The following is a 72,089-nucleotide window of genomic DNA, read 5'->3' as shown; positions in this document are numbered from 1 at the left end:
ACTCTGATGTTTAATATAAAATGTGTACTGATTAATAGTACATAACCATCTATCATGCATTCTATTGACCTTTGCTAAAGTTTTCAAAAACTTAAGATCCTGATTATCAATATTGACAACAAACTCACTGTGAAAAAGATAAGGATGCTAGTTATTAAGAGCTTGAACAAGCAATTAATTCTAACTCATAAGTAGACCACTTCTTCCTTGTATCTGAATTCTTTTCACTATAATATGCAACTGTTTGTCCTTCTTGAGATAACACAACACCTATACCAACAACAGAAGCATCAAAGTGGTTCTCAAAAGGTTTATCAAAATTTGGCATGGCAAGAACAGGAGCGCTACACAACGTTTCTTTGAGTAGACTAAAGCGTTTATCTGCTTCTTCAGTCCATTCAAAAGTATCATACTTCAAACAATCTGTCAAACCAGCTGCAATAGTGCTAAAATTCCTCACAAATCTTCTATAGAAAGATGCTAAACCATGAAAACTGCGCACTTCACGTATAGATATTGGAGTAGGCCAATCAACGATTTCTTTGATCTTAGAATCATCCACAGAAATACCAGTATCTGACACAACATAGCCTAAGAAAGTGACTTTATTTGTAAAGAAATTGGACTTCTTTAAATTCACATACAAAACATTATCTTGTGGTGCCTTAAAAACTTGAGATAAATGTGTAAGATGTTCTTATTCATTGTTGCTAAAGATTAGGATGTCATCAAAATAGCTATGACAAATTTTCCAAGAAAAGGTTGCAAAACTTGGTTCATGAGACGCATAAAAATGCTAGGAGCATTAGATAAACCAGAAGGCATTACTAACCATTCATATAAGCCTTGTTTTGTCTTGAATGTTGTCTTCTAGTCATCACCTTCACGAATACGTATTTGATGATATCTACTACGCAAATCAATCTTTGTAAATACTTTAGCACTAGAAAGCATATCAACCATATCATCAATTACTGGTATAGGAAACCTTTATGGTATCGTAACTCTATTTAAAGCTTTGCAATCTATACACATACGATGTCCACCATCTTTCTTGTCTACTAAAAATGCCGGACTAGCACAAAGACTTTTGCTAATTCGAATTAAACCCTTTTGTAATAAGTCATCAACCCGACCTTGTAATATTTCACGCTCCTTAGGACTTAACCTATAATGAGGTTGATTAGCAATAGATGCTCCAGGGATAAAATCTATTTGATAATGTAAATCTCGCAGTGGAGGTAAAGTAGTGGATAACTCAGCATGAAATAAGTCATCAAAAGAAGATAATAAAGGTTGTACCTTGTCTGGAATCTCCATCATAGGTTTAGCAATTTCATGAGAACTCAGATAATGAGTTTGTTTTAAAGAATGAACAATGGTAGCAATTAACGCAATGGTCTTCTTGTCTTATGGTTCTTTGAGTGATGTAGACGATCGTAAAGGCCACAAAACTTTAGTAAATCCTTCATGAACAAAGGTATAAGTATTCTCATAGAAGTTATGAACAACATGAATGTCATATTTCCATGGTCTTCCGAACAATAAGCTTGCTGCATTCATGTTAATAACATCACATAAAGCATAATCTGAATATCCAGGGAAAGAAAAATTCACTAAACATTGATGAGTGATTTGCTGAGTGGAATAGATGTTTATCCAACCAACTAAATACGGCTTTAGATGAAGAATAACAGATAAACCAAGTTTCTCAACTAATTTTGCAGAAACATAGTTTTCTGTACTTCCACTGTCAATGATCATGTTGCAAAGCTTCTCTTTAATGAGACAATGAGACTTGAAAATATGACGTCTTTGTATAAGACATGGTTCGATGATTAATACTGGTCGAATTACTCCAAGAAAATCTTCATCATAAGTCTCATGTTCTTGTAGATAAGTAAATTCATCCTCCCCAGTGCATCTTGTACCTGTGTTTCTTCTTGAATTTCATTAATGTAAGCATGAAACTTGCGACAATCATTAGAAGTATGGCCAATTTGGTTGCACTTGTTACATCTATCTCCACGAAACTTTGAATAAGGATTATAAGGTTTATTTAAAGGAGGAAATTGTTGTTGATACTTATTACCTCTAGTAGTTGTAGCAACATCTCGTTGTTGAGTAGCCTGAGGTGGCTTAGCAGATGGAATATGCATTACCGGAGCATTGTTTGAAGGAAGAGATGAAGTTTGTTGCTGCTGAGAAGCTTGACTAGAATTTCTGTCTTGTGGATCAACAACGATTGTTGATCCCCTGCCACCTTGGTTATCATAATAAGAATTATATGGTTTTGCATGTTTATAATAATGCTGATAACGAACCTGTCGTGGCAATGATTGACTGGAAGTATTAAGCACACGCCTCTCTATTTTGATTTCCTATTGAATAGATTCAACCATAGTATACACGGATTGAGTCATTCCTTGTTGAATAAGTCTGTTTAAACCCTCTATAAAACGTTCAACTAATTGTTCTTCAGTTTCATTCAGTTGGTTATGTGCAACTAAACTGTAAAATTCAGCTACATACTCTTTAACTAATCTAGCTCCTTGTCTACAATTTTGAAGTTTAACGAAAAGTTGCTGCATATAATCCCTAGGTAAAAACTTATCTCTTAACAAGTCTCTCATTCTTTTCCAAGTACGTATGGGAGGTTTGTGGAATTACGCCGATCATCACAGAGTTTATCCCACCAAGCTGCAGCTCCACCTTTTAGTTTATATGCAACCAATTTAACCTTAGAAGAATCAGGTACATCCATGAAATTGAAAAACGACTCTATTTCATAAAACCAGTCCAACAATTCTTCTATTTGTAAACCACCGTGAAAGTTGGGAATATCAACTTTCAATTTATACTCTGGTAAAGATCCATAAGGATTCATATTATATTTTGATCTTTTCTCATATATCCATCTTTGTGCTTGAGTGCCTTCAATCTTGTCCTCTTCTTCATCACTGTTGAGATTCACAGTTGCAGGCTTTTTATAAGGACTGTTAAGAAAACTCTCAAATTGTTTTGTGAACTTAAGAAATCGTGAAATCTCCTCAGGAATAGAAGAATTCTGAACAAAAGAACTTTTAACTTTTGTTGTTTCATCACCTACTTGATCTTTTGTTTTTTTTTCTTCTTCTTTTGTATCATCAATTAAATCTGTAACGCCTTCCTCATCTAATCCTGTGTGTTTCAACAATTTGAGAAGGTAGTGTTCATGTGAGTCAAATTTTTTTAATAACTTCTCTGTCACAAATTTTGTTATCTTCTCTGTCAAAGAGGTTTCTAATCTTGTGACGATATTTGTTTCTAGGTCAGCAAGGTATGCCTTGGTAATAGATTGATCTGTCATTGAAGTTGATGAAAAAAAGGGTTTTGATTAGTTGCGGAATCGATGTTAGGATCTGTTTTTAGATAAGAATCTAAAAAAGATGTATTTGATACCAACTAATGTAGCACAGATAAGGGTGAAAGCAAACTAGTTGTCGGGGATGAGGATAGTTTAAGTTTCGTCAGAAACTTAATAAAATCTGATTCAAGGATCAAGATTCTAGAGTTGTAATTTGATAATAATAATAATAATAATAGGAATGATAGCCCTGATTCCCTAGGAATAAAACCCTAGGAAAGAGAAGCTCCGGCGACTGTGTGGGGGATTTTCAGGCGACTGAAAACCAGAAATCTCCCCTGCCTTTGTCCATGAATTCAACACATACATCTCCTTGTTTCCTCTGTGTTTATTGTTTGATCGCATATAGGGATGCAAGGCATAGTTCTTCTAGGGTTTTTCTGCTTCTCAGCTTTCCCCTAGTCTTTCTATGCCCAAAACACGTTCTTCAGCTTCATCAGGAATCCATAGGAATGACAGCCCTGATTCCCAATCCTCCATGGCCTCATCTTTGCAGAGTGATAAGCTTCCTTGTCCTTTCGCAACTTTTGATAGCTGTCAAGGAGGTCCTGGTGGTTTGGGTTACTCCAGGAGTGGTTTAACAAGACATCTGAAAGACCACCACTTTCCAACAGAGGATGCCAGATTGGTTTGCATAGAAAGGATTCGGACTAACGAGAGCTGCTTCACAGCATGGGAAAGCAATCTGTTGGAGTTGGAATCCTGGTTATGCACCAAATGCATGACTACTCATACATGGAAAAAGGCCTGCAAAAACAAGTTGCATTCTGCAGGTGTCGTTCCAGGGCCGTTCAATGGAATTGGTGCAGATTTCCTGATTCATGGTGTTGCGAAACCACGTAATGCTTCGCCTGGTGCAGTGGATAACGCTGGTGCAGGTGTTTCAGTGAGTGAATAGCTTGCAGGTGATGAAGAGTTTGCAGGCCTTAATGTGGAGATACTAAACCTGATGCTGCAACGACAAATACCTACGACTGTTAGTATTCCTCCACACTGCAGGTTACATTTTTCGCGTTCTCTCAAGTATGCTTTAGATTTTGTTCTAGCTAACCCCATGAACATTGCGGCCTGGATACGATTGTTACTGCTGCCAATTTGTACACTAAACCTGTATGAGCCTTAGAGTTCCAGTGAGGAACGCTCCAGTACGAGAAAGAAGTTGCAGACTGCTTCTATAATCAAAGCTTTGTTGGTTTGGAGGGAACCTGCCGGCTGCATCAGTTTGGTAGAACAATTGCTTGGCCTGACCAAAAGAGCTTCTACACAGCGTGCTCCTTTCAAAAAGAAGACGAAGCGACATCTAGAAGCCTGTCAAAAAAAGCTGAGTTATGGCCACTACACAGCAGAAATTCGCATTCTTTCTTCTAGTGGCGTTGCTCAACCTGCCGCAGACACCTTGTTCGAACTCCAGCAGAAACATCCATATGCTCCACCTCCTATTATACCCACTGAAGCTGTTTCAACACCCTCCCTGACTGTTGATTCCAAGTCTGTACTTGCAGCCCTAAAGAGCTTCCCCAAGGGGACATCTTGTGGCAGAGACAGTCTCCGTGCTCAGCACTTGTTGGACGCCATGAGTGGAGCTGGTGCTGCGATTTCTGATGAGTTGCTGCTGTCGATTACTGGCGTCGTGAACCTGTGGATTGCAGGTAAATGTCCTCCTTCCCTTGGTATATTTTTGGCCAGTGCTCCCTTAACCCCACTACTTAAACCTGGTGGTGGTTTGAGACCAATTGCGGTAGGAACCATCTGGCGAAGGCTGTGTTCTAAGTTAGCAGCTACTTCAGTTTGCAAAACCTTGAACAACTATCTTGGCAATCACCAATATGGAGTTGGCATCCCTTGCGGCGGAGAGAGTATTCTACACGCGGCGAATAGATTGCTTGAAATGCATGGAGCTGATAACACCAAATCTATGTTATTAATAGATTTTTCGAATGCTTTCAACATGGTTGATCGATCCACTATTATCCGTGAGGTAAGAACACACTGCCCTAGCATCTCTTGTTGGGTTGAATTCTGCTATATGCAACCCGCCAGACTATATTATCAAGAGCACTTACTCTCCTCGACACAAGGGGTTCAGCAGGGTGACCATCTTGGTCCCCTTCTTTTTGCTTTAGCTTTGCACCCTCTTATCGAGAAGATTGCATCCACTTGTATGTTGGATTTCCATGCCTGGTATTTAGACGATGGCACCATCGCAGGTGACACTTTGGAAGTGTCTAAGGCATTGAAGATTCTCCAAGAGGACGGACCTGTCTACGGGTTACATCTGAATATTTCGAAGACTGAATTATTTTGGCCCTCTTATGACTCGAAAAGGGATTCCGATACTGCCTTTCCTGCGAATATTGGTAAGCCAAAAGATAGTGTTAAATTGCTTGGTGGACCAGTCAGCCTAGATATGAACTTCTGTAGTAATGTGGTGTTGAACAGGGTTGACAAAACCTCTCAGCTCATTGACAAGATTCAAGAGCTGCATGATCCTCAGTGTGAACTTTTGCTTTTGCGCAACTGTACTGGAGTTTCGAGGTTATATTTTTCCCTACGCACTACTTGCCCCCAGGCGATTCATAATGTTGCCACGCGCTTTGATGATTATCTTATGCAGTATCTTCGTCGTCTTATAGTCGGAGATGGGGCTGGTTTTGGCTTAGTCCAACAGCGACTAGCCACTCTCCCCATCAAAGATGGTGGTTTGGATATTCTTACTATGACAGATACTATGCAGTACTGTTACCTTGCATCTCAGGCACAGACCCAGCATTTGCAGAATTCATTTTTAGGTTGCCTGCAACAACCGACTTATGCCTTGGTTTCCATACTACTTTACAGAGTTTCACACAAGCTTGTGAGATCCCCCTCCCTGATTTCAACATTAATGATGCCGCCCCCCATTACATGAAGTCATTGGCAGCTATCTACTTTGGAGCTATCAGGGAAAAGGTACTTACTCGCTTTTCTTTTTCTACACGTGAAGCTACTGTTTGGCAATGTAATAGATCTGATCATGCTATGGATTTCCTTAAGGCAATACCTATTCCTGGGCTCAACCAGGCAGTTGGTTCCAGGCAGTTTAGCTCGGTCTTACAATATCGTTTAGCTATACCCCTTTTTGAGGAAGGTAATAAATGTACCTGTTGTGGCAAACTCATGGATATCTTTGGAGACCACGCTATCCATTGTGCTAGTGAGGTCGGGCTTAAATTCAGACATGATTTAGTAAAAGATATTATGGCAGACATGTGTTACAGAGCTGGGGTTGTGGCTAGAAAAGAGGTTTCTTTGGGCGTCATCAATAATAAGGATTTTCGGCCAGCGGACATCATGGTTTATAATTGGGTAGATGGGAAGGATGTTTGTCTCGACGTCATCGGGGTCTCTCCGTTTACCAGTGCTAAGACACGCCACTTCATACCAGGTCATGCCATTTCTGCAGCAATTACTCGCAAGAACACTAAATACTTAGATGTTTGCACTTCTCTCGGATATGGGTTCAGTGTTTTGGCTTTATCCACTTTTGGCGAGCTTAGTACGGATTTATTAACTTTCCTGAAGAGATTAAGGAATTGCATGGTAGGACATGATGCCAACTTTAAGATAGGCAATTCTCTTTTTCATAGGCTAGGAATCGTTATTCAAAAAGGTGTTGGTGCCCAACTTGTTGCTAGGCTACCCACCATCTCTTGTAATATTGATTTTGATTAATAATAATAATAATAATAAGAAGAAGAAGGTAATGAATCAAAAAATAATAATAATAATAATAATAATAATGTTGATTGATATTGATAATAAGATGTGTCTCAAAAACAAGAAAGCAAAGCCTTTAAATAGGTTCACAAGAACCGACTAAACAGAAAAGAAAAAGAAAATCTAAACAAACTAGGTAAGAAAAGAACTTGCAAAACAAGTAAAGTAAATAGACGGATGTGTACGCAAAGGTCAACAATCATAGTTGATACAGTAGCAAGGGATCAACAATCATTGTTGATACAAAGAAAGATGTACTACATCATTTTATATACTTCTTTTCATTTTTTGCTAATACATGACACTACGGGAAAAATCATCATTGACGACACAAGATAAGAGTTGCAGTACCCCTACGACAACTCCATTTCATGCATTGTGGAACGGGGGTATTGTAGAAAGTCCAAGTTTTTCTACAATGGTTGACAAGTGTTGTAAAGGGTGATGTGATTCATGGTTCGACAATAGTTTTTCAATGTTGTGATTCTCTTTCGATTTTTTTTGATAACCTAACACAACTCTTATTAGTATTGTGAATATTACAGTTAGTACACTTGTTAGCATTGTAGAAGTACCTTGATACAACTATACTATGTGTAGTAGGACTATCTTGGACAACACATAGTTATGATTGTAAATAAACTATTTTACAATACTTGTGAATAAGATCAAACCCATATTTCAGAATATATATTTCACTTTTGTCACTACTATTTGTGAAATATAAAGAAACAACTAGATTAAACTGAAATGTAAATAAACAATTGGATTAAACTGAAAGATTCATTCAAATTAAACCAACCCCAGAGTTAAAGCATTCACATACCAATGTGATATACACAAAACATACAAAAAGTGGCAGTGATATGTTTGTTACCAAAAGTTAAGTCTCCAAAAAGATCACAGAAGATTAAGAAGTCTATTGGTAGATTATTCTATCTTTGGGCCATGTGATAAAATTTGAAACACATCATGAACAGTTCTGAATTCTGAAGTAGCTTGGTAGACAAGAGCATCATCCACACAAGAAACCTTCACACATACAGTGTAGGCTCCAAGACCGATTGGTTTTCCATGTATCTGCTTACTTGGATCTGTTTCAGCAATTTCAGCCTCTGCAACCACCTCGTCCTCCTTGTACCAGCTTAACAACTTACAAACTTGGAATCTCTTTGGCACTTGAACCTCATTTTGTTTTTGACATGACTTGGAGTGGTATCAGTTGAGTCTCTTTCATTACAGATAACATTTCTGCTAGTGCTAGCCTCATGATTGTTGCTGGGACTTAACATGTGAGAGGGTAAGACTCCATTGCAGACACATTTTGATTTCGTTCCCTATATTAAGACCAATCAGCAGTATGAGGGGCATTATCGAGTTTGAGTTTATCAAGAAAAGGAGACCTAATAAAAGACAAGTTAAATTCTCACCTCTAGCTGCACCACTCGATCACTCAATGCTTTATAGGATTCTTGACACTCTTTAATCATCATCTTATAGTGGGACTTCTTTAACTTCTTTCTTAACAAGCTCCCAGCAAAGACGAGTAGTAAGGTCCTCCATTTCTGCAAAGAAAGAAAATTCGTAAGGTTGAGAAAAATATTCTCAAAAACGTTCATGTTAAGAAAAATAACTAGCCATTCGAGGTAGAACATCCATAATACATACTGTGATGATACCTTTCCATTGTTCCTGCAAGGGCAATTCATGCTTATAGACCGTCTATGCTGCCCAAGCAAAATATCCTCCACCAAAGAGAAAAAAATTATTCAGTATAAAAATCTGAAGTCATGACAAATTTGAAAGACCAATTTCAGTCTGACATCTTTGTCATTTTTCTAGCTAGATGAGTAGGAAACCAATATGATATCTTAGTGGAGATTTTTTAGAGATCACCAACTCTTGAGTTCAAGGAAACAAAGGAAAACAATTTGTAACCATCACTGTCATACTATATAAGTGCAACAATCACATTTCTCTGTTTTAATTTATAGTAGTTCATCGTGCAATGACTTACCATCACGAGTCCAATTGATTCTGCACCTTGAAAAATGTATCAACTCGAAAGCCTGGCTTGGATACATCAAACGTCGTGTTGTGAAAACTTCCACCATTGCGGCACGTCACGCTCGAGAGCAAATTGAATCTGATTCTCATGAACTCTTTTGGTGTTATAGATAGAGCAGTCACATTTCTTGAAAGCAAAAAAGCTCCAAATGTGACTGCTCTATTTATAGCTCCGCATCCAACGTCCAATACAACTCGAGTATGATTACCAAATGCAAATTCAGGAACCATCTGACAAGATAACATAAAATCTGAGTTAAGTAAAATCATAATAACATTTTTGTCAAATGTTAAGCTACTAGATTAAAACAGTTAAACTAACACTTCATCCATTTGATAAGTTGTACCTTGTCTCAGCTTTTTAGCTATGGAATCGATGTTTTATAACCTTCCGTGGCGGAACTAAACAATTCAACCTCAGTTGATCTAAGCTTATCGATCATCTATTCGAGGACAATGCCATTCAAATTTCTCCTATTTCTCAGTTGAACTAAGTTTATTGATCTCTTCAACATTATCCAAACAAGGAATATAATCTCTGAAACCCTCAGAACAGAAAGAAAACTTGCTAATTTTAACTTTAGGAATATGGTATTGCAATTGTTCTCTATAAATTGTTGTTGATTGGTGTAGAAAACAATTTGTTGGTATCCATCAGACCAATGTTGTCCCAGATAAAAGAATACGAAAGCAATTACAACAACTTCTCACATTCGAATACTAAATCTAAGCATCCTCTCTCCCATAAATCTAAGCATCCAGCTGCAACTGCACCATGAGCTCAATCATCTCTTTTGCGGTTCTTTTGATTTCTAGCTCAGCAGAACCACAAACCACATTTGCAAATTCATATAAAACCCATCTCAATTCCACCGTCACCCAATTGGTATCACCCACCAACAAATCAACCACTGGATGCAACTTCAAATTCATTACTGCAAAAACCCATTAATATCATAAATTCCTTCTCAGACTCTCAAATAGCCATCCATTTCATCACAAACCAACAGCAAACACAAACCCTAGATTTTCTATTCTTGATGGAAACCAACAATCTTCAAATCGTCACTGTCAAATCGAATCACACCAACCCTAGCTTCTATTCAGAGTAATCCTTCTCTTCTCCTCGATCTGTAGCAGTAGCAATGACAAAATCTCCACCCTATTCAATCCTCTCTATTCATCACTCGTTTCTCATCTTCTTAACAGCAGCTGCAGCAACGATTTACATCGGCTTGATTTCAATCTCAAAACCCCCATACTCATCTTGAATCATTCCCATGAAAATCAGCAACAATCACCTTCTTCGAATCATTTCTCCACCATAATCAACATCACTCAGACCCTTGAAAGTCATCACATCAGACAGAGAACGGAGTAGAAAAGAGGAGGAAATGGAGGAAATGATTTTCTTCATCTGTTTATGTCTTTCTTATTTAGATCCAATTTCTTAGAATCTGATAGATTTGTTGAAATTTTGAAATCCGATAGATTTAATGGAGTTTTTTTCATCCGACAGTTAGGGTTTTCTTCTGTTTTAGAGAGACGGAAGGTAAGAGAGGAAACGAAAGTGAGTGAAGAGAAGTGAGAGAAAAAAACTTTTTTATGTATAAGAATTTGGACGGTGAAAGATATGATTTAAGAGTGTCATACGGATTATCAAGATTTTTGGACGCAAAGATTTGATTTAAGAGTGTCATACGGATCAAGGAAAGTGTTTTTCTTTGTGCTTTCTCTTTGTGTTAGTACGAACTCATGATTTTGGTTTAATTATCAACCTTCCACATGGAAAAAAATCCAAAAAAAATATTAATAAATTTATGACATTGTTATCGACATTCTGATATAAAAATATCCAAAAAATGTATAAGAATGAATCGGGAAAATGAAAAAATGAATTTGATAATTGGTGTGTTTCTTTGTGCTTTCTCTTTGTGTTTTTGTGCTTTCTCTTTGTGCTTCCGGTTTGAATTTCGACTAGTCGCATAGGTCATGAAGTAATTTTGACAAGTCATCCAGGTCATGAAGTAGCTTTAGTTTACACTGGTAAACTAAGGTTATAAGATTACTAGAGATGGACCACGAAATTCTGGATGGTCCTAACTTCAAACTTAGCTGGATACATCACCGAAATCGATAAATATGAAGCGCAGTGTCCATTCAAACTTCAAATGTGGTATAACATCATACAAACTATGAGACAAGAAGCTCCGGGAGGGTTCTGACTTCAAACTTACCATTATACATCATCGAAATAGATAAATATGAAGCTTAGTCTTGATTCGAAATTAAAATGTGGTATAACAACATACAAACTTTGAGCCAACAAGCTCCGGGAGGGTTCATACTTCAAACTAGTCGGAAAATTAGTAAGAACGACGAATTTAACCAATATTCGGTAGGATTCCATGGAGTATTCTCTGAAACCTTAACACAAACCCTTTTCTGGTGACTTCGAGAAAGAAAGTGGCTCCGAGCTCGAAACTTGGACTACTACAAGTCGAAAACTTCGTAAGAACGATGAAACCTTAAGCAAACCCTTTTATGGCGACTTAGAGAAAGAAAGTGGCTCCGAGATCAAAACCTGGCTGTGAGTAGACTACTATAAGTCGTAAACTTGATAAGAACAATGAATCCATATGTTCATATGTAAGATTCCTTCGGGATATCCTCCGAAACCTTAAAAAAAACCCTATTCTGGCACATTGTATGCATACTCTGTCTTTGAGATCGAAACCCATTCGTGAGTGGACTACTATAAGTCGGAAACTTCGTAAGAACGATGAATCCGTCCATTTACATGTAAGATTCCTTCGGAATATTCCCTGAAACCTTAAACAAACCATATTCTGGCATATTGTATGCATACCCTGGCTCCGAGATCAAAACCTGGTCGTGGGTGGAGTACTATAAGTCGAAAACTTGGTAAAAACGATGAATCCATCATCTACAAGTAAGATTCCTTTTGAATATTCTCCGAAACCTTAAACAAACCCTAGCTATTCTAGCATATTGTATGCATACCCTGGCCCCGAGATCGAAACCTGGACGTGAGTGAACTATTATAAGTCGGAAACTTCGTAATTAAGAACGATGAATCCATCCATTTACAGGCAAGATTCATTTGGAGTATATTCCCCGAAACATTAAACAAACCCTATTCTGGCATATTGTATGTATACCCCGGCTTTGAGATCGAAACATAGCCGTGAGTGGACTACTATAAGTCGGAAACTTCGTAAGAACGATGAATCCGTCAATTTACAGGTAAGATTCCTTCGAAATATTCCCCGAAACCTTAAACAAACCATATTCTAGCATATTGTATGCATACGCTGGCTCCGAGATCAAGACCTGCCCGTGAGTGGAGTACTATAAGTCGAAAACTTGGTAAAAACGATGAATCCATCATCTACAAGTAAGATTCCTTAGGAATATTCTCCGAAACCTTAAACAAACCCTAGATATTCTGGCATATTGTATGCATACCCTGGCTCTGAGATCGTAACCTGGCCGTGAGTGGACTAATATAAGTCGGAAACTTCGTAAGAACGATGAATCCATCCATTTACAGGTAACATTCCTCTGGAATATTTCCCGAAACCTTAAACAAACCCTATTTTGGCATATTTTATGCATACCATGGCTCCGAGATCGAAACCTGGCCAGGAGGGGACTACTATATAAGTCTGACAGTTCGCAAAAATGATTAATCCAACCATTCATGGGTAAGATTCCATAGGAATATTCTCAGAAACCTTAAACACACAAAAATTCGTCAACATCGAGAAAGAAAATGCCTCCGAGATTGAAACCTGGTCAGGAGCGGACTACTATATAAGTCTGAAAGTTCGCAAAAACGATGAATCCAACCATTTACTGGTAAGATTCCATGAGAATATTCTCAATAACTTCGAACTTCCAGGTTCACGATTTTGGTCCTGAAAAAGTTTTCGGATATTTCTACCAATCTTAATAACCTTAAGTTAGTGATTTAACCCAACTTTTTTTTTTTTTTTTGCAGAAGTGAGAAATTTTTTGCAGAACCGGATAACAAAATATTTTTTTGCTGAAGTGAGAAATTTTTGGCAGAAGTAAGAAAAATTCTGCAGAAGTGAGAAAAATTTGTCGTATCCTTACGACGACTTTTCTTAAGAGTTGTGGAAAGGGATGTAGAAAAACTTTCATCACAACCATCCATTTCCATATAAAGGGTCTATTACCCAGATCGATCAGTAATCTACTGAGGATATGTGTTGACTTTGGAACTTAGTGTTTTGAAATTTGAGTTATATGGTTTTAGAAGGGAAGTTACATATTGAACTTAACCCTCTTTGGTGAAGTTGTTGTGATTGCAGAATGTGCCAGATTTTGCCAAGGAATAGGAGAGCAGTTTGAGAAGTATTTGTCTTATGCGATGCCAATGCTTACAGAGAAGAATGTATGTGATTGTTTACAGAGAAAAATGTATGTGATTGTTTACAGAGAAGGTATGTATGTGATTGTTTACAGAGAAGGCATGTATGTGATTGTTTACAGAGAAGGCTTCGCGCTGTTTGCGGCTCAGTCACCTGAGCATTATTTTTGAGCATTACATTTTGTTTTACAACTTTTATGAAGGGTTGTAATAAAGTTAGTGTATTAAAGAACCACAAACTTAACAGAACATGTGATAGTGTAGGTATGGTTAGTGGTGTATACTTCTATGCAGGAGGATGAGGATCAAATCCCTCCATCCTCATTTCTTCCAACGTTCTATATTTTTACTTCAACAACACTTATAAGTGTTGTTATACATTCTTATTAAAAGAAAAAAGCCAAAAATTATGAACAGTAAGGATGGTTGATGAGCTAGACTTCCATGCAGTAGATTCATGTTCGAATCTCCCCTCTAACCTCATTTTTTCCAACATTCTATATTTCACTTCAACAACACTTATAAGTATCGTTATACGTTTTTATTAAAAAAAAAGAAAAACAAATCAAAACTTGTCAACTTTAAGGATAGTTGATGATCTAGACTTCCATGCAGTAGTTTCATGTTCGAATCTCCCCTCTAACACTATTTTTCATCATCATATTTTGGTTTTCTTCAACAACTCTTGTAAAAATTGTGATAGGCTTAGTCACTTCCTTTATGGAACAGAGTTGTTATAGCTAAATGTCGTCACAACTCTTTTGCTTAAGGAGTTGTCGTTTGTTTTCTTAGCGCAACCCCTTGTTTCCTAAGGGTTGGCAGTGATGATATACGACAACTCTTCCTTTGAAACCAGTTGTAAAACATAGGACTTTCTACGATGTTTAGCGAAGAGTTGTAAATCTCCAGTTGTAGATGTATATTTTTCCCGTAGTGTGACTTTTTTGCAATATCCAAGAATTGCGCTAAAATGTCCATCTTTTTAACTATATGCTTATGCACATTGTGATATTTTAATCATTCTTGAGCAAAATATCCCGGGTTAAATACGGATCTATCGGAAAAATAATCGGTTGTAAACACGTCACATAACCACCTGAGAAAGTAACTGCCGAGTGGTGCACTCTGATTCTTTCCTATGGCTATAACCACCTGAAACCAATCATGCACAATGTCAATCAATTAATTTGTGGCTGTACTGGTTTTCACTTGGATATATAACAGACAAACAACCTATGGATGCATACGGCCAACTTTTGTTATTGTTACAGTAATAAAGTGTTTGATTCCACTTGACAAAACTAATAATTTGATGCCAAACATGAGGGGACAGGTACGAATAACCTCTATTAAGATGTGATATTGAGTCATGTAGTTGCAGTCAGTAGTACTCAGTCTTCAAAATGTATCGGCGTTTTATTGTTATTGAATTCCACGAATTAGTTTTGAAGAATATATATACGTACTAAGATGTGTTTTTTTTTCCAAATTTTTGATCTAACTTTTTATTTCCAAGTTAAATGTATAGTCATAGAAGACACATAGCCACAAATTTTGTTTATATGGTTGAATAATAATAATTTGAAATTATTCTGGACATGGAACAACTTCTCCATTCAAAGAAGATGATGACCGGGAAAGCTCAAACTTGCTTATTTTATTGTCGACATGCACACCTAAAGATTCCTACTGGTAGTGAGACAAATTTCAACAGTTTATTAATGGATGTAGACATGTAATGATCATGTCAAAAGAGAGTGTCAGTACGAAGGAATCCCATCGATCGCTCCAGCACTATCGAGCTACCGATGCGAACAATTCTCAGGGCTAGCCACCAGCAAAAGGCATAACAAAGATGTGCACCTATCGAAAAGGATTATCCAGAGTACCAACACTTTAAAACCAACATGCATGGCTGTTAATAGAGGGTACCCGTTTGTTTGGGGTGTACCATTTCCGCATATATAAAAAAAATTGTTTGTCTAAGTCTTATATAGATTTTATACACCTGCTGGTAAATCAGTCCCCCTATTAGCGATCTTGAAGACGCACACTGTGGACATAAAAGTCTCTGCCCCTCGGTCACTAGAACCCAAAAAAGCTGGCCAGACTAGAACGTACAGTACTACGCATGGTTCCAACTTTACTGATGTATATATGGTGCATAATTCTTTGGTGTTTAATTCGCTAAGAATTTCAAAAAAGTAGTTCAAGTAAAGAGGGAATATGAAGCATAATCCGGTTTCATTCTTAGTTAAGCACCTGGCTATCCCAACCAAATTTTTTTAAAAACAAATATTGCGAGTGTCGGGACTGAAGGAAAAAAAAGAGAGGATGTTGCTTAGATTCCATCAAGTGTGTACACCACAAAAGAAAAAAGAAACGCATATTAAAACGTAAAGGAGGGAAAAAGAAATATGCCCGTAACTTGGTGTATTCTTGGTTGATGAATACCATTGGTTAGCTTTGTCATGTACCCCTAAATTAACACAACTTTATTCATTCACCAAGTACACTAAAGTTAATTAGTCAAGTCGTGATTACTTAACTACCAATTAATCCAGATCTTAAAGTTTTTTAAATCCATAAAAATGGCCACTAATCTTCCAATATCAAGTAAAGCATATTTTTTTGATTAGTTAAACTTCTTAATCACCTCTCTTAATTTGTTTTGTCAATCACATACTATGCTTTTTCTTCCACTAAGCAACCCCACTACCCAAGCAAGATAAAGAATTGGGAGGAGCTAATATTTTTTCTTGTGGATGTGTTTATGGATGGGTGGCATTAGCATACGCTCTCTATACTGATTAGTTGAGCATATCTCTTAAAAAAAATTAATTTTTCTCTCTAATCCAAACACTATTATATAGTATAATATAGACTAGATTAACCTAATAATCACTTTTTTCAGACCATCACTAATGTCTAATCTTAAAGTCTTCCCTAGTTAGTTACTTAAATACAGTGTATCAACCAATTATCCGGTGCATGTTCCACTAATAATACAAGATGGGCCAATCAGCTGACAGTCTATTGCATGAAGAACAAGAGTATATTCCTTGGTACATTTTGATTAGTACCATAATCTATAGATTTGTTGCTTTTAGATAGTGGGATGTATATATATCATATGAGGAGTATATAAATGGAGAACAAGACAGATTAGCTTTATCTGCTCTAATCTTGGTTAGGGGTTGTTAATTACCAACCAAACCCATGCATTTCTTTGCTTATGATGATGACTGATTTGCCGGTCGTGTTATATCCCGTGCCAACAGAAAATTGTGGTCCTGCAATGGTTTTAGATTGCATCAGTGCATTCCCACAAAGTTGGTTTGCTGGAATTGAAAAATCTCTACCTTTAGCCAATGTATACTTGTTTTTTTTTTATTCGACATAGTTGATTTGTGAAAAGCACATATATCACTGTAGTACAGTAATAAAGTCTTTGGTCGAGGAGTCTCCTAAACCAGAATTTCAAATTTTTCCGAAACTAACCCTTTATCCTACTGGTTTGAACCAGTTATACCACATAACCGGACAAGATCTCGAAGATATGTCAAATAGATACCCAAAATTATTGGAAGAGAGATGACGAAGGTAAGTAAGACAACGTTAGTGGTTGATGGAGGCTATTAAACATTTACATAAATGAACTAAGATCAACCGATTTGATGACTATCTATATCTAGTATTATAGATATATTTTCCCAGCTGTTTGTTCCAAAGAATAGATGAGAGAAGCAGAACAAACGATGTTGACATGAACGAATGGGAAAGGAGTGGTTGATGAAGGCCAACAAATTATTGTTAGCATTACTAGCCTTGTTAATTAACAACGGCTTCTGCTGTCTTTTAGTGATGATATGTCGTCATTCATCAATTGAAGCTATCAGCAACAGGTTTCTCACATCACTAATCAGTATAGAAAACAGGATTATGGGTGTTATCCATGTATATACCCTCTATATTCTAGAAATCAATGCACAGATACAGTAGTGTCTCACTATCCTTCAACTTTTTTTTTGTTTTTGAATCCTCCAATAATTGGAACCAGCTAATATAGTCGTTTGCGTCTAAAGCCTATATGATTATGGGCTCCCCCAAGAAAACAAAAGGTACCAACGTCGTTTTCTGTTTCGTAATTTGGTTTCTTTTATTTTATTTCTTTTTCTTTCCAAATTCGAGGGAGAGTAGTCGAACCTCTAACCTATAACACGAGTGTTCAACCCCTGGCCAACTAAATCACTAGAATCACCAAAATTTGGCTGAAAATGCATTTAACTGACCAGTTTCGGGTACCAAAAGTTTTCAGTAATAAAGTAAAAGTTGGAGCAGCTGTTGACAGTCTAGTTAATCAGATCAAGGAAGAAATATAACCCTTTATAGGAGATTGACAATTTCAAAAGATGAGATTACTGTTTACATGCTAATTACTAATTAACAACTACTAATGAAACAGAAGATAACTCATTAGTTTAATACTACAAACTACATCAACATGTACCAGTACCGATCCAACTTTTAAAATGTCAGCCAAGTATTACTTAGCTGAGAATTCAAGAATTTTTATCATCTTTTCAAAGTTGGCGGGCTCTTTTTCAAAGTTTCTGTGTTCCTTTAGCTAGCTGTTTTGCTTAACTGATCTAAATACTCGATTCACGTGATTAAAAGAGAAGAAGAAGATCTACAGAATTCAAAAATACGGAGGACAGTATCTACCCACGTTTATGGAACCAGCAGGAAGGAATATGGGAAATGCACGAGGGGGTGGTGGGGTGTAGTACGATGGTGCATACGGCTAACAAAACCGAGAATCAGGGCAAGTAAGAAAATTAAAAAAACAAATAAAAATAAAGAATAAGCGGAGAGTGGCACTGGCATAGGGTGTCGTTGTACCACACTCTAATTTCTTAATCGAGAATACCAAAAGAGATGCCTGTTCTTTTGGGGAAGAGTATTAAGGGGACACAGACGTAAGATGCCTGCCTCCTGTTCTAAGTGGAGTATAGCTGGCTTCCTTCTTACGTCCCATTTTTGATGACAACGACTTCTTCTCCAGAACTATATTCCAAAGGAGACAGTTAGGTCCGTTAAGAACGTCAGATATTAATAAATGGATTAGTGATACTGTAACATTTTCTTTAATCGGATCCGCTGGAACAATTGTCAAACTACCGATGGTTAGCAAAAGCCGAGCTAATCCATTCGGAGGACGAATGACTCTATCTAGGTCAGATACCATGGTGTACACCCCCTAGCTATATTAAGTTTGTTGCACAGTATCATCACCTTAATTAGGTTGTTGTAACAAAGTCACTAGTCAAGTCAGTCTTCCATCCTTTTAGCTCGATAACTATTTGGCTATTAATCTTCCTATATTCAGACCAACAAACAGATCTCTATACGGTTGTGAGAGATATAAATTCATCCACAAAAATTCTCTATACCATATTTGAGTTAGGTTAGAGTTTTTCTCTCTCTACATCTTCCTTGCTGTCGAAGGCGAGCTAAACCCTTCAATGGCATCTCCAAGCACCACTGCTTCTAACAAGGATTCATGTATTTCTCCAACCAGTCCTTATTATATACATCCAGATGATAATCTTACCATCGTGATCTTCACTCCTCTGCTCAACAGTGAGAACTACTGTATTTGGAAAGAGGCATGACTAAAGCCCTAGGTGCAAAGGGTAAGACATGCTACATCGATGGCACAGTCAAAACACCAACATATGCATCAGATCTTCCACATTGGACACGCTGTGATGATTTGGTTGGAAGCCTATGCCGTGTCCAATGTGGAAGATCTGATTGGATATGCATCAGATCTTCCAACCACATTGGATATGCATCAGATCTTCCACATCAGATCTTCAAGGATCGCATGATTGATTTTCTCAACTGCGCATCCAGACATTGTTGATGGAGCCTATGCCGTCACCTGCCCAGATACATAACCATGTCAGACAAGAAGAAAAACAACAAGGTATCAATTTCTCTTATATCATTTCTGTTGAATCAGCAACTCTGAATGTTACTCGCAGTGACCCAAGGAATCAAAGACGCATCCTTTACCAACAATGGAAACAATAAACGCCCGCGGCCATTTTGTAACCATTGTAACAAGCATGGACATACCAAGCAGACTTGCTGGAAATTGAATGGGTACCCAAAAGATTTTCCAAAGTCGCGAGATTCAGATACTCATGTTCTTGTTGCTGTCAATGCACCTGCACCTGCTATCAGTGCTGCACAATATGCTCGATTGCTTTCTCTTCTCGATCCAGAACATGAAGCCGCAGACTCAATCCCATCTGCCAACTTTGCAGGTACTGTCTTGTCTTGTTCCGCTCATGTATGGATAGTACGTAGATCGTGGTGCAACTCACTACATCTGTTATTCTCTTTCTTTTTTTACTACATATTCCTGGATTACTAAACCAATCAGTGTCCAATTACCATATGGATCTAATACCTCTGTGAAACACATTGGAAGTGTAGATTTATCTCCAACTATTAAACTACTCGATGTCTTACATGCATATTCCGAGTTTCAAATTTAATCTAACCTCAGTCAGTCAACTGACTAGTACATCAAATTATTGTATCAAATTCTCACAAAAGTCTTGCATCTTTCAGGATCGTCACACGAACAAGGAGATTGGATGGAGTAGGTGCATTGTCGGCCTCTACCATTTTATCTTTCAGTCATTTGCTTTATCTTTAGCTACAAATAAACATATTGATACATGGCATCGCCGTCTCGGCCATCCAAGTGTGGATTATTTTCTTTTTTTAGTTAGCAAATTTAATTATATTATCTCTCAGTTTAGTCACTCATGTGATGTATTCCCTCGGGCGAAACAAACTCGTCTTTAGTTTAGTAAAAGTACTTCTTCATCTTCACATCCTTTTCAATTAATCCATGCTAATATATGGGGTCCTTTTGCAACTGAACCACTCACTGGTGCAAAATATTTTCTTACAATTGTCAACAGTTATACTAGATGCACTTGGGTGTACCTAATGAAAGTCAAATCAAAAACCTTGGAGTTTCTTAAATAATTTTTCTCTTTTGTTATGAATAATATTTGGTCACAAAATTTCCAGTATCTCCTTTGGAATCCATACATTGCTCATCCCACAGCTACAGGCTTTCCATTCTGAAAATGGGTCCAAGTTCAAATCTAATGAACTACAATCATGGTTTCATCAACATGGTATTTTACATCAATCGACGGTACTACTTCCATCGTCTGGTCCACCGGGTTGTGTTTATATACTCTACAACAGAATGTCGTTGTCGAGAGAAAACACCGCCACCTTCTCAATGTAGCACGAACATTACAGTTTTAATCTAACTCGCCTCTTTTTTTTTGGGGAAAATGTGTCCTTGTTGCTACATACTTGATCAATAAGATGCAAATTCCAATTTTATCTCATAAAACACCGCATGAGATGTTGCTACAGAAACCACCAGATTATTCTTACCTACGGGTATTTGGTTGCGTATGTTTTGGGAGAAATACAAGAATTTCTCACAAATTTGACCAACGTGCCAAGATAGGATTTCTTGTTGGATACCCGTATGGTCAAAAAGGATATGTTGTTAATGATTTTGAATCTAAATCAACTTATACTTCCAGGGATGTGGTATTTCATGAAAACGTTTTTCCCTTTCATGATTTATCAAGTTTTTCACCTGTGTTAAAACCTATACAGGTACAACATCCTGATCCTGCTTACTATGACTCCATTTTTCATTCACTTCTTTCATTGACTGACAATTCTATGCAGTCTATTGTATCTCATTCACAACCTAACTGTGAATTCATGCATCCTGATATTGATCCAAGTCCATCACCTACAACATCACCGTTAGGTCCTATTTCGATACCTTCAGGTGCCTCTTCTCCAGAGCCCTCACCTTCTCCGGACAACAATTCTATTTCTCCATCTGTCTTGCAACATATTCCTCATGTAGTCCCATTATCGGAATTTGTCATTCCTCCAACAACTTCACGACCATCTCGTGTTCGAAATCCTCATGTCTATATAAAATATTATCATTGTTCCCCAACTTAATGTACATCAACTTCAGTTTATCCAGTGACTAATTACTTGTCTTTTGATAATTTCACTCCATTTCATAAATCCTTTATTGCTGGAGTCATTCTCACCAAAGAATCAAAATCTTTTTCATAGGTAACTAAATGTCCTAAATGGCGTGCATCCATGGCTAAAGAGATCATTGCTTTAGAAGCCAACAATACTTGGAATATGGTTGACTTACCAACTAGTAAAACAACCATTGGCTGCAAATGGGTTTTTAAGATAAAATTTAATCCCGATGGTACAGTTGAACGTTATAAAACGCGTATCGTAGAAAATGGATATACTCAGCAAGAAAGGATTGACTATTATGATAATTTTGCTCTGGTAGCCAAACTGGTCACTGTTCGAGTCTTATTGTCTGTTGCAATCATCATAGGTTGGTCTCTGCATCAGCTAAACGTAAACAATTCATTTATTCAAGGAGATCTTGATGAAGAAATATATGTAAAGATTCCTCTAGGTTTGGCACGCAAAGGTGAGTCTAAAGTTTTTAAACTTAAGAAATCTCTTTATGGTGTTAAGCAAGCTTCTCGTCAATGGTTTGCAAAACTCTCATCAGTTTTGATAACTGAAGGTTTCCAGAAATATTTATGTGATAACTCGCTCTTCACATATCATCGAGACATAATATCCAGATTTATTCTCGTTTACGTTGATGATATCATTATCACTGGCACAAATGATGATTTTATTAACTCACTCAAGTCACGACTTGCATCTCATTTCTCCATCAAGGATTTTGGTCGTCTACTATATTTTTTAGGTATTGAAGCTTCTCGATCCCTAAGGTTATTTTTCTTTTTCAGCGAAAATATGTCCTAGATATCCTTAAGCACTCTCACATGAGCTCGTGTTTCATCCTTTCCAATGGATACACATCTTAAATTACTCCTCACAGATGGAAAGGATTTAGCTGATCCTAGCTCTTTTCGCTGTCTCATCGGCCATCTTTGATATCTAATTGTCCAGGTACCATTCCATAGTATACTGGTCGGTTTGGTCCAGGTACCATTCCATAGTATCGGGAAACGTCAGATATTTGGGGTTGTATATATTCTGGAGCTGAGGATGGCTGTAATTTAAGATGATGGTATTATAATACTCTGACTCAGCAAGTAGGTTTCGCTGAATGAAATATAAATAATAGTTTAACTGTACTAACACTAAGGCCTTTTCAACGCAATTAGATTTAGAGTTAGAAAAAAAAGTTAAGTGTGCAAGGATTTGAGTAATTTAGGATGGTTGACCTATTGGGAAGTGCTGGTGGATGAACGCAACGCTGTCCGTGAAAAGTCTTACATTGCTGGATGACCATAATGGCTAAGTGGGGACAATATCCTGGGCAGGTCCTTCGTGTACTCGTGAACCATCTCCCTCGACGGTTCCCATACTATGACATATGACAATACACCTCATACCGTGATTTACTTTATGTTGAATCTAGTAATTATTCCAACTCTCGGCTGCTTTTCCAAAGTTTCAAAAGACACCCTTTTATTGTATCATACTGAGAAGAAATAATTACACAAACCGATTACCCATTTTCAATGCAAGAAAAGATCACTTGTCTTGACTTTATTGTTTCACAATACACACAAGTTGGAAGCAAAAATAACCAGACTGCAACATACTTCTAGATGGCATTAGCTTATACATGTACACCCAAACAATAAATGAAACTTTAGCTGAAATCATTTTACTTCCCCTGCAGTCTATCAAAGTTTTAATTCTCAATTTCCTCCATCAATTTTTTTATAATTCACCCGACAGACTATCCTCCCCACCAGCCAATAAATGCACATCTTTAATATCGTGTTTCAACCTAAGTATGTATTACTTTTAGTTATCCAATCTTCTTCTAAATTGCCAGTTAACTCCCTTAAAACCATAATATCATCTTGCTTCTGCAGATTGATTTTATATAGTCTTGGATTTGCTATCTAGCGAATAGTTTTTGCAAAACCTAACTCTCGATCCATCTCTAACTTGAAAGACAACAAACATGTGGCACTCAACTCTTGATTTCGCCATTTTCTACCGCGAACTTCTTCCTATGGGATCTTCAGTCTGAACATGAAGTAAAAAAGTATATGCCTTAGTCTTTTCGCATATAATTTGTCTCCACAAAGATGACTTCACTTCGGAATATGGCAATGCCCTTTTGCCAGTTAAATTTTATTAACATGCCTTAACTCCCGATGCCTAAACCAGTGAAAATGATCCTTTTGTTCCCTTTGTTAGGGTTGGGTGGTTTTGGGTTTGAGTTAATCGCACCGTTTAGATTGTGAGTGCTGCAGACATTAGATGTCCCGCCGGCATGACCAGACCGCCTAAGCGCCCTTGTTGCCAAGAGGAACACTCTTCGCTCGAACCTTCTCGATGCCGATAATTCGGCTTTCCGTCATGTTTTCAATCTCCGAACTAATCCACTTCCCCGATGACACCCCTGCCAAATACATCCCGCCCTACCGTAGCTGTCCAGTTCGGAGCAGCCGCCCATGCTTGATCCATCGAGCTGCTGATCCGACCCGACCACCAACGATGATCGACCAGTCGCCTGAGCTGCTGATGCCTAATCCACTCCCTCCCATTTTCTTCTTAGGTTTGTATACCATTCACTAAGAGACTCATCTCCCAAGTCAGTTTGCTCTTGTTCTCATCCCTACCTTACAAAGGTTTACTCATGATTTTATTGGACGCTTACTCTATAGGAGAATGAGGTGCATCATAGAGAGGAAATTAGGAGAAAAGCTCTCTAAATCTCTTTAAGATGACCTTCCTTGGAGAAACTTCTTCTTCCATTGAACAATTTTTTCTTTTTTCTTTTTACTTTTTTTTTTTTTGTATTCTTTCTACTATTACTCCCCACACAACCAAATTTGTTTTTGAAGCACTAAGAGCAACCGCAGTGGACGACTAAACCCAAATTTTTGATCGAGTGGGCTGGCGTAGTGGGACGGACCATCGATCAAAATTTGATCAAAGAGTAAAACCCAGACCAAATTTGGTCGGCGATCCAGACCAAACCCAAATATAGTCGGGTGTTTATATAATGTCCGCCTACCCGACGGGCGTTGGTATAATGTCCGTTTGTAACCGCGCGTTCGTAAAGTTAACGCCTGGTGCAGAGGCGTTGGTATAATGTCCGCCTGGATGGGGCGTTGGTATAATGTCCGTCTGGATGGGGCGTACGTAAAGTTAACGCCGGGCACACAGGCGTACATAATGTTAACGCCTCTCTTGGGCCGTTGATATAGTCATGATCTTTACTCACAAAGTTTTCAAAACTTTGCTTGAGGCGTTAACTTTATCAACGCCCCATTTTTTTTTTTTTTTTTTAATATGTCGGGCGGAATCTTTACAAACGCCCCATGTCAGGTGTTATCTTTATCAACGCCTGATTCCAGGCGTAAGCTTTATCAACGCGCGACCAAATATACTCTTTTCCCACTGTGTCACACGACGGACTCAACCCAAATTTGATTATTTTTTTTAGTCTTTAGTCTTTGGTTATATTCGCACCACTGTGGACGCTCTAATAATCATTTCTAAGTAAGAGGACGAGACTCACATTTATACCCAAATTTCAAAGCAAGATCCAGAATAATGTCATCCGCACACAAACTAGTCATAGGCTCATAGAGATATTCTCTAAGTTAAGCTTAATACCAATTAGAACCTCAAATGTCATCAAAATAATATGTAATCTGCTCATTTCAGTTTTTATGGTTTGACGATCTTTATATCGTTTTAAATGATAATTCATGTTTCCGCCATGCTTATTTGAACCAATTGATATCTACTAAATCATCTAATTATTATAAAAAGTTTTTTAACGCGGCTGCCAATACACTATAACAGGCTAAATTAAAACTGAAAAGTACCACTTTTTGAGGATGGAGGGAATATTACATAATTGCGATTCAAATCAACAATGTGACGTCAAATTTTTACTGGTGGCCCGAAATTAGTCCTTTGATAAATAATTTGCCATGTCATAGAAAAAACACATTATTTTTTTAATCCCAAGTGTATGTATGACGGACAGGGGAATTTCTCCCCCAGTACCACACTCGGCAGGCCGAAATTCACCGATGCGCCGCTTGTAACACATTAACAGGGACGTAAAGCTTCAAATCTCACCAGGAAAATGCATGTCAATTTTTCTTTCGAGGCCTGTTTGTAAGCATGATACTTTAAATGTAGCTTTCATATGTATCTCCTCACGGTTCTAACTCATCCTTATTCTACAATGGGTACAAGGCCATAAAAGCTAAAGTTGACGCATTTTTTGTATCCCAATTTCACAGGCGATTTAGGCATAGGGCATATGCATGCGTTGGACTTGCACTGGCCATTCTGAGCTTATATTCAGCTCATTTACTTCACTTTGAATATGATCTAGATGAATGCATTGATATTTTACTATTGATTTTGAACGAAGGACACTGAATACAGGAGTGAGGCAGCTAAACTGATAAACTAATCTGGTCACATGAGCCTCGAGCAGCCCTAAACTGTAAACTATAATCAAGCTTTTTAGACTAACGGCAAAAAGAAAGAAAAGAAATGAAAGAGCTTAATCGAGGAGCCTTAATTGATTTAGCCATTGGTTTATTTGAAATCAAAATCCTAAATTCCCTATTTTATTTTATTTTTATCTTTAACATTAGGACTTAGGACTTGGAAGTTGGGAGCCTCGTGCGAACACTAAAGATGCAGCAATCGGCAGTACTAGTGTCCTGGGGAAGCAAAGATCCCAGTTTTCTTACTTACTCCTTTTCATTATGGACAATTAAATATTATTGACGCTGCTAAAAGCTTGAAATGCTGAGCCAATAATTAACAGTTTAATCATCAACTACACAAATGCGAGGAAATAACCAAGAAATTGCCTCACCATGTGAGATTATTCACCCTGTCACTTGCTTTAATTCTTGATCTAGTCTTCTACTTACACAAAAATTCTTCTTTCCCTTAAACTATGTTTAGTGTAGGATTACGCACACGATTTAACATTATTAATCAAATTTTTGTTGTCAGCTAAACCGGCTTTTAAATGAAGAGGAAGGCTAAATTGAAAATTGAGATAAATGCAAGAGACACGGTTTGGGTGGTTGATTGTTTGTTGGTTAGGAAGACCCTCCACGCCAAGTACTATATAATACACGTCTGCCTCACTAACTGGATTGATTAAGGTATAGATAAGGTTGTAGCTCTAAGGTTTTCTTATCAAAGGATTCAGAAAACAATTAAAAATAAATCCATCTCTATATTCCCTGATTTCCACCGTGCATGGATGTGTGCACGTGAGCCCGCCACTAAAGCTTCATTTGCGAACGCACCAGTACCAAGTTACCAACCGATGACAACGAAGTGAAAAATTAAATGACCTGTCAATAAATGAATATGCAGCGAAAATGAAACAAGTGATCGATCTACAATTATTACATGAAATAAATCACTCCATAAGAGCTATAAATACCAAAAAAAGAAAAGAAAGATCCAAAATGGAACATTTATACGCATGTTGTGATTTAACGAATGCATTGAACACATTTCTGATTCATGAGGAGATTCGGATACATGTGGAAACAGGACGCATCTTTTCCAAAAATGATTGTTCACCAGACCAGAGCCCGGGCCAAGCCAGGTTGAGGCATATACACCACAGAAAAACATAATTATGCACCACATGATGATAAGTTTATGCTTAAGTGGAATTATAACCTGATAAGTTTCTGGTGTTAGATCAAAGATCTCCCACGTGTCCCTTAAGAAGACACAGAAAACAAAAGAGGTTAAAGTGGGGCAAAGTTGAAGATGCCATATAGAGAGAGTCTATGTTCTCTGTAACACTAATGTGTGACAACTGTCCAACAGTAACGGTCGCTGAAAGTACGATCCCCCATATCTCGCATTCTTTACTTGTTTTCTTTTTCACTTTTCCGTTTTTTCTGTTTTTTCCTTTTTGTTTTATTTTAAAAAACAAAACCTTTACTCGAATTTACTGTTTTGTACCCCTATTTCATTGAATTTTCAGCTGTAGAGAAATCCTAGTAGGCCACACCTAAATTTACTGGCCGTTATTATTAGTTGCGCACCCCATCCAATTCTCGCGACGGTGCTGATATTTTTTACCGACTGAGCTAGAAATCGAATCGTCCGAGTCAGTTGATGTGTATATAGGGAACCAAAAAACTAGGGGGTTGATATAGGAATACGGAGGATACACACTAGTCAAAGTATTGAATAAATATTTGAATACTTGTTTATCCCATACCCAACAAACAAAATTAAAAACAGGCGTTAGGTAGTAGGTACGGCGTACGAGTAACAGAATATAGATACGGATCCATTTTTATGCAAAATCTTTACATTTATTATTGCCCTCCCCCACTTACTCCTCCTCCTCCCTCTATATGTTTTGTAATTTATTACTATTATTCCTTAATTTTTCAGTACCTTTTTTAATAATAAATCTAATTAATGACGTGTTTTAGTTCAAAACTCTAATCCTAAAATCCGACTATCACATCTCCCCTGCTGTATTTTAAATTCGTTTCTTTTTTTTTATCAAGCATACAAAGACGAAATACGAAGGTACCGCGAAACTCTTGAGTGACCGTGGGGAGAACGGGTAACCGGAGGAGACGGTTGAGATTGGTACAAGTTTACAATGGGAAGTCGATTCGGAGTGACCGGTTAGAGGAGGTGGAGGTAAATGAAGAAACAGAAGGCCGTTAGACTGTTTGTTCAGGTGGCAGACTGAACTGACAGGATGGCAAGTAATGATCCGCCCTCCGATTCAGCGACCGAGTTTGTCGTTATTATCCAGCTCAGCATATTCCCTGCGAACCTTATTATGATCCTTTAGAAAAGGAAAGAAAGAATGTCATCATCCTCTAAGTTGTAGACCATCCGATATTCCTCGGGCATCGTATTAATGATTTGATCAGTGATGTGGCATTCTAATCTCATAGGAGGACCATACTATAAAGCAAACCCTAAAATAAGATAAAACTTTTTCTTCTGATTGTTACGACAATGCTCTCCAGCCTGGCTTAGTCAAAAATCTCTTCCTAACTTCTGAAATATCGTAATTTATCACGAGAACTTTAAATATATATTCACACGCGATATCTAAAACTAACTAAATTTTTTAGAAAGTATCTATGAATAAAATGAGATGTGAGGAGAAAATATTTAAATTTAATTAAATTTGGTCTTTTTTGCCTTCAGTGAAGAGAATACGCGTGTCTTAAAACAGCTGTATACAAGTAAAACCGACTGAATTCGAAGAAACGGTGCTTTCTGGAAAATCTTTTAAAGGGGGTTAATTGCCGGTTATAACAACTGGTATAACCGGTCATACCTATCCTTATTTCCGTTAATAAAAACCCTCCACTCATCTCCTCTCATATAAAAGAAGGGAGGCTCTTCCTTCTCCTTCGCCACTCTATTCTCTCTTGATCTTCTTCAAGAAGAAAAACTGAAAAAACAAAAAAAAAATTTAGGTTTTAGGGTTTTTGTTTGTAAAAATTGTTTTATTTTTGTTTTGTAAAATTTAAGCAATGGCATCATCATCATCTAGGAAAGATTTGGATCGGATAAAAGGGCCATGGAGTCCAGAAGAAGATGATTTGTTACAAAGATTGGTGACAAAACATGGAGCAAGAAATTGGTCATTGATAAGCAAATCAATACCAGGGAGATCAGGAAAATCATGTAGGCTAAGATGGTGTAATCAATTATCACCACAGGTAGAGCATCGTGCTTTCAGTAGTGCAGAAGATGAGAAGATTATTCAAGCTCATGCAAAGTTTGGGAATAAATGGGCGACAATAGCTAGATTGTTATCCGGAAGAACTGATAATGCTATTAAGAATCATTGGAATTCGACTTTGAAAAGAAAATGTTGTTCGATTTCATCGGATAATGAAGATCAAGAGCCTCAGGAACAGCCTCTGAAAAGATCTGCTAGTGGTGGAATTACTGGTAAAACAATTTCTGGTATCTATTTTAATCCTAGTAGTCCAACTGGATCTGATTTCAGTGATTCTAGTCATCCTTTTCTTTCTTCTTCTCCCCCTCATGTTTATCGCCCTGTTCCTAGAACTCCTGCTGCTTCTGGGGTTTTACCTACTCCAGAAAAATCTTCTAATAATGATTTGCAGACTTCTCTCAATCTCTGTCTATCATTACCAGGAACAATTACTGATTCATCATCATCTGATGGTCCAAATCAAAATCAAAATCATCCTGTTAGATCTAATCCTGTAGTTAGATCATCATCTCCACCACAATTACAAACACCCCTACCCCTACCTCAACCACCACCTCCTACTCCTGCTACTAATACTCAGTTATTACCACTTCTTCCACCATTACCCCAAATGCAACAGTTTGTACCACAACATATGGTTCTGAATCATCAGAATCCACAGTTTCCTAATTCGTTCTCAATTCATCCTCCTGCTGAGAAACCTTTTGTACCATTTAGTCCTGAGTTTTTATCTGTGATGCAAGATATGATTAAGAATGAAGTTAGGAATTATATGTCTGGACTTGAACAGGGTGGAATCTGTTTACAAGCTGCTGATGGGATTCGTAACGCTGTTGTGAAGCGTATGGGTATTAGTAAGATCGAGTAGTAGTCCAAATGAATCATTGAATCGCTGATTTCAGAATCAGAAGATGAATTAGTTGAAGATGGAGAAGGAGAAGAAGAGGAAGAAAAGTAGATAGAGATGGATGAAGGAAGAAGTAAAAAACCGATCTTGTTTTTTCATTTCCTTCTGTTTTTTTATACAAATAATTTTGGGCATTGTACAGAAAAAGAAGAGAAGATCAAGGAAGACGAAGAGAATCACTAGTCTGAGATCAACCGTTATTGTTATTATTAGGAAGAAGAAAAAATTCAAAAAAATTCAAAAAAAAGAAAGAAGAAGTAAGAATCGAGAACGATTGCAAATGAACCAATGGGTTTTGTTCATGAACCATCAAATTAGACAATTTCAATTCATTAGTTTTTGAACCCAAATGACTGAACTTCTTTTTCTTCTTTAGTTCATTAAATTTTTAGAAGAAAAATCCTAAAAGGAATTTCAATTCAAGTTTAAATTTTAATCAGCCTTATTTAAATTCCTGTTTTTTTGAATTGAGAACAAGATTAAAAATGGGGGTAGTATTCATTTCTGTTTGTGGGATTTAGCCTTTAGGACTCCTAATGGGACACTGATTCTTATGAAATGAACAATAGGCCATTGTTGAATTATAAAACTCGAAAACAGAAAAACCAATGTAATAAAGGAAACAGAAATATAGGTAAAGGAGGGAAAAATGGAAAAACGTCTTTTTCTTCAATTATGGATGAACGAGAGTAGTGATTACTCGGCCATACAGCAGCAGACTACAGTGACACGCACTAGTGGAAACTAATCAATCAAAATTTCAAAACTGAAGAACCCATTGGAAAACACAACAATTACCCTCTGAATTTGGATTCTCGACTTTGTTCTCTAGTGGATGTGTGTTACTTTTTTAGATGATGGGATTTTCAACTTGGATCAAGTAGGGATGGTCATGGGGCGGGTAGTGTAAATCCCAATCACTGTCCCGTTCGTAAAAAAAATACCCATCCCTGCCCCGTTATTCATATGAATTGGGGCGGGGCAGGTATGGGGAATACTCATATGGGGCGGGTTTTCCATGAGTTACCCGTAACACTGAGTTAATACATAAATTTGATTATAATCAAAACTTAAACAGGATTCAAACAAAAATAATAACGTAAGAACGACGCATTCTGGAATCTTAAATTCAGTAATTTATCTTAAAGTGAACAAAAGAATCTGTTAATGACTCATTAGTTTTTCTGTTTTTTCCTGTCCCGTTCTGTCTTCGTCCACGTTAACCATTTCATTATCTGCTTCATTTTCTCTATTTTAACTTTTAGAGAATATGTTTTATCACAAAAAGAAAAGAAGGAAAGTGATGAATGTACAAGAATGATCGAGAATATGATAAATGAAAGAAAGCTCGACTAAGTGGTGGAAGTATAAAAATTATACACATTGTTGCATAAAAGTCTAAACCCCTAACTTGTGAAAGATATGGGGCGGGGACCTTAAATCCCATCCCCACATCATCCCCGTAGCTTAGTTTTCGGGCATTACCCATACCCGGTCTCATCTCCATTTATGTGGGTAAAACCTACCTGAACGGGACGGTTACACACGAGGATGGTTTTGGGTGGGGCAAATGGCCATCCCTAGGATCAAGAAGCATATCCCTAGTTTTTAGGTAACATAAACTCAATAAGGCAAAAAAAATCACTGTAAATAAATAAAGAATTTTTTTTTAAATTTGCCACTCATACCCAGACAAATCGAAAGAGCTAAAAAAAATCTTATCTCTTTTTTGATGCAATATTGCTGTCGATTGTCATTTAAATCTCTTGAATATTAAACGAACACGATTATCATATTTGATTCACAATGTCAAGATAACTCAATCTTTTCACTGCCCCAGTGCTCAATGTGATCCTTCTTCTTCTGTTCGTCTTGTCATTCACTCTCTTTCGACCTTTTTCATTCATTACCACAAGCACCTGCTGCACACTTGCGTTCTATTCTTCTACTGATAAGACTCATACAGCTGTGTTTGCTCTACCTGCACGCCAACTCTTTTTTCAATTATGTCAAAGGAGAGAAATAATATCTTTATAAGCACATACTAAATGCATGTAATTGCAATTAATGTTTATACCCGGGAAATGTTTGCCTGATGTCGATTGCAGTAAGAAGAAAAATCGCAAATTTTTTCTGGCACACGTGTACTTATTTATGCTGCTGGAGAAATTGATGGGAAAGAACAGATGGTAGGAAAATTCAGTGAAACAAGCTGAAATCGTGATCAAAGTCACCATCTTAGAGCGAGTATATTCGAATAAATTCACAAAGGGTTACAGCGCAATAAAATGTGGTCCAATCTATCACACTCAGTGGTATGCATTCCAAAATTGCAATGTAAACTTTTCCAAAAAAGCTGTTCGGATTCACTCTTTATTCTGAAAGTTAGTTTGATAGACATCCCTCTCATGAAATTTGGTGTCACATGTAAGTAGCATTCAATGTCAACGAGAACAGCACAGCCAAATGTATACCGTTGATTGAATAGTGAAATTCAAACTGCAATTTTCTACGGAAGGTGCCATATAAGATCGGATAGGATGCCAATATCCACAATTGTTCAAAATCGCCGCCAAATTAACGACAGCCCTTAACGAAAAAGAAAAACATGGATGGATGTATATGATGACACGGCCTTAACAGTTCCAAGGAGTCAAACTCCCTTTGCAAGAAAACTAATAACGCAACCCAAATGGCTGTTTTTTCAGAAGGGAAATGTTTTGAATCACAATAATCCAATGACAGCTCCATGCGCAACTGTCCCTGGGAGTGAGGTTCTTTGCCTGTAGCTGTTGTGACGGCATGCAGGTCTACATGCAAAGAAGCCAAGAAAAAAATTGCGCATCAATCCTGATATGAAAAAGTTGAGTCAGATGTTTGGTTGTGTTGCTGAACCCAGATCCAATGATTCGTTTCTACTGTTGTTAATGCTTTTCTACTTCAGTGTTCCAGGGGTCAAATGATCTCAGAGATATTGCTAGAGGTGGAAAACATTGCTGAGCTATCCAGTGACGTAAGAAAAACAAATTAATCACCAACTCTTTTATGTGATCGTACGTGAGGCATTGTCCAAAATATTAGTCAAGAAACTGCCATATTTGTTACTCTATTTTGTTGTGACATTTGATTCATCTTGTACTACCATAACAGAGATTTATGTCCGCATTGGTTGTATCAACTTTAGCAACCATGGATTAAAGGTAAAAGCTTCTTAATAACTGGTCCACTGTTGAATGATATATGGATTATTCAATTTAATACTAGTTGATTAGCAGACGCTAATTTAAATTTTGAATAATTAGGTTCACAGAACCTGCCAATAGTGCAATGGACCGACTATCCCATATATATAGCTAGATATTTGAGATGATCAAGTACAGAAAGATAAAAAAAATAAATATATTCTTTACTAATCAATTGCAATCTTATAACTAAACAAGAAGTTCTCTAATCTGCATACAATTAATCAATGTCGAAAGGAGGTAATGAAATGGATACTCAGAGAAAGGTGTCTGGTTGGGCTGCAAGAGACGCAACAGGAGTTCTATCTCCATATTCATTTAAGGTACGCCACTTGTGAAACTAAATACGTAGATAACTTCGTCGAGAATTTCCGCTCTAAATTTGTTTTGACACCAATATATACCTCCAGGAATACAGGTCCAGATGATGTTTTTCTGAAGGTTCTCTACTGTGGAATAGATCACTCTGATCTTCATCAGATAAGGGATGAGATACACATGGCCAATTACCCTTTGGTTCCAGGGTAATTACTACTCATCCATACCAACTATCTGTTTAAGTTTGTATTTTACATTTACATACATGAACTGAAATTTAAGCCACCAATTATAGCAGAGAGGTCCGTAAAAACAAAATTCAGGGTGTTCTATAAAAAGTGTAGCCACAAGTCGATTAATGATTAACCATGATTAGAGTTATTTAGTGCCACCAAAATGCGTTTGTATTAGCAGTTTTGAGTACCTATAGCCAAAGGTCCCGGAGTAGCTGTTTTCCTAGTGCACAAAAGTAGGCTATGGTGAAAGCTAGGATGACATGACATTCCTTTTGTATGCATACATGCACCTTTGGGGGGAAGCAGCGTCCATTTGTTCATCTTTCATACATACAATTGTAACCATTTGTACTGGTTTCTGAATTTTGATATTTCACTTTGTTCATTTGCTCATCGAATGTATGTGAAGGTATGAGGTAGTAGGAGAAGTGGTGGAGTTGGGATCCCAAGTAGAGAAATTCAAGGTGGGAGACTTAGTAGGAGTTGGATGTATGGTTGGGTCTTGTGGGGATTGCGTTTGCTGCAATTCCAATGCGGAGCAATACTGCAATAACATGATCTTCACTTACAATGGTATCTACCACGATGGAACGCAAACCCAGGGAGGGTTCGCTTCTGCTATGGTTGTTCATCAAAAGTATGTAATGTTTTGGTATCAAAATCAATAGTATAACTGCTCTCTTTATTCAATATAATTTTTCATACGTAATGTTTCAGATTCGTTGTGAGGATACCTGATAAGCTTGCAGCGGATCAAGCAGCGCCATTACTATGTGCAGGAGTGACTGCTTACAGTCCATTAAAACAGTTCATCGGATCTAAGAAGAGTCGAATCACTGCGGGGATTTTGGGTTTAGGGGGAGTTGGTCATATGGGTGTCCTGATAGCCAAGGCCATGGGACATCATGTAACAGTGATCAGCTCTTCTGACAAGAAGAAAGATGAAGCTTTTAAAAGTCTGGGTGCTGACGCGTTCGTAGTAAGTTCCAACGCAATCGAGATGGAAAAAGCTGCTGGCAGTCTGGACTACATTCTCGACACAATCCCGGCCGTGCACCCTCTGGAAGCTTACCTCTCACTTCTAAAGTTTGATGGGAAGCTCTTGTTAGTTGGGGTTTCTGCAGAACCTCTACAATTCAATTCTTCAAACTTGAATCTAGGTAAGAAATGGATTGGAGGAAGTTTTATAGGAAGCATGGTGGAGACACAGGAAGTACTAGATTTTTGGGTGGAAAAAGGATTGAAATCCATGATAGAGAATGTGAAAATGGATCATGTGAACAAGGCATTTGAGAGAATGGAACGGAATGATGTCAGGTATATATAGGTTTGTGCTGGATGTTGCTGGCAGTGACCTTGAGTAGTGCTTGTAGGTTTAAGGAGGAGAGTGAGAGTTGTAAACTGTTTGTTTATCTCCTCTTTGGAGGGGGATTGCTACTGTGTTAGTTTTCTGTAAAGGGGTTGTGAGGTTACCTCTCGTGTGTGCACTATTTCATTTCAGTTCTTTAGGGGTTATGTATGTGTGTTTTACAAATTGATTATCCAAGTAAATCAATATCACTCATCCTTGTGGTAACTCGATTGAACTTAACTAACAGCTAACTATGTAGTCAAAAAGTTTGAGAACAAAGAGACAGAAGCAGGATTCAGGTCATGCCCATTTTCCTGCAAGAGATTCTACGTTTTTTACTTGTTTTTAGGATTTCAAGCATCCAAGGGCAATTGGTCTAGTGGTATGATTCTCGCTTGGGGTGCGAGAAGTCCTGAGTTCAATTCTCTGATTGCCCCAAATAATGTTTTTTCTCCTATTTCATTCTTTCTTCACCTGAGATTGAGTAATATTATGATAAAAATTCATTCCTTGTTTACATGTTTTTTTTTTTTTTTGTAGAAAGAAGATGCATTAAAAACAGCTAACCAACTTGGTCACCTAAGAGGTTTACAATATTAGTGTCAGAGATAAATAAAGCTGGTTGTTGTAACGTCCCAACTTTAGATTTATCAACTAATAAAGACTAACGAATACAATAAGGAGCAGCAATACTCCGATTAACACTACGCATAATATGTGCTTCTTTGTCTAAAATATCCACAACGCTATTAGCTTCCCTTGGAACATACTTAAATCCCAAAAAAAGTATCGCATTGAGTAGTAATTTTCTTCGCTTCGTTTAGAATAAATTCACATTGCCAAAAAAAATTGTTGCTTGTGCCATTCAAGTAATCCACCACTCTCTTACAATCTCCTTCAATGCTAAATGTCGATATCTTTGATTTTTTTGCCCAATTGGCTCCTTCTAGAATCGCAACTGCTTCTGCCTCTTCTGCACTAGAAGTACTTTTGGGTCCTGCTCTTGCTCCTTCCATAGTACCTGCATGATTACGAACAACAATGGCAACAAACAACAATGGCAACACCTGTATTAGAATTAGCATCCAACTTCCAAGCAACATCCACATTAACTTTCAACTCATTTAGACTTGGAGTGACCCATTGAGGTTGACTGTGTAATGAGCTTACCACCCTTGGAAATAAAACATTTGGGTTAAGAAATTCAGCTCTAGGTGTCCAAAACTGAATGTGCCTCTGAATACCGAGGGATGTCGTAATTGAGGAGCTAGTATTATCCCTAAACACTCTATTACACCTCTCCTTCCATATAAATCAACATTTTGTTGCTGCAGATTCTACGAAAATTCCTTAAGCAACTCCATTCATCCAAGAGAAGAAATGTTCCTTAAAACAGACATTAGAATGAACAGAAAGAAGAGAAGGACAAGGAGGCAACATTCAAATAGATTTAGCAAAATGACATTTAAAGAATAGATGTTCCACTGTCTCATCCTTTGTTTCACAGAAAATACATCTTGAAGAGGCTTTTCTAGTGTATCTAGACAGGGTACAGTTAACAAATAAAGCATCATTCAAAGATTTCCAAATGAACAATTTGATCCTTTGTGAAACCTTTAGGTTCCATAGATTTTTCCAAAAAGTTTTAAAATGCTCATTACTCCCTAACGACATAGAGGATCGTTAAGTTTAGTATACATAGACTTAACAGTGAAGTTACCATCCCTAGTTAACTTCCATCTTATCCTGTCTTTATGTAACAAATTGTCAGTATTGCAAAATAAGTTGATGTTCAAAATTTTAGAGATAATAACAGAAGGAAAACAAGACTGAAGATCAATTGAATTCCACTTATTGTTCAATGAATTAAGTCCGCAACAAGTGTTAGATTGGTGTTAATGGGCAAACCCATTTCAGACATATTTTTATCAAGACCGGGTATCCGGTTATCAAATCATATAGTGATGGACTTTCCATCACCTTATTCCCATGTGATGTTTTGTTTTATGAGAACCAGGCCTTTAGTAATGCACTTCCACATCCACGAACTATACTTGGACAGTTTGGCAACAAGAGCAGAAGAGTTCTTAAAATACTTGGGTTTTAACAGAGATGCCATTTGCGAGTTAGGGTTTTCTAACAGTCTCCATGGTTCGGATAGATTTTTTATCAAGACCGGGTATCCAGTTACCAAACCATATATTGATGGACTTTCAATCACCTACTTCCCATATGTTGTTTTGTTTTATGAGACCAGGACTTTACTGATGCACTTCCACATCCACGCACTAGACTTGGACAGTTTGGCAACAAGAGCAGAAGAGTTATTAAAATACTTGGGTTTTAACAGAGATGCCATTAACGAGTTAGGGTTTTCTAACAGTCTTCATGCCAATTTAACTAACATAGCAGAATTAGTATTGTTTGTATCTTTAAATCAAAAACCCCTTGAGACATTTGCTTACACATAAAAGGATAAGATTTAATATGAATTCCTTTGGCATTAACCTTTTATACCCACCAAAAGTCCCTCCTAATTGCATTCAGTTTCATAGTAATTTTTCTAGGAATAAGAAAACAACCCATTTGGTAAATTCGTAAACTAGAAAGCACTTATTTATTAAGCACAATTTGACTAAGAATTTTATTACTCGAAGCTTGAATTTTAGCTTCCATTTTTTGAACAATCAGATCAAAGGTTTTTAGCTTAGACTCATCTACAAACAATGGAGCCCCTGTATAAGAATCCTTGATATTAGTCACAGGTTTAAGCTTTACAAAAAAGGTCTACAAAATTTAAAAGATTTTTATACTCTCTCAGATCCGCTTTTGTAAACAGAAGACAATTATCTGCAAAGAAAAGATGAGAAATTGGAGCACTGGCTCTAGAGATTTTGGATCCATGAATAATTTTTTTCCTCTCTTGAGAAAGTAATAATCTGGAAAAAACTTCCATACAAATTATAAAGAGATAGGGGGATAAAGGATCCCCTGTCTAAGCCCTCTAGTAGGTTTAAAATATTCTTCAGGATGCCCATTTAAGAGAATAACTATATTAGATGTAGATATGCATTGCTCAATTAGAGCACACCAATGTTCACTAAATCCATATTTGGATAGAGTTTTTAGGAGGAAATCCCAACTTACTCTATCGAAGGCCTTAGACATGTCAATTTTAATCCCAAGATATTTAGACTTCCCTTTTTTTTCTTAAAAGCATGAATCATCTCATGAGTTATCACTATATTATCCAAAATTTGTCTAGAGGAAAGGAGGGCAGACTGAAAAGGAGAAATTAGATTATCCAATAGAGGTTTCATCCTATAGGCAAGAAGCTTTGCTATAATCTTGTAAGTTGTAATACAAAGCCCAATGGGGAGAAATTCAGAAGGATTCTTAGGAGCTTTAGATTTAGGAATAAGAAAAAGATGAGTCTGACTGAAATCCTTACACATGACTTTAGTTTTAAAAAACTCTTGAATCATATCTACAATCTGAGGACCAACAATGTTCCAATTATGTTTGTAAAAACTAACCGGGAACCTATCTGGCCCCGGAGATTTATTGAGTTTCATCTTCTTAACAATTGGAAAAATCTCATCTGAAGAAGGGATCCTTAATAAAGAAGAATTCTCTTCCTATGAAATGCAATAAGGGATATTTTCAAAAATATCAGCGACTTGTCCATCGACATGGGATTCAGCCGTAAATAGGTATTTGTAAAATTCAGTTAAACAGTGCTAACATGCCTTCTATCATTTACTACATTCCCCAACTTATCAGTTATATAGTCATTGTTGTTTCTCATCCTTCTTTTTAAAGTGACCACATGAAAGTACTTAGTATTTTTCTCCCATAAATTGATTATGTTGTCTCTAGATAGTTGTTTGGCAATGGCCTCTTCAGTATCATGTAAATCCTTCAATTCTTTTAGACTTATGTATAATTAAATTGTGATTCAGATGTACATTATATTTCAGTTTTTCTAGGAATTTCAACATATTATTAATCTTCTTAGAAGGATTACCAAAAACATGTTTTCTCCAATCAGATAATTGTTCCCCTAAAGTCACCAAGTTTCTAGCAATAGTTGCAGAAGAATTCTCAAGAGAATAGTTCCAGAAATGTTCAATTAGTTGAATGCAGCTAGGTTATTTCAGCCAAGTGTCAAAAAATTTAAAACTAAAAACCAAAGGTTTAAACTTTCATCCAACAACAGAGAAATCAGATTGTGATCTGATCTCATGACCCCTAGATGTTTAAGAGAATCCTTGGGGAATTGAAGATGCCACTCAGCATTGAACATGGGTCTATCTAGCCTTTCTTGAATATTCTTATCTCCTTTCCTATGGTTATTCCAAGTATAGTCCAAGCCGAGATAACCCAAATCCGTAAGTCCTGCTCTACTAAGAATTCCCGCAAAATAATCGGTCTCAGACTTCTTAAAAGGAGGCCCTCCTAAATTTTCCGATTGATGAAAAATCACATTAAGATCCCCCATCACAACCCAAGGTAAATTATTTATATTAACTCTAATATAGATTTCTTTCAGGAGATCTCATCCTACTTTTTTATGATTGAAGTCATAATTAAGGACTCTCATAGAAACAAGTTAAAAGCCATTCTTTAGAAGAGAAATTAGACTTAACAAGAACATTTACCATATTCAGATTATATTGAACAATATCAAATTGGAAGTCGTCTATCCAAGCAATAGCCAAACCCCCAGCTATTCCATCTGGATCAACCAAATGAAAATTGGGAAAACCACTAAGAAGAGTGTCCATAAGGGGTTTCTGAGATTTGGTTTCTAACAAAAAAAGAATATCAGGTTTTTCAAAGTTTATGAGATGATTTAAATGTTTCCTAGTCCTTTTCTTACTACACCCTTGGTCATTCCATGCGATTATCTTCATAGCTATAAAGAAATTACATAAACTCTAAGTTTTGAAGCCTAGGACCAGAAAGCATAAGGATTAAAAACTAAACAAACATCGTCAAAAGATAGAATGAATAAGGCAGAGAAACACATGCATCGATCAAAAATTGGAAAATATGAAGAAATCAAAAACTTGGGGATATTAAATCATATCCTTGCAAGACCTACAAGAATTATCCTCAAGCTTTTGTTACCTGAAAACGGCTCCAACTCTTGCCTGCCTAAAACAGATGCTCCCAATTGCTGCCTTGGGGAGTTTTAGAGTCTTTGAGTCTCAGAAACTCTGGGATATAGAGTCTTAAGAATCTTCAAGGTATTTGTGTCTCTGAATCTCAGAGTTGAACACACACCCTCTTTTTTTGAGCTGCAATTAGGCACCAGCTAGTCCAAAAGTTGAGACGCCCCTAAAAAGTTAAGTGAGTCAGAAATTTGAGGATATAGATAGCAAAAAAGATCATACCGAAGTTTAATTGTTGAGACACAGACAAAGGGAAAAGAGATTGAAAAGGGGTGTGAAATAAATTTCAGAGTAAGCAACAAAGAATTTATCAACCAAATTCAACTAAAAAATAAATTAATAATAACATTTTAAATCAAAAGTGATGCAATGTCAAATAAAACTTAGGGTAACCAAACTGAAAGAAAAACAAGTAGCAGATTAATTGCAAAAAAATATGGATCAAAGAAGGAGGAAAAAATAGAGTGGATCAGAAGATAATAGTTTTTGGTCGACTTAATCTTCAGGTCACGAACAAAAATGTTGCTCCTTTTTTTTTTGGATGGGTCATGATTTTTTAGGTACTTGTAACAGAGAATATTTGAGTCTTAGTATCACAAAAGTTTTAGTAACTAGGTGTCTTCAGTCTCCCAAAAAAATTCGAGTCTGCCGGAGTTATGAAGTATCTTGATGTCTTTGTATTGATCAATACTTGGTAGATTGAAAGAAACTATTGCTGAGATTTGGAGAAGGGGTTGTAGATTAAATCATGAATCTAGGTTTTGATTCCCGGCACCTCCGATCAGATCCAGTTCTAAATCCCTGGTTTGTCAGTATATAACGACACAATAACGATATGGACATCATAATCGCCATTTAACAAGAAACCGATCCGGTTGATGTTAATAATATTGATCAAAGCTTCGAATTCAGTTTGAGAAAGATTATAGTGTTAATAATACTTTTTGCTGTATATATGTCAGAAAGTATTAACACTGACATATATACAGCAGAAAGTATTTTTTTGGTGATAAAGATATCCAACATAAGTGTGTTTACTTGAATCTGCACCCGTTTTCATTTATGGTTATTGAGATAACCATCCATTCATAGTTTTTGTAAATAATACCAACAAACTTGAAAACCTAATGTCCCAAGATGGAACACGTAGAAATTCCAGGTTTGAATAAAAGTAAGTTTTCAATTGCATTCCAAATTACAAATACAGTTCAGTCATCATTTAAATAGATTGTCATTTTGTGCTAAAAAATAATTTAGTATTTTTTTCTTTTCGAAATTCAAAAATTTGAATCTGAGTTGGGAAGCCTTCTTTCATATCCTTAAAAAGTGTTATATCTACATTGATTTTTGGAACCGCCAACAATTTTAAAAAACAAATATTGAATTTGTGCTTGTGTCAATGTATAATTGGCATGGTTACACATTAGTAATACTCGAATCCATGGTAAAAAAAAAATCAATCGGTTGGGTTAATATACTTTACGGCCAGTCATTTTACGGCCATTAAACGTCATCATTCCCTACAATATTCTAGGTTTGAGAGACGTTATACTGTAATATGAAACCTCTTGATAAAGAATGATAACTATACATTTGTGGTTTAAACTAACATATGAAAAACGCCCATCCTAAAGCGTCACAAAAAATAAAAATAAATAAATAAAATGTTAAACATTAAATCCTACAACATTCCCTTGGATATTAGTGATACGAAGAGTCCTTGAATCTTTCGTAGGGGTGAAAAATGACGCGCGTAATGATATTGCATATATCATATGCCAAATATACTTTTCCTTGCAAATTAATAATACAATCTTATTGTCTTAACTAAGTAGTGAATGACTCTCATAAAATAAAATTGCATATCCAAACAAAATAAACTTCCCCCTCTAATACGATACATGTATAAGAGAGTTGCTCTTTATCAACATATGCGTTTGAGACCTAGAAGTAAATAAGAGACTCATTCTAAATATCAATGGTATGAAAACTTGCAAATGGAACTGATATTACACCTTAGCCTAAGAGTACATAAGAGACCTAAAACATCCATAATTTTATAATTTGCTAGCATAAAATGAACATGACAATACAATTAAATATTAAAATATTTTTAAATCAACTTCTATAAAGTATAAGATATTTGTACCAACTTTGGTTAGTTGGTATCTTCAATGAAATAAAATAAGCTCAAGTATTAGATGATATCCACATAGTAAAAGATAGGTAATGGATCAAGTATTAGTCATGGTATCTTTTGATGCAAAATGTAGATGGGTTCCCATTCACTAAGCTCTCTTAAACCAAGATAATCTGTAAAAAAACTCGACAATTTAGTCATTTGCAATCACGTATGTGCATATGAACCACATCTTCTAGAAAAAATTAAACTTATACTTTTCTGGAATACCGAAACTTCTTCATTTGCGTCAATGATAAAATGCATGCAATGAAAATTTGTGTAGTCCCGACACATATAGATATAGTGACGCATCCCGCAGAAAAAGAATTGTATTATTGTATTGCTCCCTAAACCGCTTTCATCATTGCTTAAAAACAATCTATTGAAATCAGAAAATGAAAGATTATAGGTGAGTTTCAATAAGCCAGTTCTGCGTTGCTTGTTTTGAGGCTTCTTAAATTTCAGTATTAGCAAGATGGTTGACCATGTATAAAGAATTTAAGATGATCTTCTAAGAGAATACCTATTTTTAGATGTCAACTGCATATAACCATTATTTGACTATGCATGAATAATTTAAGATAAACAAATACTCACTTTGTGAACCATCAAAAGGTTATAAATATGAAGGTAATTTTAAGTTTCACATGATACAAAAAAATTGAAGAATAACATACATACATAATCAAGAAACTTTAATCCATTTGATACGAACATGTACACGACTCTAATCCAACAAAGAGTATGAACTCTCTAACAACTGTAGCAATACAATTAAAAAATGCTATTTACCGACCCAAGTCAAGTGCATAACAATGGAACATCGTTTTCTTCGTCATTTATTTTCACTCCATGTAAATCCTCTGATTTTGGCCCGAAGAAGTCAAATTCTAATTGGATAATTTCCTGTCCGGAGAAAAATAAAAAATTTAGTGTAAAAAATAGAAATTAAATAGTATGGTATTAAAAAGAACCTAACATAAGAATAAAAATGAATAAATAGCAATCATATCTGATCAGTATCTTTTCACTGCAAATGAAAAAAAAATCGAGATAACAAAATACAATATTAATGAAAAGTAACAAAGAGAAATTAAACTGCATAAATGACACAAATAATAGGCGCGAGGCACCATGAATCCATTGATGTTAAACAAAAAATTAAAGAGAAAAGCTAACAAAAATAATCTCAATCAAGCAAAACAACAGAAAAATCATACCTTGAGAATATAGTTGTGCAAAGGATGAAAAGCTAACAAAAATTACATAGAAAAGCTAACAAAAATTGTCTAGAGAAATTAAACTGCATAAACGACACAAATATTAGGCGCGAAGCACCATGAATTCATTGATGTTAAACAAAAAATTAAAGAGAAAATCTAACAAAAATTATCTCAATCAAGCAAAATAACAGAGAATCATACCTTGAAAATAGAGTTTTGCAAAGGATGAAAAGCTAACAAAAATTAACAAAAATTAAAGAGAAAAGCTAACAAAAATTATATCAATCAACATAATAATAGAGAATCATACCTTGATGATAGAGTTGTGGGATGAATAGAGTTGTTAATTTAGAATAAAAGAAACCGTTTAACATTAAATGAGAGGAATAACTCCCAAATAAATGACATTAAAAATCTAAATTCATGGTCTTAAGTAAAATTAATACGTGAATTAATCTGGACCCTTCTTTATATGCCTAAAATGTGGGTTGAAAATCTTAAATATGTAGCTCAATCTGGACCATTCTTTATATGCCAGAAATGTAATTGAATAAATTAAATATGTATCTCAATTTGGGCCATCCTTTATGTGTCCAAACTGTAGATCTCCGTCCAAAGGGAAAAACACCATTGTCCCTTATAGATAGATCTTTATATGCCTAAAATGTGGATTGAAAATCTTAAATATGTAGCTCAATCTGGACCATTCTTTATATTCCAGAAATGTAATTGAATAAGTTAAATATGTATCTCAATCTGGGCCATCCTTTATGTGTCCAAACTGTAGATCTCCGTCCAAAGGGAAAAACACCATTGTCCCTTATAATATAGACTAGGATATAACCCGTGTCGTAACGTCACGGGGCTATGAGTTGTTCTGATGTTGATTATTTAATTTTTTTTCTTGCGAGACTACCATGAAATAAGCGTGGGAAACTTGGGGGAGTGGTAATATTTCTTAAACTGAGCTCGAAGCTTTGATCGATATTATTAACATTTGCGGGATCAATTTCTTGTTATATGGTGATTAGGATGTCCATATATGAATATACACTGATATTTATACATCGGGGAGTATTTTTCAGTGATTAAGATATCCATGTAAGTGTGTACACTGAAACTCCACACAGATTCATTTATGATAATTGAGATAACCATCCATTCACAATTGTTGCAAATAATATCAACAAAATTGAAAACCTAAAGTCCCAAGCAGGAACTCATAGAAATTCATAGTTTGATAAAATTAAATTGTCGATTACATTCCAAATTACAAATGTAGTTCAGTCAAGTGTAATTTTTTTCTAGATTCAAAAAGTTAAATCTGAGCTGCGAACCCTTCTTTCATATCCATGAAAACTGTTATATCTACATCAATTTTTAGAACCGCTGACTATTTTCAATGTATAATTGGCATGGTTATACATTAGTAATACTCAAACCCATGGTAAAAAAAATGGTTAATCGGTTGGGTTAATATAATTGACGGCCAGTCATTTGATGGCCATCAAACATGTCATTTGCATAAATATGGTAATTAACATTCATCATTCCCTACAACTTTCTAGGTTTGAGAGACGTTACATTGTACTATGAAGCCTCTTGTTAAAGAATGATGACTATACATTTGTGGTTTAAACTAACATATGAAAAACGCCTAGCTTACAGAATAGAAAAGAAGATAAAAATGAAAAACATTGAATCCTACAACATTCCCTTGGATATTAGTAGTATGAAGCGTCCTTGAATCTTTCGTGGCGGTGAAAAACTATGCACCTGATGAAGTTGCATACAACATATGCCAACTATGCTTTTCCTTGTAAGTTAATAATACAATCTTGTAGTCTTATTAATTAAATAGTAAAAGACTCGCATTAAATAAAATTCCAAATCCAAACAAAATAAATTAACCCCTCTAATATATGAATCGATAAATGATACATGTATATGAGAGTTGCTCTTTGTCGGCATATGCATTTGAGACCTAAAAGTAAATAAGAGACCCTGTCTAAATACCAAGGGTATGAAAACTTGCAAATGGAACTGATATTACACCTTTACCTAAGAGTACATAAGAGACCTAAATTTCAGGCTTAGCAAGATGGTTATCTATGTATATAAATAATTTAATATGATCTTCTAAAATAATAACCATTCTTGGTGTCAACTGCATATAATCATTATTTGACTATGCATGAAGAATCTAGGATAAACAAATACTCAATTTGGAAACCATAAAAAGGTTATAAGTACGAATAGATGTAATTTCAAGGTTTATATGATACAAAGAATTAGAAGAATAACAAATATAATCAAGAAACTTCAATCTATTGTTATTTTTTTTGAAAGAAGAAAGCAATAACCCTCTTAATTTTCTTAATATAATAGATTTGCATACATCAGATTCAAGTACATCAAAAGTGAAATTCATGAGAAAATACAAAGATTTTGTATCATAAGAACAATTGTTGACTCATAATACATCTTAAGCATCAAAAACTTGAATTTCAATCTATTTGATACCAACATGTACACGACTCTAATCTGATTAAGAGTATGAACTCTCCAACGGCAATAACTATACAGTTAAGAAATGCCATTTACCGACCCAAATTAAGGGCATAATCAATGGAATCGTCATTTTATTCGTCATTTATCTTTACTCCATGTAAATCCTATAACTTTTGGTTGAAGAAGTCAAAGTCTTATTGGACAATTCCCTGTCCCGAGAAAAATAAAAAATATTGTGTAAGAAAATATAAATTAAAAGGTATGGTATGGTAATAAAAATAAACCTAACAAAAGAATAAAAATGAATACCTAGTAATCATACATCTGATCAGTATAATTTGACTGCAAATGAAAAACAAAATCGAGATAAAAAAACAAAAAATTAACGTAAAAAATAAAACAGAAATTAAACTGCATAAATGAGACAAAAATTAGGCGTATGGCACCATGAATCCATGGATGTTAAAAAAAAGAGAGAAAAGCTAACAACAATTATCTCAATCAACTAAAACAAAAGTGAATCATACCTGGGGAATAAAGTTGTGCAAATTATGAACCTTGGGAAAAAAATTGATTACAAAAGGGATTAAGTTAATGGGCGTTTTCTTTTGAATAAAAGTAATGTTTGACATTGAATGGGAGGAATAACTCCCAAATAAATGTACATTAAAAATCTGTTGTGCATGAAGAATCTAAGATAAATAAATACTCACTTCTAAACCATCAAAAGGTTATAAGTGTGAAGAGATATAATTTCAAGGTTTATATGATACAAAGAATTAAGGGAATAACAAATATAATCAAGAAACTTCAATCTATTTGACACCAACATGTACACGACTCTAATTTGATTAAAATTATGAGCTCTCCAACGACAATAACAATACAGTTAAGAAATGCCATTCACCGACCCAAATTAAGGGCATAATCAATGGAATCGTCATTTTCTTCGTCATTTATTTTCACTCCATGTAAATCCTATAATTTTTGGTTGAAGAAGTCAAAGTCTTATTGGAAAATTCTCTGTCCAGAGAAAAATAAAAAATATTGTGTAAGAAAATATAAATTAAAAGGTATGGTATGGTATTAAAAATAAACCTAACAAAAGCATAAAAATGAATACCTAGCAATCATATATCTGATCAGTATCATTTGACTGCAAATGAAAAAACAAAATCGACATAAAAAATAAACGAAAAATATAAAAGAGAAATTAAACTGCATAAATGAACAAAAATTAGGCGTAAGGCACCATGTATCCATGGATATTAAAAAAAAATTAAAGAGAAAATCTAACAACAATTATCTCAATCAACCAAAACAAAAGTGAAATCATACATTGTGAATAAAGTTGTGCAAGTGATGAACCTTGGGAAAAAAATTGATTATAAAAGGGATTAATTTAATGGGTGTTTTATTTTGAATAAAAGTAACATTTGACATTAAATGGGAGGAATAACTCCCAATAAATGCACATTAAAAATCTGTTGTGCATAAAGAATCTAAGATAAACAAATACTCACTTTGTAAACCATCAAAAGGTTATAAGTGTGGAGAGATATAATTTCAAGGTTTATATGATACAAAGAATTAGAAGAATAACAAATATAATCAAAAAACTTCAATCTATTTGACCCCAACATGTACACGACCATAATCCGATTAGAATATGAACTCTCTAACGACAATAAAAATTAAGTTAAGAAATGCCATTTACCGACCCAAATTAAGGGCATAAAAATGGAACCATCATTTTCTTTGTCATTTATTTTCACTACATGTAAATCTTATAATTTTTGCTTGAAGAAGTTAAAGTCTTATTGGACAATTCCCTTTCCAGAGAAAAATAAAAAATATTGTGTAAGAAAATAGAAATTAAATGGTATCATATGGTATTAAAAAAAGACCTAACATAAGAATAAAAATAATACCAATCATATATCTGATCAGTATCATTTGACTACAAAGGAAAAAACAAAATTAAACTGCATTAATGAGACAAAGATTAGGCATGAGGCACCATGAATCCATGGATGTTAAACAAAAAATCAAAGAGAAAAATTAACAACAATTATCTCAATCAACCAAAACAAAAGTGAATCATACCTTGAGAATAGAGTTGTGCAAATGATGAACCTTGGGAAAGGAATTTGATTAAACTGCATAAATGAGACAAAAATTAGGCATGAGGCACCATGAATCCATGGATGTTAAACAAAAAATTAAAGAGAAAAACTAACAACAATTATCTCAATCAACCAAAACAAAAGTGAATCATACCTTGAAAATAGAGTTGTGCAAATGATGAACTTTGGGGAAGGAATTTGATTATAAAAGGGATTAAGTTTATGGGCATTTAATTTTGAATAAAAGTAACGTTTGACATTAAATGGGAGGAATAACTCCGAAATAAATGCATATTAAATATGCCTAAAATATTGATTAAAAATATTAAATATGTAGCTCAATCTGGACCGTTCTTTATATGCCAGAAATATAATTGAATAGCTTAAATATGTGCCTCAATCTGGGCCGTCCTTTATATGTCCAAACTGTAGATGACCGTCCATTGGTGAAAACACCATTGTCCCTTATAATATAGACTAGAAATACTCGTGCCGTCACGGCACGGCATGAGGCTAATACAAAGGTTTGGTAAATGTCTAATAAAAAAAGACTAATTCAAAATTTATCTAATTGACCACTATATTTAATTATGTATTCCTAGTGTTGTTAGGTTCAATTCCACACATGAACTTGTGGATCAGGAAGTTTCAATTCTTAAATTCGGTTCAAACTACAGTGAATTAAAGAGTAATTACTGAAATTAAATCTTCCTAGTCAAATTGTTTTACCGTGTTAAATTATTTTATTTCCGATGAATCAAAGCTAACGTCTTGGATGTATTATTCCTAAAATATCAATATGATCATTAGTTGAATTGTTTACAGAAATTTAGCATTATAATTCGGCATATTTGAAATTCAATATGTGCTTTAGGCTTAGTTTGGTATTGCTGCAACTTTTATAGAAGCACTTTTCTGCTGTGCTGTGAGAAAAAAGCAGTTTGATATTTGGTAAAATATTAACTAAAGTTAAAGCTGATTAAAAAAGCAGTCAAAGTGTGTTTGGTAAAATATCAAATTCAACCATTGTTGTAGCAAATGACAAAAACAGACATATCTTTGAAAATAATTTTATTCGATTTTATTGGTTTTAAAAATAATTAATTGCTTTTACTATTCAATATAAATATATATAATATTAAATTTACTAATTGTTACTATTATTATGATTGTTAAAAAAATTATTTTACTTAACCACTTTTTAATATATATATATATATATATATACATATATATATAATTTTCAAACGAAAAATCAAACTACAATTAATTAAATAATTATTTAATATTTGTTTTTATTTTTATTATTTATAAATGAAACGAAATAGTTTGAAAATGAAAAATAATAATATTTAAAGATTAAAATATAAGAAATAAAAAATTGATTGTATATAAGTTTAAGGGTAACTTTTGTCATTTATAAAATAAAATAGAGACAAAAAAGATAAATCAAACATTAAATTTAGGTAGGACAAATATGCTTTTGTAGCTTTTAAGGTTTTCCCTATTTCCTACCCCATTTCTCCTATTTCCTATCCACATAAAATCCTATCCCCAATAATCCTATGTACCACCCACAAAGATTTTCATATATCCTAACTCCCATCTCTTTGACTTTTTATATACACCCACCGCTAAAATCAACCAACGACTAAAAAACAAACCCAACTTGCAGATAACTTCTCTGTCTCCACCACCAACCACTACGTCTTCTTCTCCACGTCCACAGTCCATCACCACCTTCAGTCACATTTTCTTTTATTTTTGCAGGTTCTGTATCAACAAATTAATGCCTCCGCGATCGACCAAACAAAGTAAGGAATGTTATAGCAAAATCAAAACCCAAAAGAGATAAAAACTAAACCTAATCGTAATGTTTTGTATTGTATGTACAAATTCATGGAATTACAAATCGATTTTGTTGATACCATTGTAATCACATCCCTCTCTAGAGTATATAACAAGAGATATCTTGGGTTTGGTAAAAATTGTTGTTTTCAGTTTGCTTATTAGGTTCTGGTCAATTACTAGGGTTCTCTATACTGTATATTAACATTATCATCATATGTTAGTATGTTTAGCCTATACATACATAAATGCAGCACCATCTTGAGACCTGAGTTCAAGTCCCACATTCGTCCAAGATATCAACATGGTTACATGGTCCAAATTAAACTGACTGGTGACATCAACCCTCATCTGATAGTGGTAGTTAGGTGTTAAGAGTTAAATCAAAATTAAACAGCGTGTACATGCCATGTTATATGGATACAGTATGTACGTTTATTGAAAATCATGTTATGCATGCATCTTAAAAATCCTGGCTACGCCACACCATGCATACACAGTATTACTGCACGACACACTATCGTTCACTTTGGATCAACTTGCTTTTCAACGAATTTTGTTTAAAGAAAGATTCAGATAACCAGTCGTTCATATTTGAGAAATTTATAAGTGTCTATCATAGTTTGCAAAGGAGTGGCGAACAATGATCGTGTTAGAGGTATGACTGATGGTGTATCTTGGCGGCTTACTCTTTATCTGCTTAGTATTATGGAAGCAATAATGAAACTTGAGTAGCACTTTGTTTTTGATTTTTTCTTGTCTGCGCATCCATAACCGTACTCTAAAGCAAATTTTTCTGTTTCTTTCAGTCTTTCTAGTATATATAATACTTGAAAGTATTTGATGACATTTTACATTGCTGACTTATGGATTTCGCTATCGAGATTGCAAAAAAATTTGAGGCCATGGATTTTATGTGAGATTATGGACTTTGAAAGGCCGGAAGAAGCAGATACTTATGTTCTTGACTCTGTTGTGTCGGGAACCAAAGATCATGCTAATGCAAAAGATATTTTGGAGCTGGTCAAGCCTAGAATATTACAGAACTTTGTGCTAGGCTTGTGGATAAAATTTATGTATGCAATCCGGTTAGCAGGGACAATAGATGTTTCTTCTAACCTCGTTTACGGATGAAATCTCTGAAATTGTTTGCTCTTGTTCTTGTTTTATAAGTGCAAATGTGCAATTCAATGTACCTGTCACCGAAATGTGTAACAAAAACGAGTTCTTGTAACAAAAGTGCATACATTCAATAAAAAGCATTTGTTCTTCAATAAACGAGTTCTTACACCAAACCTAAAATGTTTCCAGGAGAATCAAAACAAAAACTAAAATGCAAGGAAAACTACACCAAAATTTAGTGAATGATTACTGGTTTTTCATGTTGTGGATCTCTAAAGTTCATCCTTTTTTGAATGTCTTCATCTTTTCCTCATATTTTTTTGGCCAGACCTTGGCATCTTCGTATGCGTTCTGAATCCACATGTTGCAGGGAGGTGGTATAGGAGCCCTTGACTTTAACTTCATTGGGACAAAATGGTTCCCTCCCACAAAAGCCATCACTATGACTCTATGTTTCTTACCTTTGATTGGCCCATGCCTCGAAGGGAAGAAGGTTGCACACATTTCTTTTGAAATCCAAATAAGAACAGCACGGAATGTTTGAGCCGCTACAAGACCATCTTCCGGCATTTTAAACCATTTACTGACGTCCATTTCATCTCCATCTTCAAACCTTAATCTTTTGAGCATGTTGTTCAACCTTTCCTCAAAGTACAAAACGTCCTGTGATTAAAAACTTTCGTATGCATATTGTTACGAATATGTCGGAAATCATCTCTACAGCCAAGGCCTAGTTGGAAAGCAATGCTATGGAAGCCACAATGACCATCTGAAAGCACATAATGAGTTCCTTCTATGTAAAATTGCATAGCTTCTGGCAGTTGTGATACATAACTTGGATTTGGTAAATTCCACTCTTCTGGTCGAGGTTCAACCCACCTCTGTAGTTGCCACGCATCTTCATCATCCACAAGTTTGTCTTCAGCAAAAAAGTCTTCTTCTTCTTCTTCTTCTTCTGGGTTGTTCATTATTGATTCAACATCGTAAATAGGCACATCATGGTCTGTTTCCTCATCCAAACACTCCAACGTAAAATCTATAATTTTTCTCTCCACATCTAGTTTTTCAGTACTGCTTGTAACTTCCTCTTCAGTCACAACCACAAGGTCGTTCACCCTATCTTCCACTACGTTATCGGCATCATCAAGTTTTTCAGTTCTGACCATACCTTCCTGGATTACCATTTCCATTTCGTCATTTTTAGTCTCAAACGTAACCTCTGAAGTTTCTGTTCTTATCTTCTTTTCCCCCAATATTCAGTATTTTTTTTTGTATATTTTCTTTTTTGTTTGGAACCGTGGGTTTCTTCAGTCTTTCCTGGTTGTTCTTGAGTTTTGGTGCTCTCATGTAATACTGGAGGTACCTTATGAATGCCCAACAAATGCAAACAAAAACTAGGATTTAGTTAACTAAGAAAAAAATAAAAGAATGTATGTAAGAAAAATATTATAAACATAAAATACAGTTAAGACGATACCTTTTTTTGTGAATCACCATGTTCATGCCTAGAAAGATCTCGATGACAAGAATTTTCTTCGATTCTTTTTTCTTTTCGGCTATTGTTTTCCTTCCTTTGGTTCGAACAGGAGCTGGTGGTTCCTGAAAATTATTCTTATCGGGTTGAACAATTTTGGTTACAAAAACTGTCACCAATTCATTAATGCGACTCTTCTCTGGGTCAGTAGAATTTTCCCACTTTCTTCTTAAAATCTCTAACTGTGGCAGATAATCATACACCGCATTTGAACGAGAAACATGTGGAACTAAATTAATCTGCCTCCATTGCGAATCGATAAAAGAAAGTGGGATGGGTTTACCCTGATTCCGATATTCAGATATCATGTGGGCACAAGGTAGGCCATGCGTCTTATGTAGAATGCATCCACACAAGCTTTCGGCAATACTTCTCGACTTTTCCAATCTTTTTATTTCAGAGATGATGAAATCTAAGGAGTACTGCGAAGGAAAACATTGAGCACATAATGTTGACTCTGGATGTGCCCAGAAGATATCAGTCACCTCACATGTATCAGAATTTTGCCTATTCCATGTTACATAATGGGAATCATCCAGGTACTTATGAAGCAGTTGCATTCTTGTTCTACCCGCTCTTTCGGATACCCTATGTTTTTGTATGCAGTTGCCAATGGTCTTCAAAGTTGAAGCGTTCTTTTTAAAATTTTCCCTTAAAGCAATGAGAATCTGTCTTGGTAGCATACCGTATTCGTGGAATTTTATAACAAATTGTTTTTCTTCGTCTGAGAGTCTACCGGGGAACGAATGCCCCAAAAGTGTATCTGTTGGAGCATGGTTATGGTGTCCATCTTTGACAATCAAATTCCATTTCGAAGCATCTACACAAGTCGACCGCAACTTAAAAGGACATCTACATTTTTTTGTTGCAGTTCCTTTCCTACATTTAGAAGGACTCACTGTACAGTTACGTTTTCTGTATTTGCCACCTCTCTCGCATCCAAGTACAATGGCGGAACCCTTTCCACCATGATTCTCATTCTTATTCACCCCTTTTTTAATCACAACAACTATGTTGTATTGACTACCAATCTCGCGACACCACTCTGTAACATTTTCTTTTGAACTAAATGTCTACACAACAAACGAAACATATATCAATATCGATACCAATACAAAATGATTTTTTTTTGACGTATCACTCTGAAGAGTGAAGAAATAACATACAGTACCTTATTTGTGGTGAAGTACTCAGTGGAGTCAAAACCAACAACATTAATTGGTTCCTCGGAACTACATTGGACGACATCTAAAACGACTTCATCCTCTTTCTCTTCAACACCAATAGTTTCTTTGGTCGATTCTAGATGATCGGAGAATAACTGTACAAGAAAAAGAAAAATGACCCACCAGTTCATAAGAAATTTAAAAAAAAATTACTGAAAAAGATAAAATAAAAAATTACTGATTGAACAATGCTTACCGATCATGTAACTAATTAACTAACCTCTTCTTCACCTAACGGGTTTTCAACAGAACTAGCATAATCTTTTTGTATGTTTGATTCACCTAGGGTTTGGATTTTTTCCCCTAGATTTTCATTAATGGAATCTTCCATGATCTTGATTTACCTATTAATCAAGGATTAGTTCGCATAGTCTTGAGGAATTAAATAATAAAAGAGTAGATATTGATGTATTATAATAATTGAATAGAAATCTGACCTATGGTTTCTAAGTGATGGGTTTTAATGGTTTTATTTAATAAAAATGGGAGACTAACGGAGAAGAAGGATAAATAAAAATGGTAATAGTAAAGCTCATACTTAATTTGACTTTTTAGGTGGTACATAGGAAAAAACAGAATTGAAAAGTAAATTAGTTTTAGAAATTGTGAATGAGATGGAAATAGGAAAAGTAGGGGTAGGAAATAGGGAAAACCGCTTTTAAAAGCTCCTCCTCCCCAGTTTTTGAAAATTGAGGAATTTGCGAAGTACTTTGGATAAAAAGCACTTTGATTTTTTTTTACCAAACACCAATTTCAAAAATTATTGACATATATAGGTTTTGAAAGTGCTTTTGGAAAAATAAAAGCATTACCAAACCCAACCTAGTCTTTGATAATTTGCAATTTGCTGGCGAATGTTGAATGTGTTGCAAGACTTCTTCTAATAATATAAAGGTAATCAACTTGGAATTAGATGCCAGTCAACTAAACCATTAACCATAGGTGCAACATGCAGAGGCCCTAGCTGCTTACGAATGAGTCAAACGGGCACATGAGAAATAAGTTAGTAACCTCCGCCTAGAAGAGGATTGTCAGAATGTTGTTGCAGCAGTAAATGGCAACAAAACTACTGTGAAATAAACTACAAATGGTCTAATTTCGAACATTTTAGCAATTTTAAAAAGTAATTTATTTTCCTTGTATAGATTGAAGTGAGAATTACAATATAGCATATAATTGAAAACAGGAAAGCTTCATCCTTCATTATCACTACAACAACAATATAGTAAACTTGCCCTATGTGTTACAAATCCTCAATTCTTCATGCAAAGAATCTGTTTCACTTTCAAATTTACAAAGAGGGCTGGTACCATTATCATTTCTGCCACTGATCAAGGAAGAGGTTTTTAGTTTGTATCCAAAGAAGATACACAGATACCAACCAAGTATGTTAGAGGAATGTTGACAAATTAACTTCACATGGTACTTCACTTAAATTTCATGGAGTTTTTATGGTAGAAGGACTTACCTCTAGTGTGTGAAAATGTTATAGGCAGAGTTACAGAAACCTATATCAATTCCACCACACCGTTCTGCCAACATGTAAACAATGGAAAAAAATAAACCAACTCATTACTCTTTGTGAGCTCGATACACTTTATAAAGATAATTCAATCTTGAAACTCACTATTGTCGCTACTCTTTTTTCTGGAACTGTCATAACAACTTTGGCAACATTTATATTAACATTAAAAAAAAAGGCATATCAAATTATAGGCATATAACCAAATATGGAGTATAAGATCTGCATACCTGCATTGCTTGAAGTTGGTGGATCAAGTATAGGTCTTCTGAGTTCCTTCAAGATTCTGTTGGGTGCTATAAATATCAACTGCTTCGAAAAAAACAGAAAAAAAAAATTGTAATCCAACAAAGTTAAAATTACATCAGTCCAGCTCAATATCATCTATTGAGAAAGTTTATTGTGACATACCAACCAACAAAATGTACAAATAAACTGCAAAGGTATATCGATCCGTTGATAGAGGTAAATTGAAGACCATGGAAATGAATAGGTTGCATGTTTGCAAGAGATGCAATAAAGACACAAATTTATTTTAACCATACGTCTTCCATGATCAAACACTGCACCAGCAATAGCATCTGATATCCTCTTTTTCTCATTTAGCAAAACCCTTAATATCTGAGTATAATTTATAAAGCTAGGGATCAGCTTCCTCTAGATTTTCAACATAGGTTTCTTCTGTGAATTTAAGTAAAAAGATACATACACTTCCAATGAGTTGATAGCTAACTAGGATGACCAATTAGGCTCTTCCATTAATGATCTTTCATAATATTTTAACATAACTTCAAGCATCCATTCATATGTTAATCGCTTAGGCATTGCCTAAGCATCAATATTTGGCAGAATTCAAATTTATAGTCATCAAATGAATTTTCAGTATTAAAGCTACCTGTTATTGAAGAGTGTCATTCTTTAGAGACTACGGGTTTACCGATAAATGAAGCTTGATCATTTTTGTGACAACAACATCATCTTGGTGGAGCCATGCATATACGGTGTCGTTTTTTTTAATTTTTTTTAACCTTCTTTCGTCCCCAAGGCTTTCAAACGGGCATTCAAAATTCCTCTGTGAAAATCATTAAAACGACGATTCAACATTAGTGTCCCTTCTAGAAAAATAAAAATTAAAGGATTCAGGTAAGTTCTGAATGAATCAAAAAAAATAAAATTCACCAAATTAAATCCTTACTTTTGTGTGTGGTGCGAATCAAACCAAACCTGTGTATCAAAAACAAAATCTTTAAGAGAAGTCCTGTGTTCAGGAAAAGGAGAATCAAATCAGAAATTTTGTATAAACATTTAAAATCAAAAGAAAAATTAAGTTTCTAAGTTTCACCAACCAATCGAAAGAATAAGAACCCTAATTTAAGATAACCCAAATGAGCGGTACCCTATGCCAAGCAAGTGATTGCAAAGCAGAAGTAACGGCTTCAACTCCATTAGTTACAGGCGAATTCTTAGCTTCAATACGATTAATTGCAAAAAAAAAGAAAAAAAATTTGAAACGGCTGGGACTTCTTCTTCTGTCCGTTATTTTTCAGCGAACATTGAAGTGGTGGAAGTTATTGGGGGAGAGTGTGGTACTGGATAACTACCGTCTTTTTATGCACCCAACATATAGACTCCGTCCATTGGGTAAAAGCACATGTCCCTTAGCTTGATCTCGGCCGTTATTTATATATTCAAACTGTAGTTCTTCGTCGGATGGAAATAACACACACGGTTCAATCTGAACCGTCCTTTATATGTCCAAACTGTAGATATCCGTCCAATGGTAAAAACACCGTTGTCCCTTATAATATACATAGGTGTAGATTTTTATATGCCTAAAATGTGGATTGAAAATCTTAAATATGTAGCTCAATCTGGACCATTCTTTATATGCCAGAAATGTAATTGAATAACTTAAATATGTATCTCAATCTGGGCCATCCTTTATGTGTCCAAACTGTAGATCTCTGTCCAAAAGGAAAAACAACATTGTCCCTTATAATATAGATCTTTATATGCCTAAAATGCGGATTGAAAATCTTAAATATATAGCTTAATCTGGACCATTCTTTATATGCCAGAAATGTAATTGAATAACTTAAATATGTATCTCAATCTAGGCCATCATTTATGTGTCCAAACTGTAGATCTCCGTCCAAAGGGAAAAACACCATTGTCCCTTATAATATCATATTAGGCAAATCATCCAAGTAGGATCTACAAAGTGCTAAAATGACCAAGGAACAAATAAAACTCATTCATATCCATGAGTTTTTATCATCATCTTCGAGAGAATAGAAATACGAAGTCAATGCAAAAAGATGAGGTCATTCCAAAGTCGTATGAAAGAACGCTATCATTCTTGCTTATTTTAGAGCTTCAAATCTATTCGCTTGAGCTTTATAGAATTTTTTTTTACCAAAAAATGTTTATCTTTTGAAGGAACGTTGTCATTCATGTTTATTTTAGAGCTTCAAATCATTATCGTTTGAGCTTTATATAAAAATTGGCACAAATCTTGTGACATAGTATCTGAATAAGATTATGTATAAATCCTTGATAATAAGTGCCTAATTTACATGTTTTGAATGTCGATTTCATACTTGTTTTAGCTATAATTTTTGGATAGTACTTGTTATTACATTTGTTTTCTATCTTATGTGTCATATTGGGTGAATCATCCAAGAAAGAGCTGCAAAGTGCTAAAATGACCAAGGAACAAATAAAACTCATTCAAATCCATAAGTTTTTATCATCATCTTGAAGAGGATAGAAATACGAAGCCAATGCAAAAAAATGAGGTCATTCCAAAGTCGTTTGAAGGAACGCTATCATTCCTGCTTATTTCAGAGCTTCAAATTTTTTCGCTTGAGCTTTATAGAAATTTTTTTACAAAAAATGTTTATCTTCTGAAGTGACGTTCTCATTCATGCTAATTTCAGAGCTTCAATTTATTATTGTTTGAGCTTTATAGAAAAATTGGCATAAATCTTGTGAGATAGTATGTGAATAAGATTATGTACAGATCCTTGATAATTGCGAAATTTACATGTTTTGAATGTCAATTTCATACTTGTTATAGATATAATTCTTGCATATTACTTGTTATTATCCATCATGATATGATGTAGAAGAAATTAAGACTCCTTGATAAGAGCCTTTTTTTTTGGAAGAAATTAACAATATAAATAGAATTAAATCCCACTTTTAAAATCTTAGTTTGTAATTAAGACTCCATAAGTTAAATTATGCCCCAAAACAACACTGGATCAGTTAAATTATACCCGTTAGATTTATACCCCTTTTTATGTATTTCCAAATTAAAAGAAATTTTACCTCCTCCAAAATAAAAAGTATGAAGCAATTACCTCCTTCTTTTTCTTCTTCCTCCACCATCTCTAGAAACCTTGTAAAGATAAAAAAAAAAAAAACTGCTCCTAAAATGACTACATAGAGCAACATAATTGAGCCACCAACAAACAGACCAGTCTTTTGAAGACCCCCTGTACCCTCCCTTAAAAGATCCACGACTTTTCCTTTAATATCATGATCTTTTATGATCAATTGAGCTGATGAACTCATTGTGTTGAATCTACGCTCCTTCAACTTGTTAATCAAAACTTCATTTGCCAAAACACCCTCTGTAGCCCCTTGAACAATTTCCGACAACTTAATGCCGGCGGTCGTCATAATTTCCTCATCCTCAGTAATGACGTTGAAAGAATCAGTGGCAGTTCTGGACACCAGAGACCTTGATAAGCGCCTAATTTACATGTTTTGAGTGTCAATTTCATACTTGTTTTAGCTATAATTCTTGCATGGTACTTGTTATTATATTTGTTTTTATCTTATGTATCATATTAGGTGAATCATTCAAGAAGGAGGTACGAAGTGCTAAAATGACCAAGGAACAAATAAAACTCACTCAAATCCATGAGTTTTATCATCATCTTGAAGAGAATAGAAATGCGAAGCTAATGCAAAAAGATGAGGTCATTCCAAAGTCGTTTGAAGGAACTTTGTCATTCCTTCTTATTTCAGAGCTTCAAATTTATTCACTTGAGCTTTATAAAAAATATTTTGCCAAAAATGTTTATCTTTTGAAAGAACGCTGTCATTCATGCTTATTGTTGAGCTTTAAATTCATTATTGTTTGAGATTTATAGAAAAATTGACATAAATCTTGTAAGATAGTATATGAACGAGATTATGCATAGATCCTTGATAAGTGCGAAATTACATGTTTTGAGTGTAAATTTCATACTTGTTTAAATATAATTCTTGCATAGTACTTGTTATTATCCATCATGATATGATGTAGAAGATCAAGAATCAGAGAAAGAAAAGATGAACGAAGAAGAGGATAAACGAAAAGGTTGGTTTACTTTTAGGGAAAGAATGTAAAAAAATAAAGAGAAACAAAAAAGATTCTTTAGCTTTTTATTATTATTTTATTTCTGATGTGAAAAGATAGGTAGTAGACGAGATATATATACAATCTGGAACTAGGCTAATTTTATTAGAAGCACCTGATCAATCTTGCGCTGGTGTTACGCAGCTTACGCTTATCAAAAAGCATCAAATTCGATAATATTTAGTAGATAATAAGTTTTGATAAATATATTTGAATGAATTTTACCATTCAAATATTGATAAGTGCACTCGTTTAATCGTTTTCTTGTATAACAAAAACGAATTTACTATTTTGATTTCTTTTATTAATAGAACAGTACTTTGATTAAGTATGATGATTTTATTACACGAAGTGGAAAAACATATTCTTATCCTCTTTTTCCTGCACCAACCAGAAGAGCATTTGAGTATAAGAGCATTACACAAGTGTTAGATTTTGGGTCCAAGATAATTTATTTTGGTCCAATGCTTACTTTGGATTATTTAGTTTGATATCTATATAACCTCCATTATTTGAACAATTAATAAGATCTTATTTTTGGTATATGCGAGATAATTGTTGCACATTTGGATGAATTAGAATTCCGTTCCAACATTCATTGTTGGACATCATGAGGATCAGTATATGGGTGGGTAAAAGGATTATGGTTATAAGAAAACCAAACACTCGAAGTAAAGAATATGTGAAAGAAAAAATAATGTTTCATTATATTGAGAACACAATAGAAATAAAATTAGAAACTTAAGAAAGTTTCTAATTAATTAGTTTGACTATGGTAACTGATAATAAAGGAGAGTATGTTCTTCTTACCACCATTGTCTTTGTCACTTTTATTGTTTCTTCTCTTCTTCTTCCACCTTTCTACCAGCTCTAGGCCAAGAACATGAATCCTAAACACAACCACAAGATAAGGTGCCACGTGGTGTATTTATAGTGGTTCCTTTTTATATGAAATTTACTTTTTTACCCTTCTTTCTGTCAACGGCTTAAATCAAAATATTAATAGTCAAATAGTTGTACAAGGCAAGTTACTCTAATCTCTATAATTAATTAGGTTAGATTAGCATAACAAGAATAATAGTATTTGAAAAAGTGTGGGTACAACAACCTCACCCAATATTTCGCTTAGCAATCTGTATGGACTAACTCCAATATACTTTCAAGAGAATCAACTAGACAGTTAGACTCAATCTTAAGAAAAGTATATCAAAGAGTTATATCTCAATCTCTCTATTCAATCCGCAATCAAACAAATAATAATTTGCACGCCGGTTGAATATAAGAGAGATAAACTTGAACGGCACCAAAGACAAATGTTCAAGGATTAATCAATTTCAATCAACAACCAAAGTTTGGATTTACAAATTGATCGATACAACGCACAACCTGTGATATTTCAATCATATACCAAAATATAATGCGGAAAAAAATAACACAGACACCAGAAGTTTTGTTAACGAGGAAACCGCAAATGCAGAAAAATCCCGGGACGTAGTCCAGATTGAACACCACACTGTATTAAGCCGCTACAGATACTAGCCTACTACAAACTAACTTCGGTTTGGACTTTAATTGAACCCCAATCAATCTTACACTAATCCAAGGTACAGTTGCGCTCCTTACGTCTCTGATCCCAGCAGGATACTATGCACTTGATTCCTTTAGCTGATATCACCCACAACTAAGAGTTGCTACGATCCAAAGTCGAAGACAATAAATAAATTTGTATCACAAAGAAAAGTCTACGAGAATAGATAAATCTGTCTCGCACAAAAATACCTACGAGTTTTGTTCCGTCTTTTGATAAATCAAGGTGAACAGGAACCAATTGATATACCAGACTTATAGTCCCGAAGAACAACCTAGAAATATCAAAAACCTCACAATAATCTTAATCGACTAGCGAAGCAAGATATTGTGGAATCACAAATGATGAGACGAGGATGTTTGTGACTACTTTTATATCTTGCCTACCGGAGAAATTAATCTCAAGACAATCTTATGATTCCACTCAATTACCATAGAAACAGCAAGATCAGATCACGCAACTACAGAGAAAATAGTTGGGCCTGGCTTCACAATCCCAATTAAGTCTTCAAGTCGTTAACCTACAGGGTCTCGGTAGAAACCTAAGGTTAAAGGAGAATCGACTCTAGCTTATACAACTAGTATCACACATGAGGTGTGGGGATTAGGTTTCCCAGTTGCTAGAGTTCTCCATTATATAGTCTCCAAATCAAGGTTTGTAATCTAAGTTACCTTGGTAACAAAGAATTCAATATTCACCATTAGATGAAAACCTGATTAGATTCAAGCTAATATCTTTTAACCCTTAGATCGAACTTAGCTTGTTATACACAAATGAAATGCACGTTCATTTAGGTTTGTTTAATCGTACATAAACGTGTACACGTAGTTGGTTAAGCAGTAGTTAACTAATGGTTAGCCATATGAGCACTTTCATATCAACCTTATTCATCTTCACCATAACTAGTTCAAATGACTCAAAAGAACTAGTTACAGAGTTGTTCAATTGCTTAGATCTCATAGAAGTATATAAGACACAATCGAAGCAAAAACGATTTTGATTCACTCGAATTGATTCATGAACATTATAGCCACGATTTGCAAAGATTTCATTCCTTAGTTTATATATGTCTTAGTTCACGAATAAACCGTTTTTAGAAAATAACCCACTCAAGTATGCATACCAGTACGCATACTTAAGTACCCGGATTGAGTTTGTTTTCAGTTCACAAACTCCAGCAGAAGTTCACGGGATGTGAACTTCCGGCAGTACGCGTACGGGTACGCAGACTTAGCTTCCGGACATCCTGAACCAGTAAAGTACGCATACTTTAGTTCAAGGATTTTGGACTTACACAAGTATGAGTTCACATACAATGTTTATATCCATTCAAGGTTATATATTCTAAACTCTCATTTCAATCATTCAAACATTCTTAGAGGATGTTAAATAGAGGTTATTCACACACTATTTTTAATCAAAGCGAATTTCAAGACATTGAAATAATCAAAATGACTTTCGTCACTTGTAAAGATGAACTTGGCCAAAGCAAAAGCTTACCAACACATATATCGATGAATAGATAAGCGAGATGAACTCAGCTCATAATAACAAATGTGTATAATCGAAGTCTACATAGCACTACGACTTTTTTCTAAAGATAGGAGATAGAGTAGATAGACTTTTGAGTGATAGATAAGTTTAAGTCTCCACATACCTTTTTGTCGATGAAGATCCACCAGTTCCTTGAGTAGGTCTTCGTATTTACATGATGAGCGTCGTGGAGTCTAGAGATCAACTACACTTTCTATACTAGTCCGAAACTAAGCTATAAGTAGAGTATAAATCAAGACTTATAGTTTTGGCAACTAAACTTGACAAGCAAACTTGAGATAACAACGCTTGCGAGTTCGACCAAGCAGTGCTCTAACAATCTCCCCCTTTGTCAATTTTAGTAACAAAACTATCAATACATATGGAATACAAAATAAATAAACTTTTCCGCTTCTCTTCCACATGCATGATCTCCTTGGTTCTTCAATTTTACTCGGAATCTTCGTCACTTCCAAGTACTCCAATGATTCCAAAGATATTCAAATCAGCATCATCGTTATTGAAGATCCGTATCCATATCAATGAGAAAACAAAAGCTCTCAATCATTGTTACACAATGTCATAGTATTATTACACAACATCAAAGTTCAATTGTATCACAACTTCGACAACAATACTACGGTGATATGTATCACTCCACCTTAGTCAATACTTTATCTCACATGAAAACCACTCCCCCTTACATAATGATCCAAAAGCCATATGTATTTGTAGTGTGAACTACACATTAATTCTCCCCTTTTTTGTCAATAAAATTGGCACAGGTACGAAAACTAGTGGGATCCTAATGAAATTTCCATAGCAACACTTCATGACCAAAATAAAGCACATATCAAATTTTTAGATGCAATCATATAGTCGAAACTAAATGCATTCATCAAGGAGTTTATAAAGATACAAGATAACCCCTGTAATATTCCACATCCGCACTCCCCACAAAGATTTGGAAATTAAGCACAAGTTCAATTAAGAACTCTCCCCCATAAAATGTCATTCACGAAAGAACAACAAGATCGACCTTACTTTCATAAGAAAAGAAGGATTTCTTTGGACATTAACAAATCACATGAAACATGAATTTGTATTCAAAAAAACTCAATTAAATTAACCGCAAGAGAACCCATGATTAATTTAATCAGAAATTCTCAACATAAGAGAACTTACGGAGCCGCACAGTATTTTCATAAAAATATGGATCAGGGAAGATCAATACTGCGGAATAAATAAAGATTCATTCTATTTTTCATCACTATTTGCACAATGGCGTACAATAGAATTAATCTTTGTAAACAAAGGTTCATCCTGTCTTCCATCAAAATTTGCATAATGACATAATAGGTTTAACTTTTTTTTGTCAAAAGTTAATTCAATCTTTTATCAATATTTGCATAAAGACATATGAAAGACTTAACTTTTGACAGTGTATGTGACAATCATAGTTCACGGACGCAAACATACATATCCCATAACAAGTTGCAATAAAATCAGTAAAGATTAATACTGCAAAAACAATCTTTGCCCTTAGAAGGTAGAATCAATCTTTTTCGCACGGATTTACACCAAGAGTGGTTACCAAAGGCGTATAAAAAGATTTTCTTAACAAAGAAGAACATACAAAGTCATTAAAGACCATGCATCATAGTTCACATAAGATGATTGTGAACATTCAAGAATGTCATAGCAATGCGTACTACTTCCCATTATTGAACTTCCTTCTTTGTGATTCACCAACATCATTCTTGTAAAAGCTACAAATGAGCTTAGAAGAGAATTTGTCCGAGAATCCAAGTGCCTAAGTCCAACAAAAGTAGAACAAGTGCGACGAAATGGAGCAAAACACTCAAAAACAAGATACGGGACAAAGACTAACCTCAACTAATGCAAAAATAACGAGGTTATTCCGAGATCATACGAAGAAGTTACGGCCAAAACAAGTTTACCGAAAAACGACATCTACATGCCAGTATGCATACGGGTTTGCAAACGAATTTTCGTGTCCTGGAGCAGTATGCAAACGGGTATGCGTACTAAAACCCCTGGATTTTGATTTTAAATGATGGTATGCATACCTGGTATGTGTACCATGAAGTCCAAACATCCCGAACTATTGTTTTTGTTAGAGCACTCGGTCAAACTCGCATGCGTTGCTATCTCAAGCATGTTTGTCAATGTTAGTGATCAAAACTATAAGTCTTGATTTCTAGTCTATTATAGCTAAGTGTCGAACTAGGATAGTAAGTGTAGTTGAGCTCAAGGACTTCATGGCGATTCATCATACAAGTTGAAGAACTACTCAAGGAACCGGTGGAACTTCTCGACAAAAAGGTATGTGAAGACTTGAACTTATCTGTCACTCAAAAGTCTATCTATTATATCTCCTACATCTTGAGAAAAAAGTCGTATGCTATATATATAGACTTAAATTATACACATTTGGTATTTCGAGCCGAGTATACCTCGCCTATCTATATCTCGAAATATGTGTTGGTAAGCGTTTCGCTTCGGTCATGTTTTTCTTTACCTAGTGACGCAAGTCATGTATGTTTCGATCATCTTGAAAATTGCTTTGACGAGAAACAGTGTAACAACTATATAACGTTCTCTAAGAATGTTTCAATAATTGGAATGAGAGTTTAGATTACATAACCATGGTGGACATAAGTATGTTGTGGAATCACATATGTGCATAATCCCATGCTGGAAATCGGCTAGTAGCCAAGTCTGCGAACTCAGTCCACGAACTGCCGAAGTTCTCAAACCCGAGAATTTCTGCTGAGTTATCAAACTATGTTGCGTGAGCCAAGTCCGGGAACCTAGTATGCGAACTTGTATAGGTTATATATCTAAAGATGATTTATGAACTTAACTCATAAAGACTAAGGAATGCTTTTGTAAACCGTGGCTATAAATTTCATGAACCGATTCATGTGAATCGAATCATTTTTGCTTCAATTGTGTCTTGTGTAGTACATGAGATTTCCTTGCAATTGAACAACTCTCTAACTAGTTCATGTGAGTCATTTGAACTAGATATGGTGAAGAAGAAAGTGGTTGGCATGAAATGCTCAAATGGCTAACCTTTTGGTTGACTATTATTGAACCAACAATACACACGTTTGGGTATGGTTTACAAACCTAGAAGCGTGCAGTTTATTTGTGTATGACAAGCTAAGATTTCGATCTAACGGTTGAGATACATTATCTTGAATCTAAATCAGGTTTTCATCTAACGGTGGATAGTGTTTGCTTTGTGAGCAAAGCGAAACCCTGATTTGAAAGACTATATAAGGGGACATCTAGAAACTCTACAAACTAATCCCCACACGTCCATGTGATACTAGTTTGTAAGCTAGAGTCGATTCTCCTTTAACCTTTAGTTTTCTTCTTCTAAAACCAGGTTAACGACTTAAAGACTTCATTGTGATTGTGAAGTCATACCGATACTACTTTTATCGTAGTTGTGTGATCTGATCTTGCATCTTCTATCGTACGAGTACAATCAACTGCTAATACTGCGGAACATGGGACATTCTGAGCAAAGATGTCATCTTTGGTTACGGAATGAAAAACTTCGTAACATTCTTACATGGATGTCTAAAGAAGTTGTTAAACCAGTATCACACATTATTGGAATAAAAGGCAGCTCGTATTCTCAAAAGATATATAATGATAAGTCCTTTCTCAACTGTTTACTCAAAACGAAGACTGTCTACAACGACAGAAGGAAGAATGACAAAAGTGTGACTGATCCTGTGAGCCTCTCAGGAAAGAGAATAATACATAGAAGAAAGAAAGAAGAACTATGTTCTTCTGTTCTTGTAAAAGAAGGTTGTGAATACAAGTCTTCCAAATCAAACTTCTTACATGTCAACAATCGAGTATCTGATCTGAAGATTAGCATAAACAAACTCAGACGGGATATAAGGAAAACATGGAAAACTGTTAACCCATGTACTTCTAAATCTTCTCTTGATAATACTTTTTCGACTAAATCAGGTATCTTGATAAATAATGTTGATAAGAAAGAAGAAGTGAATATTGATGAGCAAGGTGCTCATCTTATTTCACCCTGACTTTCTTATGTTGCATCTTTTTTAATAAAAAGAGATGCTCATGGTTCTCAAGTGTTTCCTCTTGAGAAAGTCGTCAGGATCAGTGTGTGTTTGCCTTTAGGTTATGTACTCTGTTTGCTCCTTAACATTTAATTCTTGTTACTTTGGGCTTCCTTGGCCTGGCATGGGCCTTGTTCTCCTGTACACGCACCAGCCCACACGAACGTCATGTTCCCAGGGTTTTATGGAAGACCTTATTTATATAATGTGTTTCCGAAGAACAAAAAGATATACTAAAGTCTTTTTGGTGCACAATGGAAGGATGCAAAAAAGTCGATGATGTTGAGTTATGTCCTATTAATATCTCATGCTTTAATGCTCTTGATCATGAAAACGAAGACAAACTACCAGTTCAGATTTCTTCACAATTGGTAGGAAATCTTCTTGGAGATTTTAAGGTTGTTCAAGAGCAACACGGCATTGCAACCAGGAACCTTGTTTTTCTGAAAGGCGAACTAAAGAAGTCAACTGAGGAGCTCGTTCATGTTCAATCCCTGGTTGCAGACAGGATTTAGAATTCTTCAGTTTTTGGTTCTTGTTCTTATATGCATAGGATGTCTTCTTTTTGGTTTAGTTGGAAGAATAACTAGTGCTTTGAATAGCGATGATTGTGACTACAGATAGCTATTATTTTCATCTTCTTGTATTATTTTTTAGTTTATTTTAAATTCTAAAAATATTTGGAGGATGATGGTTTGCAATATTTAATCTTATGGTTTGCAATGTTTATGGGATTTGTGTGTTTACATCCGTGAACTTTGTTGTCTCATATTTTTTCAAAAGTAAAGTCGTTCATGATCGGTATTCATGTATTGATTTAAGGATGAATAGACTTTTGACAAACACAAAAGTTAAGCCTTTATTGTCAATTATTTGATGGAAGATAGGTTAAAATCTTTTGTGAACAAGGATAAAGTCTATTATTGTTATGCAAATAATGATTGAAAATAGAATAGATCCTTGTATATCTCACAGTATTGATCTTTATTGATCCATATCCTATGTTTACTGTGAGGATCCGTAATATGTCTTTTGTTGAGCACGATACTACTAAGTTGATTATTTTTGATTAATTTGGTTGGTTGTTCCATAAGGTGTGTTATGTTGAGCATTTGTGAACTAAATCAATCATCTCGTTTGGTTATTTGTTATTTGCTCCGTAAGTTCTCTTATGTCGAGCAAAACAAATGACAATTAAATTGATTACTTTCGTGATTAGTTTGGTTGTTTGTATTCCAATTAGATTAATTATGGGTTCTCTTGTAATTAGTCTAGTTGAGTATTCATATATTTCATAAGATTTTTCTTGTGTCGAGTATATGAACGGCTATCCTAATCATTTTCCAATGGTTTTGGTAGTCGTATGTTCCGTAATTGAGCATAAACAATTAAGTTGATCACCTTGTGTGTTTAATTTGATTGCGTATTCTAATTAAATTAATCATGGGTTTACTTGTGATTAATTTGATTGAGTTTTTGGATATAGAAAATCACTTATCATGGTTTTTGGTGTCCAGTAAAAATCTTTCTTTTCTCTTGAAATTAAGGTCGCTCTTGTTGTCTCCTTGGGAATGACATCAAATGGGGGAGAGTTCTTTTGAACTTGTGCTTAATGGTCATATCTTGAGGGTTGTGCGGCTGTGGAATTTTAGAGGGGTTATCTTGTATCTTTAAACTCCTTGATGAATGCTATTAGCTTCGGCTATATGATTGCATATAAATTAATATGATGTGCGTCGTTTCTTTTAGTCATGAAATGCCTCTTGTGGAAATTTCATTATGATCCCGTTCTTGTACCTTTGCCAATTTTATTGACAAAATGGGGGAGAATTAATATGTAGTTCACACTACAAATACATATGGTTTTCGGATAATTGTGTAAGAGGAAGTGGTTTCCATGATCGAGATGGAGTATTGACTAAGGGGGAGTGATACATATCATCATAATATTATTGTTGAAGTTGTGATACAATTGGACTTTGACACTGTGTAGTAATACTATGACACTTTATAACAATGATCGAGAATCTCGAGTTTTTTCATTGTTATGGCTACGTATCTTTAACAACGGTGATGCTAAACTTACAACCTTTGGGATCATTGGAGTACTTGGAAGGACGAAGATTTCAAGGAATGCTGAAGATTAGACTTATGGAATAGGAGCTACTAAAGTTTCATTATCTTTTTTGTATTCCATATGTATTGATAGTTTTGTCACTAAAATTGACAAAGGGGGAGATTGTTAGAGCACTTCTCGGTCAAACACGCATGCGTTGCTATCTCAAGCATGTTTGTCAATGTTAGTGATCAGAACTATAAGTCTTGATTTCTAGTCTATTATTGCTAAGTCGCGGACTAGGATAGTGAATGTAGTTGAGCTCAAGGACTTCATGGCGATTCATTATACAAGTGGAAGAACTACTCAAGGAACCGGTGGAACTTCTCGACAAAAAGGTATGTGAATACTTGAACTTATTTGTCACTCAAAAGTCTATCTATTCTATCTCCTACTTCTTGAGATAAAAGTCGTATGCTATATATATAGACTTAGATTATACACATTTGGTATTTCGAGCCAAGTATACCTCTCCTATCTATATCTCGAAATATGTGTTGGTAAGCGTTTCGCTTCGATCATGTTTTTCTTTACCTAGTGACGCAAGTCATGTATGTTTCGATCATCTTGAAAATTGCTTTGACGAGAAATAATGTAACAACTATATAACATCCTCTAAGAATGTTTCAATGATTGGAATGTGAGTTTATATTACATAACCATAGTGGACATAAGTATGTTGTGGAATCACATATGTGCATAAGTCCCATCCTGGAAATCGACTAGTATCCAAGTCCGCGAACTCAGTCCGCGAACTGCCGAAGTTCTCAAACCCGAGAATTTCTGCTGAGTTATCAAACTATGTTGCGTGAGCCAAGTCCGCTAACCCAGTCCACGAACCAGCGAAGCTCTTGAACCCGAGAATTTCTGCTGGAGTTTGAAAACTCTTTCTAGTATTTCAAGTCCGCGAACCTAGTCTGCGTACTTGTATAGGTTATATATCTAAAGATAATTTCTGAACTTAATTCATAAATATTAAGAAATGCTTTTGCAAACCGTGGATATAAAGTTCATGAACCTATTCATGTGAATCGAATCATCTTTGGTTCAATTGTGTCTTGTGTAGTACATGAGATTTCCTTGTAATTTACCAACTCTCTAACTAGTTCATGTGAGTCATTTGAACTAGTTATGGTGAAGAAGAAAGTGGTTGGTATGAAATGCTCAAATGGCTAACCTTTTGGTTGACTATTATTGGACCAACAATGCACAGGTTTGGGTACGGTTTACAACCTAGAAGCGTGCAGTTTATTTGTGTATGACAAGCTAAGATTTCGATCTAACGGTTGAGATATATTAGCTTGAATCTAAATCAGGTTTTCATCTAACGGTGGATAGCGTTTGCTTTGTGAGAAAGGCGAAACTTGATTTGAAAGACTATATAAGGGGACATCTAGCAACTCTACAAACTAATCCCCACACGTCCGTGTGATACTAGTTTGTAAGCTAGAGTCGATTCTCCTTTAACCTTTGGTTTTCTTCTTCTAAAACCAGGTTAACGACTTAAAGATTTTATTGGGAATGTGAAGCCAGACCGATACTACTTTTATCGTAGTTGTGTGATCTGATCTTGCATCTTCTATCGTACGAGTACAATCATATTGATTGGCTTGAGATCGTGAGAGTTCTCCGATAGGAAAGATATAAAAGTAATCACAAACATATTCGTCTCATTGTTTGTGATTCCACGACGTCTTGTTTCGCTACCATACGATTAAGATTGTTGTGAGGTGATTGATTAATCTAGGCTGTTCTTCGGGAATATAATACCGGATTATCAATTGGTTTCTGTTCACCTTGATTATATATTAAAAGACGAAACAAAAACTTTAGGGTTTTTCTGTGGGAGACATATTTATCCTTTGATAGACTTTTCTGTGTGAGACAGATTTGTTTATTGTTAAAGCCTGCGATTTTGTGTCGTAGCAACTCTTAGTTGTGGGTGATATCAGGTAAGGGAATCAAGTGCGTAGTATCCTACTGGTATCATAGGCGTAGGGGTGCAACTGTACCTTGGATCAATGGGAGACTGATTGGGGTTCAACTACAGTCCAGTCCGAAGTTAGCTTAGAGAAAAGCTCGCATAGCAATTTTCCACTATAAGTAATTTGAGTCATCGAAGACTGGTGGTACGTTAATAGAGATAGAACCTCTGTCCATAGAGTCAGATCACTAAAAACACAGACTTGTAAGGTCTTGAACGTGTTTGCCTGCTCTGATACCAATTGAA

The 72,089-nt window shown here is 35.3% G+C and overlaps 2 protein-coding genes, 1 long non-coding RNA gene, 1 other non-coding gene and 1 pseudogene across 13 annotated transcripts; 3 read left to right on the top strand and 2 right to left on the bottom strand.

The window, feature by feature from the left end:
* The first annotated feature begins 29,184 nt into the window (after window positions 1-29,184).
* On the top strand, window positions 29,185-30,903 carry LOC113289167 (transcription factor MYB44-like). Its single transcript, XM_026538360.1, has one exon. The coding sequence runs from the start codon at window positions 29,342-29,344 to the stop codon at window positions 30,419-30,421; it is 1,080 nt and encodes a 359-aa protein (XP_026394145.1). The 5' UTR covers window positions 29,185-29,341; the 3' UTR covers window positions 30,422-30,903.
* A 2,716-nt stretch (window positions 30,904-33,619) lies between these two features.
* LOC113286135 lies at window positions 33,620-35,733 on the top strand (annotated as a pseudogene).
* Window positions 35,734-35,972: 239 nt separating this feature from the next.
* Window positions 35,973-36,044, top strand: TRNAP-GGG. The gene has a single exon. It is a non-coding gene; the product is annotated as a tRNA-Pro (tRNA).
* A 10,764-nt stretch (window positions 36,045-46,808) lies between these two features.
* Window positions 46,809-47,342, bottom strand: LOC113289561. Its single transcript, XR_003331066.1, has 3 exons — window positions 47,228-47,342; window positions 47,010-47,042; window positions 46,809-46,909 (listed from the first exon to the last, which is right to left on the bottom strand). It is a non-coding gene; the product is annotated as an uncharacterized LOC113289561 (long non-coding RNA).
* Window positions 47,343-55,692: 8,350 nt separating this feature from the next.
* LOC113286134 lies at window positions 55,693-57,644 on the bottom strand. 10 transcript variants are annotated; one of them, XM_026534836.1, is made up of 6 exons: window positions 57,425-57,644; window positions 57,274-57,336; window positions 57,016-57,150; window positions 56,490-56,699; window positions 56,309-56,387; window positions 55,693-56,088 (listed from the first exon to the last, which is right to left on the bottom strand). In XM_026534836.1, exons 3-6 carry the CDS (start codon window positions 57,034-57,036, stop codon window positions 56,027-56,029), a joined length of 372 nt encoding a protein of 123 aa, XP_026390621.1. In that variant the 5' UTR covers window positions 57,037-57,150; window positions 57,274-57,336; window positions 57,425-57,644; the 3' UTR covers window positions 55,693-56,026. The 10 variants fall into 10 exon arrangements, 3 of the variants coding, with proteins under 3 accessions (XP_026390621.1, XP_026390623.1, XP_026390622.1); XM_026534838.1 differs by having other exon boundaries at window positions 57,274-57,302; XM_026534837.1 differs by having other exon boundaries at window positions 57,475-57,644.
* Between the last annotated feature and the right edge of the window lie 14,445 nt (window positions 57,645-72,089).

Source organism: Papaver somniferum, chromosome 6, assembly GCF_003573695.1.
Source record: "Papaver somniferum cultivar HN1 chromosome 6, ASM357369v1, whole genome shotgun sequence".
Classification (NCBI taxonomy): domain Eukaryota; kingdom Viridiplantae; phylum Streptophyta; class Magnoliopsida; order Ranunculales; family Papaveraceae; genus Papaver; species Papaver somniferum.
Note: the sequence above shows the minus strand (reverse complement) of the source record. Positions and strands in the feature narration are given on the sequence as shown.

What these genes read in the sequence shown, in the direction of transcription:
- LOC113289167 (XM_026538360.1), top strand. Translation starts at nt 29,342, where the DNA reads ATGGCATCATCATCATCTAGGAAAGATTTGGATCGGATAAAAGGGCCA.
- LOC113286134 (XM_026534836.1), bottom strand. Translation starts at nt 57,036, where the DNA reads ATGATCAAGCTTCATTTATCG. An exon ending in TTTGTACATTTTGTTGGTTG is followed by an intron (nt 56,388 to 56,489) that starts GTATGTCACAAT and finishes TTTTCGAAGCAG; the next exon opens with TTGATATTTATAGCACCCAA. An exon ending in ACCAACTTCAAGCAATGCAG is followed by an intron (nt 56,089 to 56,308) that starts GTATGCAGATCT and finishes ACATGTTGGCAG; the next exon opens with AACGGTGTGGTGGAATTGAT.